Source organism: Thunnus maccoyii, chromosome 1 (assembly GCF_910596095.1).
Source record: "Thunnus maccoyii chromosome 1, fThuMac1.1, whole genome shotgun sequence".
Taxonomy (NCBI): Eukaryota; Metazoa; Chordata; class Actinopteri; order Scombriformes; family Scombridae; genus Thunnus; species Thunnus maccoyii.
This window is the reverse complement of record NC_056533.1, coordinates 38,378,452-38,450,540: the sequence shown is the minus strand read 5'-3', so window position 1 is coordinate 38,450,540 and position 72,089 is coordinate 38,378,452. Positions and strand designations below refer to the sequence as shown.

The following is a 72,089-nucleotide window of genomic DNA, read 5'->3' as shown; positions in this document are numbered from 1 at the left end:
CATGTTTGTAATAAACAGCTAAAAACAAAAACACATCTTACAAATAATAATGAAGCAGAACTATTTAGTAAAACGTTGGTAAGAATACAGTAACCTGCTAACTATAATAAAGATTTATCAGTGTGATATTTTGATTAAAATTGGTAACATGGTGACGTTAATGGGGTGATAACATGATAATAATGAGGTAATACAGGTTCATGTTTTCAAAACATTATATAATACTATCAGCCTCAAAATCACATGAAAATTCTTGGAAGTCAAAATTGGTAATTATTAGATTCCCTGATGTTCCAAATATTCACTTTTGTTTTAAGGTAATACTGTAAAAATTCTACTTTTAATGCTGTGATTTGTTACCTAGAAACACTTGTGGTCGTTTCTGTGTAACAACCGTTAAACTAAATAATAATCATTGATTTAAATGAAATGATTAAAGGAATCAAGTATTTTTAGTGTTTCAGGATCATGCTGTGACAGTTTTTGGTCAATTTTAACTGTAATCTTTCTTAATCTTTGATTCATTATTAATAAAACCTGAGTAATTTATGTCGACTTCAGCACTGTGAGAATTTTATGATATGATTAAATGAAAAGATGATAATAATATTAACAATTATTACAATTACAATTTATTTTTTAACTAAAATCAGATGTGAATGTTTGGAGGACCAGAGAGGTAGTTTCTCTCGATAACTACATAATTTTATTTACCTTGAAATATATATTTATAAATAATATTTTTTTCTCTAAAGATCCCGAAATAAGTACTTGATTATGTCGGGAAAATGTAGGTTGTGTGGTGTGATTCCAAGACAACAACCTCCACAATATAATACAATACTTTTCTCATTTCTCAGTTCTGTCATCTTTGGTCTTCCATACTTGTATCATAAATCAAATTTCAGTTTCTACAGTTTCCATTGAACCAATTTATCTTTTCTTTGCTGCCACCCTGAAGGCTATCTCGCCGCAAAAAAACAGTTTGTCAAAATGTAACAAGACAATTTAGAGTAACATCTTTCAAACTGAACATTGACATGCAGATCTTTAATAACACCACTTGAGTAAATAGCACGATACAATCACCACTATACAGTTTCAGTTTAACTCCAGCTACAATGATTTACTGAATTTGTTTCCGTAATGTGTAATTTTACTCCGCCGACACACACGGAGGGAGGACGAGGGCGAGGACTGAAACGCTCATTAAGACTTCCAGCTTCCTGTTCTCTCTGCAGTAAAACATCTCACAGATTTTATCAACAAGACTCCAGTTTAACTCCTCTGGTCTGAGAGAGTTTTCTCCTCAGTAACCAGTGACGTCATAACTGATTCAGGATCTGCACTTTCTCTAAACTGCTTTTTTTGTTGTTGTTTTTTTGCAAATACAGTATACTGTATATTGCGCACATATTTCCACAAATTGGCCGTACAAATCGCCATCCGGCTCCTTTTTTTTTTACGATTACGTTCTGCTATACAGGCTGCAAGTATCTTGAGCGACAGGCAACCAATTACTCATCCAATAATGTATTTAATTAAGAGACTATCAGGGTTAACTAAAGGACGTGTCTCTTTAATTTATAGCACTTTGTTAGAACGTACACAGATCTCATTAGCGATAATAACAACGTGGCATAAAGACATAAAGACTGTTCTGAATCATAACAGACTGGATCAGAGTTTGGAGGAATGATTCTCTCTTAAACTAACAAACCTGAACTTCATATATCAAACTTATTTGACACCAAAGGATGAATTGAATATAACCGTTTCTCCAAACTGGCCCCCATGTGATTGAATCACATTTTCACATATCATGTGAAGTGTGTCCATCACTTCGAAGTTTCTAGGTACAAAAAACAAAACATCTTGGTTTAGAGATCGACTGCTTTCCAGAACGTTTGCTCAGAATTTTAACCACACTCAGAGACAGCTGTGGCTATCAGCATGCACTGTTGCTAAAGAGATGCTGGCGATTAGATGGCAACCACCACATACTCTTCTATTCATCAGCGGAATCACTCTTTAATAGAGTTTTTATCTTTGGATGAACGGGGGGGGGGGGGGGGGGGGGGGGGGGGCAGGTTATTGTGGTGGAAAACTGCCTTTCCATGAATAGGCCAGTAACAGTGAAAAGATAATATTTACGTCAGTAAGAGACAGTTCCCAAGGGAATTCAGAAGAGGAGGATCAGTAATGTCACATTTTAATCTTCTGTGTGTGATGAGTGAAGGCTGCTAGGCCATGTGTATTGTGAGAAATGTGGAAGATGCCAACTACAACTGATAAATGTTAGAGAAGTCTGAGACACCGTTGTTTTCTGAGATGAATCATGTCTGGATTATTACCAAAGCGTTAAGATCAAGCGAGGTGGGGTTCAGCAAATAAGCCCCACATTAGGAGGGGTTATGAGAGGTATATAATTTAATGTTTTATGATTTTTCATTAGGTTCTTTATCCCGGGATCGAGGCCTCGGTTTGCTTTGTATTGCTCTTTATGCAGAGTAAACCTATTCACATTGAACTCTACCAGCTTCCAGTGTATTTCTTTGAGTCTTTCTCTTATAAGTTTTGAGTTTAATACTAAGTTGTCGGTGACCTGAAGATTTATTGACCCATCTGAAGATTTTCCCACAACATCATGCTCAAGGCTAGGACTCAACGCAGCTGGAGAAGAACCATGATGTATGTTTTTACTCTTATTTTGTTTCCTTATTTACTTTGCAACGTACTGTCAGGAAATATCCTGCATGTATATATTACATTTGCATGCAAGTGGACATTGTGGGCCGTTGGAGGAAAAGCCAGAAGGTCACCAAAAAACATAGTGATGGGGAATGTAAGTATCCACAGATAATTCTGTGGAGATCCGACTGTTTTAATTTGGATATTATGTGTGATTGTGGATACTTGAGATTGAGATACTTTAAACCTCTGCTCTACATCTGCTCTGATGGCTGAACTATAATAAATGTAGCACCACCCACCGGGACCAGCTGCATTCAGTTGTTAATTAATCAATAAATTAGTTATTCTCTGACAGAAACAGAATCAGAATCACTTCTTTAACTTCTGTTAAATACATTTTACTGCTAATGAGAGCTGCTGCAACTAGTCATCATTAATTGTATTTTATTGACTAATCTATGCATTTTTTAATTAATCAGTCATAATGGTTATGTAAATTAAATGTCCTGCTGCCTGTAATGTCTAAAACTAAATGTATTTAATGTAAACAGAGAAGCAAGAAACACTTTGTAATTAAGAAACTGCAAAAAACAAATAATATTCTGTTTTTGGTCTTTTTTATATTTACTATTATGGGATTGTTGCTTTAACGTAAGTGAAAGATTAAAGTCCTTCTTTAACCGTGCTGGCACTAAGTGACCGCCGTTATCATCGCGGAGGGAAAATGAAACAGGAGAGCGAGAGCCGAGTTAAATCACAGAGCGAGGAGAGAGCGGTAGAAAGTAGGCAGATCATTAATTCAAAGAGACAGATCAGAGGAAGAAAAAAAAAAAAAACTTTTTAAAGTCAAGTCATCCACGGAAACTTCTCAGTGCTTCTCTCTGCTGTGAGTGCGGCCCGTCACTTATTCAGGACCACACACACACACACACACACACACACACACACACACACACACACACAGACGGGTGTAAACGCTCACGCTCCACTGCACCGAGTCCTGTGAGTTCTGATATTACTGCAACATTAATTCCATTTGTGATGTTATTACACGGCGCTGGTTTTTGCTTGCCACCAGTCAAACATGCAAAGACTGGAGGGCTGGTGTGAGGAGGAGGAGGAGGAGGAGGAAGAGGAGGAGGGTGGTGCAAAGATGAAGAAGGGAAGTTTGGAAAGAAGAGTGTTACTGCCACCCAACTCCCTCTCTCTCCTCTCAGTCTCTGTCTTGGTTTCTGTTGTTGGCAGTAAACACGGAAGCAGGAAGACGCCAAAAATTAACCTGAATGTGCAAATTATTGTCCATAAGGAGGTTTTATTCCTGGTGGAGATAACTGGCTTGTTAGCAGGTGGGAAGCTAGTGAGGTGTCTCATCCTGAGTGACTCCTGGAGGTCTCAACGGGTCCAAAGATCCGAAACAGACCTGTGAAGACCCGCCTCAGCCTGACGTGCATAAATAATCTTTCAAAGAGGGACACCTGATCTGATAAGTTCTCCAAATTTACACAACAAAATATGTCGTTTGACCATGAAAATATTTTATGACATGACAACACTATGGTTAAGGTCTGGTTAGCATTAGGTACAAAAACCAGTTAGTTAGTTGCTGACTCTTAAAGTGTTTTACTATTAGTTGCATGCCGGGGTCAATACTGAGTCAAAACTCTTCACACAGTCAACACACAGCTGCACACAGCAGCTCATTTTACACATGAATCCTTCCAGCAGACACGAACACAACATCTCATGTATTAATCAAACACACTGAGATAAAAACACTAACAGGCAGCACATGAGGATCTTTTTATGGTCGTCTGTGAAGTTACATCACTGTTTTATTCTGTATATCGTCACCTTCCTAAAATAATGGCCCAAGTCATTTTTTCAGGTCTCTCAGAAAACACAAAATAATCATCATGGTGTGCATGAACCACTAGGAGTGCACAAGCTGCCTGTAGACAGACTGCACAGCAGGCTACTATAATACCGGTCAAATGATGTTATGATTACTAATATTATGTTCAACTGAGATTTTCATGAAATAAAAACACAAAAGTAAAGAGGATCCTTTGTAATTTCTTAGTTGTACACATAATTTCTAGCTGTTAGATTACAATATGGTATTCAGATCTTTCTTAATTAGATCATGTAATGTGGAAAAAATTAGACAAAAACTGTAGATGAAATATTGTTTAATAGGCAGAAAAGAGTTAACAGGAAGCCTTGTAATCACTTGTAACAGCTACAGATTCTGGAGCCTTTCCACTCTTTGCTAAATGCTAGCTCCATGGACTTAGCTATTTAGCTGACTAAAAAGACTGAATAAAAAGACTAAATAACTACGCGATATGACGATTTAGTCACACTCTTAACATAGGCCATTATACTACAGGAGTAGAATCGCATGATCTGTTCAACTGAGGATGTAGGCGATTTTACCAGAGGTGGCATCATGAGGAGATGATTTAGGCAAAAAAATTATTTTTGTCAAAAAATGACTTGGGCCATTATTTTAGGAAGGTGACGATATGTAGTTTTTAATGGTTGATAGTGTATAAATGTGTATATTGTGTTTATATGTAGTTTTAATGGTTGATACTGTATAAATGTGTATATTGTGTTTATGTAGTGTTTAATGGTTGATACTGTATAAATGTGTATATTGTGTTTATGTAGTTTTTAATGGTTGATACTGTATAAATGTGTATATTGTGTATATGTAGTGTATAATGGTTGATAGTGTATAAATGTGTATATTGTGTATATGTAGTGTATAATGGTTGATAGTGTATAAATGTGTATATTGTTTATATGTAGTGTTTAATGGTTGATAGTGTATAAATGTGTATATTGTTTATATGTAGTGTTTAATGGTTGATAGTGTATAAATGTGTATATTGTGTTTATGTAGTGTTTAATGGTTGATACTGTATAAATGTGTATATTGTGTATATATAGTTTTAATGGTTGATACTGTATAAATGTGTATATTGTGTATATGTAGTGTTTAATGGTTGATAGTGTATAAATGTGTATATTGTGTATATGTAGTGTTTAATGGTTGATAGTGTATAAATGTGTATATTGTGTATATATAGTTTTAATGGTTGATACTGTATAAATGTGTATATTGTGTATATATAGTTTTAATGGTTGATACTGTATAAATGTGTATATTGTGTATATGTAGTGTTTAATGGTTGATACTGTATAAATGTGTATATTGTGTATATGTAGTGTATAATGGTTGATAGTGTATAAATGTGTATATTGTGTATATGTAGTGTTTAATGGTTGATAGTGTATAAATGTGTATATTGTTTATATGTAGTGTTTAATGGTTGATACTGTATAAATGTGTATATTGTGTATATGTAGTGTTTAATGGTTGATAGTGTATAAATGTGTATATTGTTTATATGTAGTGTTTAATGGTTGATACTGTATAAATGTGTATATTGTGTATATGTAGTGTTTAATGGTTGATAGTGTATAAATGTGTATATTGTTTATATGTAGTGTTTAATGGTTGATAGTGTATAAATGTGTATATTGTGTATATGTAGTGTATAATGGTTGATAGTGTATAAATGTGTATATTGTGTATATGTAGTGTTTAATGGTTGATACTGTATAAATGTGTATATTGTGTATATGTAGTGTATAATGGTTGATAGTGTATAAATGTGTATATTGTGTATATATAGTTTTAATGGTTGATACTGTATAAATGTGTATATTGTGTATATGTAGTGTTTAATGGTTGATACTGTATAAATGTGTATATTGTGTATATGTAGTGTATAATGGTTGATAGTGTATAAATGTGTATATTGTGTATATGTAGTGTTTAATGGTTGATACTGTATAAATGTGTATATTGTGTATATGTAGTGTATAATGGTTGATACTGTATAAATGTGTATATTGTGTATATGTAGTGTATAATGGTTGATACTGTATAAATGTGTATATTGTGTATATGTAGTGTTTAATGGTTGATACTGTATAAATGTGTATATTGTGTATATGTAGTGTTTAATGGTTGATACTGTATAAATGTGTATATTGTGTATATATAGTTTTAATGGTTGATACTGTATAAATGTGTATATTGTGTATATGTAGTGTTTAATGGTTGATACTGTATAAATGTGTATATTGTGTATATGTAGTGTATAATGGTTGATAGTGTATAAATGTGTATATTGTGTATATGTAGTGTTTAATGGTTGATACTGTATAAATGTGTATATTGTGTATATGTAGTGTATAATGGTTGATAGTGTATAAATGTGTATATTGTGTATATGTAAAGTTTAATGGTTGATAGTGTATAAATGTGTATATTGTGTATATGTAGTGTATAATGGTTGATAGTGTATAAATGTGTATATTGTTTATATGTAGTGTTTAATGGTTGATACTGTATAAATGTGTATATTGTTTATATGTAGTGTTTAATGGTTGATACTGTATAAATGTGTATATTGTTTATATGTAGTGTTTAATGGTTGATACTGTATAAATGTGTATATTGTGTTTATGTAGTGTTTAATGGTTGATACTGTGTAAATGTGTATATTGTGTATATATAGTTTTAATGGTTGATACTGTATAAATGTGTATATTGTGTTTATGTAGTGTTTAATGGTTGATACTGTATAAATGTGTATATTGTGTATATGTAGTGTTTAATGGTTGATACTGTATAAATGTGTATATTGTGTATATATAGTTTTAATGGTTGATAGTGTATAAATGTGTATATTGTGTTTATGTAGTGTTTAATGGTTGATACTGTATAAATGTGTATATTGTGTATATGTAGTGTTTAATGGTTGATACTGTATAAATGTGTATATTGTGTATATGTAGTGTTTAATGGTTGATACTGTATAAATGTGTATATTGTGTATATGTAGTGTATAATGGTTGATAGTGTATAAATGTGTATATTGTGTATATGTAAAGTTTAATGGTTGATACTGTATAAATGTGTATATTGTGTATATGTAGTGTATAATGGTTGATAGTGTATAAATGTGTATATTGTTTATATGTAGTGTTTAATGGTTGATACTGTATAAATGTGTATATTGTTTATATGTAGTGTTTAATGGTTGATAGTGTATAAATGTGTATATTGTTTATATGTAGTGTTTAATGGTTGATACTGTATAAATGTGTATATTGTGTTTATGTAGTGTTTAATGGTTGATACTGTGTAAATGTGTATATTGTGTATATATAGTTTTAATGGTTGATACTGTATAAATGTGTATATTGTGTTTATGTAGTGTTTAATGGTTGATACTGTATAAATGTGTATATTGTGTATATGTAGTGTTTAATGGTTGATACTGTATAAATGTGTATATTGTGTATATATAGTTTTAATGGTTGATAGTGTATAAATGTGTATATTGTGTTTATGTAGTGTTTAATGGTTGATACAGTATAAATGTGTATATTGTGTATATGTAGTGTTTAATGGTTGATACTGTATAAATGTGTATATTGTGTATATATAGTTTTAATGGTTGATACTGTATAAATGTGTATATTGTGTATATGTAGTGTTTAATGGCTGATACTGTATAAATGTGTACATTGTGTATATGTAGTGTTTAATGGTTGATACTGTATAAATGTGTATATTGTGTATATGTAGTGTTAAATGGCTGATACTGTATAAATGTGTACATTGTGTATATGTAGTGTTTAATGGTTGATACTGTATAAATGTGTATATTGTGTATATGTAGTGTTTAATGGTTGATACGGTATAAATGTGTATATAGTGTAAATACAGTCAGATGTGTAGCTCTCTATAGAACGTACTACAGTGTATCTACAGGAACGAGTCATAGAAATGCAGCAGGAAAGCTTTTTCAAAGTTTTTTGGTTGAATATAGATGTATTTCAGTATGAATACATGTTAGTGTTTCAACATAACCTGAAGAGTTTGGAAGATGTAAACATGTCAAATGTTTTGTTGCTTGTTTGTGTTTGGGTGAGAGAAAGTATTGAGGACATTTGAAGGCTGTAGTCACTGAACGCTTTCTGTGTGAAAATGATGCAAACCTGTCACAGTTTGATCCATAATTGCTGCTGTTGTGTCGACTGTGTGAAGAGTTTTGAAGGTGCTCAGAATTGAACCATGAAAATTGTTAACGAATTGTAAAAAAAACTGTAATTGTAAACTGGAAGTGAATAGCAATCACTTGTTTTAAAGGCTGATGTTTTGTTGAATCATTCATCCACTCTCACCTCCTCTCTACAGGGGCTTTTTTATCTATATTAACATCACCTGATTTCCTCCTTTGCTCCCGTCATAATTACTACAGTTTCCAGACATAACCCTCACTTAAACAATGAACAGAGTTTTGGGACACTTGTTAAATTACAGAATATGTTGTTTTTCTTGGGAGGACAGTATAATACGAGCGTTGTACAAAGCTCTGAATCTCTGCGATGTGACGTTCTCCTTTTTCACTTGTAGCTGGTGATCAAACCTCACAAGCGCACACGTAGTAGTGGAATTCATCAAGCTAAAAATGTGCACCAACAAAAGCAGAAAAGAAGAAGAAGATTGTAAGCTGGATGTGAAGAATGCAAGATTTAAAATACTTTCAAAACTCAGCTTTGTAAATGTTTTAAGAGGAAGGAAATACATTCAACACTTTTGTTTAGACCACAAGGATGCACACAAAGCGTTTGGGTGAGAAACACTGAATGTCAGCATAACTTTCACAGAGCAGCTTTAAGAGAGTGTGTTGAATTCGACTTGGAACACTCATACAAGCAAATCCCACAGAGAAACGCAAGAAAGGACAAAAAAAAAAATGATGAAAAGCTTAGTTGAGCTGCAGATGTTTGGTGAGGATGAAAATGATGTGAATAATATTCTGCGGCCTTCACAGTCAGCAGATCTCAACCCAACCTTTAGGAGGTTTAGAGTGTTAGATTACAGGTCTGACAGGGTTCGGAGTCACCTGTATAAACACATTATTGCTAAGTTAGAGGCAGAGTCTGTGGATGGCGAAGTTGGTTTCTCTGTCTATCCGACGGATTGTCACAAAACTAACTGAGATTATTATTTTCTTTTCTCTAATCCAGGTAACAGACTTGTTGAGATTATAATCTCTTTTGTCCCTCTGGTCCCCCTCTCTCTCCCCCCGCGTATGCTGGCCGGGGGCCTTGCTTGGTAAATTTACAACCACACAAGACTCAAATCGCCTGCACCTTCCATTTTCATCATTATTATCATTACCTTTATTTATTATTTATTATTCTCTCTACCTTGTTTCTTTTTCTCTTTTCTTTGTTGTTACTCATTTGTCTTCCCCTTTGATGATCTCTCATGTTCTTATATCTTTTTCTTATGTTATATTGCACCAATTAAAAAAAAAAATAGCATGATTTTGGATTTGTCCTCATTTGACACCAATTTAAATTGGATTTAACAACATCGAAGGCAGACTGCAGATGTTCATGCTCCCCAGAGGATGAACCCTGATCAGTTTAGTGACCTTTTCTATGGTTCCACCATCAGGCTAAAACTTACACTTCCATAAAAGAAACCTCAGGATGTAAATGGCAGGTTTCTATGAGCACACTCCTTCTCCCCAGAGGATAAACTCTTTGGATTTTAGTGCCACTATTTTTAGCTCCACTTTAAAGGAAGGCTCTAAAAGTAGCTGAAGCATCTGGACATTTCTTGGCTTTGTGGAGTGTCGGAGCTTTACACGTAGTTCTGACAAAGTAAACCAAGCTAATCCTGATCAGGTTTCTTTAGGCAACCTCTGATCCCCTCAGTTACTTGGCGTATTAATAAATCTCTCTGTGTGACTCAACAGACAGTCAGGACACTCAGGTCCTGACAGGGAGGAGGGATATGCTCCCCGCCAGGGCCTGACCGCAGCGTGACTCCAGGCGCCCTACTTTCCGTGCGGAAGAAGAGAAAGAGAAAGAGAGAGAGAGAGAGAGAGAGAGAGAGCTACTCTGCAGGGGGAAGCGAGAGGCTGATTTTCGAGAGAGACGCTGAAGGAGCAAAACCGAGTGAACTCTAATTAGGACACGATTAAGGCTAACTCTCACAGCTGTAAAAATCCATTAACCTTAATCGTACAGTTCATCACACACTTGTGGTTGGAATCAGTGTGTGTGTGTGAAGAGAGAGAGAGAGAGAGAGAGAGCAAGAAAGGAAAGAAAAAGGAAAGAGAGGTGGATCTTTATATGTATGTGAGGTGGGAATCAAGTCTATGGAGTGATAGAAAATGTATCATGACCTTGACAAAACAATCAGGTGGATAAACAAAAGCATGAATAATCTCCTGGTTATAGACAGAAGTAGACTTACTTGTAAACCTGCAAATAATAGTATAATGTATGTAAAGGAATGTGAAATGTCTCCAGGAGTTTCAGCAAAAGCGGTTATATGTTGAAAATATATTATTATATGCCATTAAATTAAGGGTTATAATTTAAAACAGTGTTTCCCAACCTAGTGGATCACCAAATTATATATTTTTTATTGTCAATACATCTCATGTATTGTGATATGTAGCACAACAAGCTAGCAAAGCTGTAAACAGACCTGTGTTCTGCACATGCTCAGTGGAGTCTTCCTTACACAGAACTACTCTCCGGAGACTGAAAACACGATGTTGTTGTTAGTCTTTGGAGCCGTTTCTAAACAAACTAACATGACTGAACTCTTCATGATGAAGGAACATGTCTCCCAGTGCAGCGGTGTGGCTCACTGACGTGTTTTTGGACAACGGAGAAGAAAAATAAGACACACAATACTTGTTAGTAGATCAGTTTGTAATTGGTTCAGCTCCAAACATGAGATTTGTTGACAATAAGAAAAATATAGAAAATTGCCAGAATTATCCTTTAATGTTATGTTGGAGCTCAAATCCCGATCTGAAATATGAGAGTGGACAACGTGAACAATCGATGGAACAATGTTAGCAACAAATGCTACAGAATGGACGGCAGTTTGTGCAAACAATCTGACATCAGATAGATGGGGAAGTAGAGGTAACTCTGCAAACAAAGTGTTCAGAGCAGGTTGAAGCCCTGACTTTTGACTTCAAGGACTTGGTCTATTTTATATATACATATATATGTTCACATCAAGTTTTGGACCTTTGAGCACCTTTAACATCCATTATAACTAGGGACGCCCCCCGAAACCGGAACCGCTTCTAAAATGTTAAGAACTGGAGGCATTTTTAAGGTTGTTTTTCTTTTATATATGTTTTGGTGTAACTCATGGTCTCCTCTCTGTCCTCTGCTCTGTGGATTTGACTGAGGGCGGTGATGAAGGGGCTCAGCAGAGCAGGGAAGCTGTGGTGAAGTGAAGATGAAGGTTTTAATCGCGTTAACAACTATGCTTGTAACTGTAACTGCAATAAAACCTTTGCGGGTATTAAGCCAGTAAGATTAATTTATCAAAACACATGTTCAACAAGCATAAATGTGGAAAAGACTGTGAAGACTTTTTAGCTGCTGAGCTACCAGCAACACGTCCGCTGTCCTGCTTTGCTCATCATCCGGCTGCCTACAGAAATTACGTATGCACTCAGCGTATCCATCCCAAATATCAGTGTTCTAGTTTTCCACCATACCAGCCCTTTAGTTTCATTGAGTGGCCGACAAAGGACCAACACAGGACCGCTAAAGACGGAATGATCTGCCCACACGGGGGCGATGGTGAGTCACAACCCCACTGATCTCTGTTAGCTTGGTGCTAGCATAGCATCATGTGTTTGATATTTGTATGTAAATGATGAATTTCTTCTGATTACAATGACAGAAATCACAATTTTAATGACTGAAACTTCAACGAGCGACTCCTTACAAACAGCACTTTCACATCCAGACTGTGGAGGTCGAATAGAAGCTACGTTCAAGTTTGTTCTCCACAAAGCCTGCGTCACAACCGATTAAAGTCGATTGGAAAGAATGTACTTGTGATCTATACTTTATTGAAAGCTGATTTCTATATGAGGAATCCACTATATTTAAATGTAAACTTAATTATGAAACAGGGGGACAATAAACTCAAGGAAATAAATGGAAAATGTCACGATAACAATATTTTTTATTTGAATACCAATAATAAAAAGGTCTAAACTCTACAAACATGACAAGTAAACATGTCAGTAACTGTGAGTGAGTCAGCCAGCCTTCAGGACAATCAGTAACGAGATGCGTCACCCGTCCAACTGTCAGCAGCGATGGCCTTTTTAAAGTTTAAAATGTTGGTTTTTAATTACTGCGTCAGCCTCGGGCCGATCGCTGATGTTTTCTTTTAAATACCAGAACAAGGTGAAAAGAAGTAATGGCTGTCAAAACTCAACCCGTAGCTCCGTGTGTTGGAGTTAGAGAGTTTGACCTTTGATGGAAACACTTCACTGGCCTGATGTTAACTGAGGTGACAGATGGATGCAGCCTTCATCCTCACTGCTCCTGTCATGTTGTGTAAATGAATAAACATGTAACAGCTTCAGTGATTTTATTTAAGTACCCGCACTGCTGCACTTGTACTTCTTTTGATGGGGGATGTAGTTTTTTTCTGTGCACACAACGGAAACATTTCACTTTGTTAAAATAACAAAGGTGTAAAGCCGAGTGGTTTAACATATGGATGATAAACTCCAGGAACACGACAAGATGAGGTGTCTTTACGTATAAAAACAACAAATGATGATGTTAAATGACAAAAATACATTTTGTGGTATCTATCCATGCACTTTAAACTGAAACTATCTGGCTAAATATTAGTAGATGTAAGTGTGCACAATGTTTTTTATGATTAAGTGAGCTGAACCTTTAATGTCTGAAGTTTTTTCAGTGAAACTGTGGTAGGAGGTGGTAGGAGGTGATGTGTCTGACAGCAGCTCTTCCATATTTTCAGCAGTTTGACTCTTCTTTCAAAAGCTCAGACGCAGCTGCACTTTCTGCTTACAGAGCACATTCGGTGAAAGTTTTTTTTTTTTTTCTTTTTTAATTTAGTGTTGAGTTCAATCTTCCACAGCAGCAGCAGCAGCGAGGCTGTAACGACGGCGCGGCTGCACTGTGTACCTGAGTGGTCTGAGGCCACAGACGCTAAATGACAAACAGATGCTAAATAATGAGCTGAGGATGACAGAGATGTGACTTCTGACACTGCAGATACACAGGTAGACAGACAGGTAGACAGACAGGTAGACAGACAGACAGGTAGACAGACAGACAGACAGACAGACAGACAGGTAGACAGACAGGTAGACAGGTAGATAGACAGACAGACAGGTAGACAGACAGGTAGATAGACAGACAGACAGGTAGACAGACAGGTAGACAGGTAGATAGACAGACAGACAGGTAGACAGACAGATGCTAAATAATGAGCTGAGGATGACAGAGCTGTGACTTCTGACACTGCAGATACACAGGTAGACAGACAGGTCAGACAGACAGGTAGACAGACAGGTAGACAGACAGGTCAGACAGACAGGTAGACAGACAGACAGGTAGACAGACAAGTAGACAGACAGGTAGACAGACAGACAGACAGGTAGACAGATAGACAGAAAGACAGACAGGTAGATAGACAGACAGACAGGTAGATAGACAGGTAGACAGGTAGAAAGACAGACAGACAGGTAGACAGACAGGTAGATAGACAGACAGACAGGTAGATAGACAGACAGACAGGGAGATAGACAGGTAGAAAGACAGACAGGCAGGTAGACAGACAGACGGGTAGATTGACAGGTAGACAGATACACAGGTAGACAGACAGACAGGTAGATAGACAGGTAGACAGGTAGATAGACAGGTAGATAGACAGACAGACATGTAGACAGACAGACAGGTAGACAGACAGGTAGACAGGTAGATAGACAGACAGACAAGTAGACAGACAGACAGGTAGACAGACAGACAGGTAGATAGAAAGCTCCACAGTGCTGTAAACTGTATGTAAATGCTGAGGTCCATATATTGTGATTCTTTACACTGGATGATGAACTAAATGTCAAAATCAAAGTGGTTCATGAGGTATTTGGTCATGAACCAAAGTATCTGTGACCTGATGATGGTTCTGAAAGGAAAAGTGTATCAACAACGTTATTAGAATATTATTATTATTCAATCTCAACTTTCAACATGGAAGAGGAGTATTTAAAGTGCTCAGATAAATGAACATTTGAATGTCTACATGACGTCTAGGAAAACTCCATCTGCTGAGGAAGTGTGTGTGATACATGTGAAAGCTCCAGAAAAGCTGCCAAATGGACCTTATGGTGCTACTTTGTCACCAGCAAGAAGCTCCACAGCTATAAACCAGTGATTCAGTCGGTGAGAATAGTGATTGAGGGCAGTCAGTTCACTCTGAAGATCTGTTGATAAAAGATTCATCTGTACATGTACTGAATGTCTCTATTCCAACCACGACCTTTAAGGGGCAGAAAGGTCTCCTCACTAATTCATCTGATCCTGCTGTTTGTGTTTCTCAACAAGACATCAGATATCTGCAGACTGCTGCTAGCTAGCGTTAGCCACACCAGCAGGTAGAGACAGATTGAACAAAGTAGAAACTGGAAGCTGTTCAGTCGACTGGCAGCGCTTCAGCTCTCCCAACCGGAGACGAAACCTTTTAGCAAATGTAAACCAAGAGTGCAGATCAGTGTGCAGAGTCATTTCCCGTCTGGAGCCTGAAGTCACAACAGTCAAAAAGTAAGAAGTGACGACGGCTGCTACATTAGCCGTGTTGAGTCATGATGAACTGTGATGTGAAATAGCTACACTACATGTTGACCTGCTGCAGTTTACGGGACTGTGAGGACTCCAGACGGCTAATATAGCAGCTATCATCAACGTCTTACTTTTTGATTAAAAGGAACCATATTGTGCATGTTTTAAAGGAACCATGTGTAAGATTTAGGGGGATTAGAAATGGAATATGATATTCATAAGTATGTTTTAATTAGTGTATAATAGCATGAAAATAGGAATTGTTGTGTTTTCGTTAGCTTCGAATGAGCCCTTTATATCTACATAGAGAGTGGGTCCTCCTACAGGGAGCCCACCATGCTGCACCGCCATGTTTCTACAGTAGCCCAGAGCAGACAAACCAAACACTGGCTCTAGAGAGGGTCTTTCGTGTTTTTTTTTTTGCGAGTTTTGCAGCCGCCGTAGGTTCCTCTACAGGTTTGGCAGGAGGGGATGGTGTCTATTTGGTTGCAATATGCAACGTCACTGCTAGATGCAGTAAAATCCTACATACTGGTCCTTTAATAACTCAGTTTCCTTGATTTACACATCATGCAAAAACAAAAAATATTATTCATCAAATGTATTCAGTATATCAACCAGCCCTACTCTAGAAAAAGTGAAAAAAATACATGTTTTTGTAACTTGAAGTGAAGCTCTCCTCTTCTCTCTTTCTCTCAGTTGTTCAAGTTCATTGCTGTTTGTCAAAATCACAATAATTCATCACATTCAGCTTTTTTCCTGGATTTTTCTGAGCAAAATGACTGAGTTACAGTCACCATCTTGCAGTTGAAGAACCTTGTACTGAGTATCATATTTTTGTCTCCCAATCACTCTAAACACACCGACGCCGCGCTCCACTTTCCTCTGAACATCCGCAGGCTCAGACTGAGGCCATCCTGACCCTTTAATAACAGGCTTCACCTTCTAAAGCTCTCCATTACAGACAGATGAGAGGCTGGATGATGCTGCTGCTGCTGGCAGCCCGACGGAAAATTCCAGCCTTCATCCCTCCGAGATGACAGGCCTGGAAAAGACAAACAGAGAGGACACACGTGCGGTTGATGGCGTGGTGTGTGTGTGTGTGTGTGTGTGTGAGAGAGAGAGAGAGAGAGAGAGAGAGAGAGAGAAAGAGCTCTGTCTCTCTCTGCTCTCTGTGAGGAGACGAAACACCACCTGTTGGTGAGACTGAGGTAGTGTAGTGACTGGCTGTGGGCCTTTAGAAGACTGAACCCTTCATCTCCACCTCTTCTTGCAAGTAGTAAACTGAGGTTGAAGATGATGATGATGATGATGAGACTGGTCTTACCACTTGTATTTTGTGGACACTTGACATCAACTTTGTACTGAAGAAATTTACACTAAAGTAGAAAGTCAAGAGGTTGTGATATGTAGCACAACAAGCTAATGAAGCTGTAAACAGACCTGTGTTCTGCACATGCTCAGTGGCGTCTGCCTTACACAGAACTGCTCTCCAGAGACTGAAAACATGAAGGAATGTTTCACCCAGTGCAGCGGTGGGGCTCACTGATGTGTTTTTAATAGTTTTTGGACAACAGCGGAGGTCTACAGCACAGAGGAATAAGATATATCAGGCTTTGATACACACATAATACTTGTTAGTAGATCAGTTCATTGTTGGTTTGGATCCAAACATGAGATTTGTTGACAATAAGCAAAATATTGATGGCCGAAGAGCAAAACTTCCTATCTGCAAAATGCACTTTTTTGAGAAAACTTGTTGCAGAATGCGATTTGTTAAGGATACCCAATACATAATACACTGTTTTTGGACTATATTACTATATTATGTGTTAACAATATCGTAATAACCATACAAACATACCATAAACAATACCACATAACATAGTAATATAGTCCAAAAACAGTGTATTATGTATTGGGTATCCTTAACAAATAGCATTCTGCAAGAAAACTTTAGTTTTTCTTTAACAAGTTTTCTCAAAAAAAAAAAAAAAAAAATCACCAGCTTTATGCTTTAAGTTGTGCTCTGAGATACATCCACTGATTTAGAGCTTTGGAGACAACCTGCGTTTAAATTCTTCTGAACAGTGTAAGAAATTTTGGACCAAATTCTTTTTGGTTTGATTGCTGCTGCTCATCTTCACACCAACCAATCATCAGATGTCAGGAAATAATACAGAAAACATTCACAGATGTGACGCTGTAAGCACTCTTTCTGAATCAAGTTAAAATCAGTGCCGATGCCATGGTCACAGGTTGTTTTTTGTTTTGATTAACATCCAGTAGTATTAATCCTTTGCACTCAAGGGAAAAGTTAAAATGTGTGCTTCTTAATCTCAAGACCACACAAGATTTCTTGTAATTTTATTTTTTTGTAGGATTCAAGGATCAAACAGACTTCCTTTTTTGCAAGGTCGGCCATTCTCAGTGTTTCCAAATTAATAATTTGGAAAATAATAAATAATTTCCACCAGGAGTCCTTGAATCTGGATTTGAATTTCCAGTAATCTAGTAACTTTATCATCTCAGAGGTTTTATATAAAATATGTTAACCCTCTGGAGGTCAGGTTTATTTTAGTTAGAATCATTTTTGTCTTTATTTTGCATCTTTTAAACTGTATTTCCTCACATGCATGGTGTCATTTTTTTCAAACTCAGCTATGAATGTAATTTTTTTTTTGTCAGTTTAACAAAGGAACCCAAATTACAAGACAAATAACACACTATAAAAATGTAGAATTCTTTAGTGATAATCACTCTCAGAGTAAATCACTATTATTATAGAGCAGTTTAAGGTTGTTAAAAATATTGTTTCATTATTTATACACACAAATACAGCCAAAAGAAATAGAACTATAATACAGTCTTGCTTTTGTGCTTTTTCATAATTAACTGAAAATATGAATAATTCACAGTTTTAAGCATGTTTCTGGTCTACAGACATGAATGAGATACTGTGTGAAAGCTCCACATCGGCTCTTTCAACTGGTTCTCTCTGCTCGTCTCTACATGATTTATATAAATAGTTATGTTGCTGGACGTAAAACATTTTCAGTGTGTGCACCGATCAACAGACAGACTCCGGAGGGTTAAGAAGTTCCTCATTGTCAACTCTTGACACTTAGCTGTGTTGCAGATTCTGGTTTTCACAGATGAATGCATGCAATAAAACGTTATTTTACTCCTGAAAAATGACATGCTGATAGAGCCACATGATAAACCTGCACATCTTTTGTGATTGCATGAATATTCTCTTGTGTTTTTAACCTGTTATAATTTTAATTTTCTATTTAATATTGTATAAATAAACAAACTGTATGTCAGAGCCAAGGGCTGTAATTTACTGATGTGTCATCAGGGTCAGCAGGAAGATCACCTGAAGGCTTTGACGAAGGATTCCAGCTGATTGTCTGACCTTTATACTCTGCCTCAGACACACACATAGACACACACACACACACACACAACCACACACACTGACACACAACCACACACAGACACACCAAGTTGAGGTTTCACACCAACGTGACTTTTGAAAATTTGCATTTTGACAAGTGTTGACTCTAATTACACATGATGATGCTGAACCGCAAACACGACAGAGCCAATTACAGGAAACACTGACATATTAGTGCAAATGACAGCTCACTAAAGCACACACACACACACATACACACACATACACACTTTCTCTTGGTTCAGTGAGTGCATAAATGTGTGTGTGTGTTTATAAAAGCTCATGCCATGCTTTTAACGCCCACGTTGGTATCTGTAAGTATAACTCACAGACAGAAATGTGATCAGCGCTGTGTGTTAATCCAGAAGAATCTATCAGGTGATGCTTCACATGTCCAGCCGGCTGCAGCTGATAATAAAATCTATCCTCACAAAAGGTCACACATTAATAAGGTTTCAGAGGAATAAACACACCGTGAGGCTGCTGTTGTCTCATGCATGTTTTATTTTAATCGATACAGGTGTCTTCAAAGGCAGCAGAAAATCTCACGTTTCACTCGTACTTTATGCACGTAGCCGCGACTCAAAGCGTATTTATATCCTTCATGTCTGCTCTCTTCTGTTTTACACGCCTAACACACACTGATTGTGTGTTGCGCCGGGCAGAAACTGCTTTTTTTTTATTAATTGTGTACGTTGTGTTAACTCACACTACGAATTTTAATCAGCTGTTAATCCTCTGACCTTACTGGTCTGTGTGAAATGCATTCTGGGATACTTGGCTACCCAAAGTCCATACGAGTTATCTCCCAAAGTATCCTCGCTGTGACTGATGACCAGTGTTGGGAAATACTGGAAAATTACTGATTACATATTACTCGTTGTTACTTTACTGATTATTCAGCAGCAAATGTAACATGTTGCAGGAATCTGCAGTGATCCAGAATAAAAATCTGTGTAATTTAGCAGAATGTTTTTTTGCTTGAAATGTGATAAACAATATTCATTTGAGATAACAAAGATTGTTTTTGAGCAAAAATAAGCAAACACACAATACATTAAAACAAGCTAAAGTTACCTCAAGCAGGCTGAGAGAAATATTTAGTAGATTTTAGTAGAACCATTGAATTTGAGATTTTATTTCATCACTAATAGTTCAAAACAAAATGTGAAGATTTGTTGGAAAAGTGCAAAAGTTCAATGTGGAGCAGAGAGAGAGAGCAAAAATTAATTTGCGAAAACATTAACCATTAATAACTGGTAAGGCCCTTGACCTCAACTTCACCAAATATCTTTTAATAATAGTAATAAGTTTATTTATTATAGCACCTTTCACAGAAATGAAATTCACAAAGTGCTTCACAGGAATAAGAGTTAAAATAAGACCATAAAAACATACATACACTAAATACATAGAGCTTCTCAAAACATATTTTGAGAACATGACACTCAAACATTAAACTTACAAGCAGCATCTCTGTTGGTTTAAAATCTGTGGAGGTGTCATTGGAAGTCTGTGGGCGCAGATTACTGTGAGGGCCTGCTCATTACTTTACTTTTGTTACTCAGCCGGCAGACGTTTGTGGTTTAACAAGCAGGCAGGAAACAGTTTGGAAGGATTTACTGACCATCCAGCAGCTAGCATTAGCATTAGCGTTAGCGTAGCCTCAGCGACAGACAGCGCTGCAGACGTCCCGACCTCAGCTGCACGATTCACACACCTGAACTCTCAACCAGCATCAGGTGACTCCTGAATGTACCTGTGGCTAACGTTAGCATGCACGCTAAGAACACAAAACATGTGTATAAGACAACATTTCTCCTTCTTCACCACACTGATATCAACCCTCCGTTAATGCAGTAAAACAGCGAGCACGCCGATCCCCAAGTGTAAAAGTAACGTTACTCAGATTAGTAACTGTAATATAATCACTGAATTTCAAATTGTAATCCCTCACACTACTGTCACTGAAAAAGTATTAATATTACTGTGACGTATTACAAAGTAACCCTGCTGTTGAGTGCAGAATGAGAAAGGCTGATGATTTTCTCCAAAACAAGAAGGTTCTTTTCCATAACTGTCAATACAAACCAGGTCAGTCTGTCTTCTTCACTCACTGACTAGACTAAAATGTCCAGATAAACTTTCAAAATACAAAACCAACTACAGAATACTGTACGTCTCTGATTTGGTTTTAGTTGGTTGATTTTAAAAAGATTATTCATTTTTATTCTATCTCTTAATTTGAAATGCTCTGCATATTTTCAGTTTTTACGTCTGAAACACTTTTGTTAACCTGTTTTTGAAAAAGTGTTATATAAATAAAGTATATTATTATTATATTTGCACAATTAGATATTATGATTTAAAATGAATAATAAGTTTGAAGAGTTTATTTGAATTTATGATTCCAAAAAATGCCCAAAGACAATGGGATCAGAGGGAACAGAGAAGTGAATTTCATCCCATTTTAAGCTCCACTGCTACTCTCTTCCTCCAAACACAGGACCAGATGAGGTTGTGATGTGGTTATGGTTTCATGTGAATTGAAATGTATCACCTCATCTTGTTTTATTACGGTTAAATATAGATGCAATGGGCTGCGGGTTGTGTGTTTGTGTGTGTGCGTGTGTGAGGTCTTCCAGGTTTCCTCTGCATCCATCACCGTGGCAGCACCAGACAAACCAATCTCCTCCCTGTCTGTTCTCATTGCATCACACTCATCCAACAAGCAGCTTCATCAGCCGGCCCGGCTTTCATGAAGACACACGGAGGACAGATCATCTCGCACTGAGATGGACTACCGGAGGTTTGTACTGTTCCCATGTGACCCGAAACTTCGACCTACTGCGTGTGTTGTTTTGAAGTGAGGAAACAATGGCGATAGGAATGCTTTTGGATGAACTGATCATTTCTTGATGGATTATTTTACATTAAGAAGCTCTTAAATTTGATAAAATGTCACAAATAATAATCAAGACTACATTGATTTTACATTTACCTGCTGCTTTAAGTATCATTACTAATAGTCCAAAAGGATATGACCAAAAGATTATAATTTAATATAATATAGAATTATTCAAGATTGAAGAAAAGTGTCACATTCTTCAGTCACACATCTTTACCAAACAAGCAAACATCCCCTGACTTTTCTTCTAGCACCACCAGCAGGTCACTTATTAAAATGATGATAAAATGTGAACAAGCTATTACCAAAGTGAAGATATTGATCTGTATATTAACTTTAAACCTGCAATAACTGATGTTTTATTCGCTACTTTTCATCAGAAACAAGTAGTGAACACAACTATGTTGAACTTGTTAGCTAACAGTTGCTTATTTCCACATCCAGTAATTACGGAGCAACATCAACCTTGCATTGATAATGTCAATAATTACTTGTGGGGTTCCTCAGGGTTCCATTTTTGGTCCTTTATAGTTTCAATCTGGTTAAAACTGTTTATATTTATGTTTTTTGTCCACTTTTTTGCTGCAAAATAGTCTGTCAACATAACTTCTCTCACATTATCTGCTTAAAAAGTAGTTGTGGCTAACATGTTAGCAAATAGCTGCCTACTTCACATCCAGCAGTTACAGAGCAACATTATCATTCATTAGGAGTCGTGTTTCTGTCCACCTGGTGAATGTAAGTCCAATATTCACTCTCTTTTAGCTCTGTTTTTGCTCTCTACCAACTCCTGAGGGAAATATCTGGCTCTTTAGCTGCTAAATGCTCCACTATGTTCACCAGCTAGTCTACAGCTAACTGTGTCTGTTTGTCGTTTGGTGCTGAGCAGGTAGTGTACAGTGGCTTTTTACAGATTTTTCTCTGAAAACAGCTGCCTGCTGCAGCCCAAAACGTCGCTATGAGACGCTGAGAGTGAACCAGAACAGTTAAGTTGCAGCCGGACAGATAAACAATGAGCTGAAACTCACTATAAAGCTCCGTGAATCCGAGAGGAGCTGCAGAGTCTCTGATAATTCATATTCAGTTGGTTGCAATCTGCAACCTCACTGCTAGATGCCACTAAATCCTACACACTGGTCCTTTAAGGTAAGATATTTTATCTAAGTAAAACGTATCTGTTCATAAAAAGTATGAAACACAAAAGTAAGAAACACAAAAATTACACATACATTAACATTCTGAATAAACTCTAATGTGTGAAGTTTAGCAGTGATGTGTTTCTATGTACTCCAGCCTGCCTTGAAACCCTACTTATTCCAGTGACTGTAACTGCTGTCACTTATTAATTTACTGATTCAGAAGCAGCTTTCAGACACAGAAGCACCTGAGGAAGAATCTGTTGCATTATCCATGTGTCTGACTGATACAAGCACAGATCAGTTGAGGCCTTTTTTGCTCGCCAAGGACGCACGAGCAGATGCTGCAACTAAATGTCAGGCTTTGAAGATGTGTGTTATTTTTTTTATCTCATATTCAGCGCACGGTGTCCTCAGTGCAGAGAAAACCTCAGAGAAAAAGAAGTGAAATCCTGCTACTATAGTTTGTTTCATGATTTGTTTACGTAGTCTACTGAGTCACCGGATGTCGACTGAGACGAAGCAACCAATCAGAACAGAGTGGGCTCATCGGGAGGCGGGGCCTTAAAGTGACAGGAGCTAAAACGGCCTGTTTCAGACAGAGGCTGAACTGAGGGGCTGCATAAAGGGCCAGAATGAGATAAATAAAGAGTTTTTAACTGGAAATAATGCAAAGATATTCCAGTAGAAGTATAAAAATATAGACCTGGAAATGTGCAGAATATGTCTTTAATTATGTTGTATATGATAACCGAACCACTGTGGTCCAGACTGAAATTTCTCAACAACTATTGAACAACACATGGAAAAACCTTAGCAACCACCTTAGCAACCAAGGCTACAGGACAGACGGTCATTTATGGGCGTGTGCAACGAGATGACGTCAGCTCGTCGGCAAGGTAGAAAAAACTTTGCCAATGAAGCGTTCTCGGCAGGTTGAAGCCCTGACTTTTGACTTGCAGGCAACATTTCTACATACGTTCAGCTCAAGTTTTGGAACTTTGACCATGTTTAACATCCGACATCAGAGCAGGAAATAAATAACATAAAATCACAAAAAGCACAATATGTCCCCTTTAAAATGCATCTGATCTGCTGATGAAGTCAATGTGATATGATCAAAAGCTCCAGAACAATCTGTTTGAGATGTTTCAGGGCTGAAAAGAGCTTCCTTTAGTGATGTAATAAGCATGTGACGGGATATTTTACTTCAGTTTATTATGTAAGCTTCCTGCCTGAATGTGATTTGATGCTGTTCCCACTGTTTTGGTGATTTCTTACATTTTTCCTCATCGGCCTGCTGATCACGTTTAGGTATTTGCCTGTACTGAGCATGTGCAGCATGATGAAATATAGTATGTCTCTCTCTCTCTCTATATATATATATATAATCATGCTGCACACACACAGTCAATCACATTATAAACAGTGAATGGAGAAACACCGTGAGACGAGACCAGAGCACATTAACCAGCAGCTGTAGCCGGCAGCATAAGTCTACATACAAAACAGTCTGAGTGTAGGCAGAAAAAAAAAAAAAACACAACATGAATCTCTTTCCAGCAGCTAATATGAGGCTCAGCCAGCCGCCTCCCAGATATCAGCTGAGAATAACTTCCACTGAGATTACTATGCAAATGATTAGGAGACAGAACACGGCAGGGTCGCGCTATTTGCATGAACGAATCAGTGTAATACATCGCTCCATTAAATAAACACACAAGGAGAGAGTGTGGTGGCAGTTCATAGATAGAGAGCATGAGTCAAACCCAGTGGAGGAAATAAAAATTCAGAGCACACAGAGAGACGACTGTTTAAACTGCCCGGCGCACAGATTTATGTCTTTAAATGGAGAAGTTAAAGCTTGAACATTACAGCCAATTTCCTGCACCAGCCTTTTTATTTTTCCATAAACAACTATAGAAATAGTAATGGGACACATAAGAGGGAAGAACAAAAAGACATTAAAGTCACAAAATGATCTGTTTGGAAATAAAGACAGTTACTGGCAAAATGTTTGTGAATGACACAATCACAGACAGCCAGATTGTTGGCGAGGTGCCCCGGGAGGCCGAATCTGTGAGTCAGTGTGCACATAATCAGAGTTCTGCAAGAGAAGTGGCTAAATTAACAGTTTAAATAATACTGGTAAACACTAGAGTATGGGACTGGATTTGTTTTATAATAATTGCACACAATTTCATTTTGTTATATAGTATATATTGGGGTTTCTGTTATTTATATACTGTAATGATGTTGGATATCTATGTTAAGCAGGGTCAAAGTTCATAACTTGAGGTTAATTTATATAGCTTAGTTTTTTTCTATTTTGCCTTTAACTGAACAAAAATTTCAAGAATTGAAAGTGAAAAATCTTGAAGGGATAAACAAGTCAGACACGATGGCGTGTCTGTCCTCAGAGCAGGATACTAAATCTTTAAGGTGTTTACAGGCGGCTCTGCTTACACACAACACATCACACTTTTATTCATTTATTACCAAAGCTGCACTGCAGAGAGGAAAGCTGTAGGAGCATTATTTACCCTGTTTCACCCAGTGTGCTTTTTACTGAGTTTGCAGCCATGTGTGCCGTTGAAGCTTCACATTGGCTTCAGCTGACCTTAAAGGAAAATATTGGTTTATTTGAACCTGGCGTATATTCGGTCTGTTTACATGTGTGAGGCTGACTTTCACTGCAGTTAGACTGTAAGGAAATGACAGATTATCCCATCTGTTCGATTATATTATCAGACTATTATGAGGACGATCATGAGTCATTTCACTTTGCCTGGCTAACTGTATTTTTTTTTGAGCCGTAGTCATCCTGGAGACTTTTACCTCCACAAAATCAACTGGAAGAAAAGAGCGAGGCCGGCTGGATCAAACGCTCAACTTCACACGGTAAGAAAAATCTAATCTTGTCATTTTATCCTCGCAACTTGGAAACTTGCAGACATGAACCATTTTATTTATCTACTAGGTTCCTACTTCTCTAGCAGGAACAGGACACTGAGCTATCCACAGCCTCAGACGTAAACAAACCGATGTTCAAGCTGCCCTGGATGTAGTTCTCTACACAGTTAGCAATAATGGCTGCTACAGGAGGCCAGTTACTGTGTGCCCAAATACAAATACATTATTCAGCAAAGAACAAATAGTGGAATTTTTACAAATATTTGATTCATGCATTATTTGTTTTTGGAAAGACAAAAAAAAAAACCATGTCAAATACCAGCACGCAGGTCAGTTACATGACTTTCTCAGTGTCTCTTTTCTGCTCCGTTGTTACGTGTATCAGCAGGTCTCAACGAGGGGAGTCACATCCACCTGCTACAGGACACATATTTCCTAATTTGGACATCAGTCCTGGAGTTAGGGGATGTTCCCCAGAGATAAAGCTGATCTACTGACACATGTGAAGTGCTCACAAGGGACTCTCCATAACCTGTTGTTCCCCTTCTCCTCTCCACAAAGTTTGGTTGTAAAAAATAGACAATAAATGAAAACTGCAAAGCAATAATCGCCTTTGAAGTTCTTCCCTACATGTTACATGCTGTGCTGTCTCTGTGTTATGGGTGTATAAATAGGTAGAGGTCTGTCTGCAATGAGGCGATGAGTTAAGTTTTAGCTCAGTAGTCAGCGCAGTCGTCTATGATCTGGGAGACTCCAGTTGGAGACCCGGTGTGGGGACCTCCTTCATAAGGTAGTTTATTCATGAACACTTATTGTAACACTTTAATTTTCAAAAATTAAAAGCACAATAAAAACAAAAACAGGATTTTCAAGCCTCTTTCCACTTTTATTTGAAAACAAATACAAAAACAAATAACTTCGCTGCCTAAACAGATACAAATACAAATACAAATACAAATACAAATACTGGGCTCTCTGCACATCCGTAGTTTCTGTGTTAGCTTTCGTTCAGATTCAGAAACAAATGTTTGAAAAGATTCATGTAAAAATCATATTTCAAAGCAGTAGGAAGCTGACAGACGTTGCCCCGATAACCGCCATGATATATGAGGCTTCGTTCACCTGAATCTCAGTAACAGAGCTGGAGAGAGCTAATTTAGCATGACACATAGAGCCACAACTGCCACATTTATAGGAAATATACCAGGTTGAAATAAACCTGAATTTTCCTTTACGAAGTAATTTTTATACAGAATGAGGACTGAATAGTGTCTATCCTCAGATCACCTCAGAGTGAACAAGGGGAGCAATGGCAGTGGCAAAACACTGTTTTAATGTACAAATGAACAAGTAAGTATTGTTTTAAGATTTGAGAAAATGTGAACCTATCCTTCAGTATAAAATTGATTCATTTACATGTGCACATAAATCACCCGTTATTTCCAAACACCCAATATTTGATAGCAGAAATGATCAAAATTGCTTTATAGTTTCAAACATAATGAATATAGAATTGGTATTCTACACATACTGCTGTCCTAGCTTTCAAATTCGGGCAAAGGTTGGTATTTGACCTTTGACATTTTGGCTTTGTACATGACCACTGCACTGATCATGCCAACAGCTGCTAGAAGACATCCAGCGATGAATACCAGGTTCAGGTTCAGGTTCAGGTGGGTCACTGGAGAAAAGAGAAACAATTTGAATTTGAGGCAGACAAACAAGGCAGTTGTGTTGTTTAGAGAACATTTTATGTTTCATGTAATCATACCTGTGTTTTCAGTGCTCTCTGCTGATCTCCTTAGGCGCAGTGGACCCTGGGAAACAAAGTGGCTTGCACTCTGGATGACGGCCTCTCTCTTGCGATGATGATGGTGACCACCCGACTGTGTGGAGTTGTCGCATCCCCGTGAGCATCTGGTGTTGGGGTTCCCGGCTTCACACATCAGGACTGAGCAGCTGATGTACACCTGAATATAACAGGACATGCTGTCATTATATCAGCAGATATACTGATGTGTCCCTGAGTGAACAAATCGCAGAGTTGTACTCAGACTCCACTTTGTTTCTGCATGTAAGTTGGTGCTGTTCTACGAAATCGTCAAATCCATTTGTGTCAAGTGGTACATGCTCATTTTTAAAACTTGCCAGATAAAAAAGGAAATTATGAATTGCAATGATTTGTTGAAAGGAATAGTTTGACTTTTCGGGATGTAAATGTAAACGCTTTCTTGCCAAGAATTGGACGGGAAGATCAACACCACTCTCATCTGTCCGTTAAGTATGGAGCATGGAGTATGGAAAATATAAAACTCTAGGAAGTCTCCGTTCCCTACTAAGAAACAGTCTGGCCCATAACCCACAACTTGTAGTTTTTACACTTCAGTGTTTGTACAGATTAAAAAACAAGATGTCCATCAATGTTCATTTGTGAGCTTTAGAGGTGCTGCATTTCAGATTTTGTAACCTTTGGATAGAGCTAGGCTACCTGTTTCCCCCTGCTTCCAGTCATTATGTGAAGCTAAGCTAACTGGCTCCTGGCTCCATCTTCATATTTACTGTACACTTACTTTATGACAGTGGTACTGATCTCTCTCATCTAACTCTGAGCAAAAAAGAAAATAAGCACGTATCTCAAAGTGTCCAACTATCATTTCTAAGCGTTTAAAAATAACACCGAAACTTCTCACAGTAATTTGCACCAGTCTAACTAAATAGTTCATTCTTTACCTGGTCATGCAATCCGATGAACTTGAAGGCCTCCATGCTGAATCTGAATTGTTTCTCATGGTCGGTGGAATGGATTTCAACAGACTCGTCCACTTTACACCTAGTCAGAGCAACAAAAATAGACATGAAACATTGTCTCTGTGACTCCAAGCCTTACAGTGGATGCTATTATATAGCCAGAATATAAGTATGCTACTGAGGTATTTACTAAGCCCCCAGGAACAGCATCGGACTATGAAGCTAATTTGACAAAGTGGCCAAACTGTGTAATTACAAGGTCCAGGTCTGTCATGTGATGCACACTGGCCCAAAAAGCATTTTCTCTGCACACAATCATTGGAAAGGAACAGCTGTGAAATGGTGGATACATTTTTTTTGAGTGTTTCCACCCCCACAAAGTGACTCTTCTTGTCACCGATTCTGTATGGGAATATCAAGGTGCAACCAGGAGAAGGAGCATGTCTGGTTTGGGGACCTCAGGATTGCTTCTCTGCTTTTTGCAGATGATGTGGTTCTGTTCCAGCAAGCACTGGGAGCCAACTGTGAAGCAGCCGGGATTGAGAGTCAGCACTTCCGAATCTGAGGCCATGCTGCTCTGCCGGAAAAAGGTGGACTGCTCCCTCTGGATTGGGAAGGAGTTGCTGCACCAAGCGAAGGAGTTCAAGTATCTCTGGGTTATATTCAGGGTATGAGGGTAAGATGGAGCGTGAGGTTGACAGGCAGATCAGTGCAGCATCAGCAGTAATGCAGGCGTTGTACTGGACCGTTGTGGTGAAGAAATTACCGGTCAGTATATGTTTCAACCCTCACCTATTGTGGGGCTGTCTTTGTACATGTGTTGTCTCTCCATTGTGGGATATCTCCTGCAGCATCATTTGTGGGAGGTTTATGTTTATGTTTTATGTATTGTGCTGTTAGATTATGGTTGGTCAAAATGCGGGAATGTTTGATTTGTTGGTAGTTAATGTGTTTGTATTATTCCATGAGGGATGTGTCATGTAAATGACCAGACATGAAAATAAAAGTATTGATTAATTAATTAATTAATTCATTCATTCATTCTAGTTAGCAAGGAGCCAACCAGAAGTTAGCTGGCTCAGCCAGCACAAGTCTCTAGTGAGCATGCTCTATGGGGCCCAGCGTTCAGGAAACATGAGCAAAAAACATGATTATACCAAAGATATGAAGTACAGTGATTTTTAAGGCATTGGAACATCAAGACATTTTCATGTCAAATAGGTAAACTTCTAAAGGTAGACAGAGGTAACCATCTACAAGCAGAAACACACTGGTGGAGAGATTGACATTTAATTTCCATCTGGATAGAGAGTAAATCCCAGCTCACACTCGGCGAGAGGTGGTGCACAGTGCACCCAGGTCACCGTTTATACAGACAACCATTCACGCTCACATCCATGGCAATATAGTCACCACTTCATCAAACCTGCATGTCTTTGGACTGTGCGAGGAAACCAGAGCACCCAGAGTAAACCCACACATACTGGACACAAGGAGAATAGACAAAGCGATTTCCCCTGCTACCATTAAGGTGTGTACTCATGCTTACCCATTTTCAATGATGGGGTAGGTTGGCCAGTAGTTGGGGGTATCATACGGTGCTGCCCTGCAGGACTCCACGAACATCTCAGTGCCGTTGACTGAAGAGGAGGCGTCGATCTCCATGTAGACCCTGCTCCCTACGTCATACTCCAGAGGGTATGAATTTGGATCGATCATGGTTTGGAATTGATTGGTTTGGTAGAACTCAAACTGGTAGGTGAATGTGCCGAAGCCTTTCTCCCACACTGTGACATTCTTCCTGTGTGCAGTGAAACCCAGTGTCACATTTCCCCGTTTGGGGTACTGGCAGTAGAACTCCACTTCCAGCAGGTGTTTCCTGGTGATCAGGTCTCTGTGGTTGTCAACCGTGGTGATTTCATTCTTGAAAATGAGGTAGTCCTCATCCTCCTGCAGAGTAAAAAGTTATTTATTTAGTCCTCAAAGCAGCGATCACAAACAGCAGGTAATGAAACCAATGACCCTTCATTACCTCGAGCTGAGTGCCGCAGGCGTTGAGGGGGATGACGGCGATGACGTGTGTGCTGTTTGAGTGGCGTTGGAGGCTGCAGGCGGTGTTGGTGGGATCACTGAGCTGCAGATGATCCTCATAGAGACCAGAGAGTGAAGATTTGTCAACCTCTACTGTCATTGTGGACTCACTGCAGATCACGTTGGCTTCAACTAGAGCAAGGGAAATATTTTTTAACCATTTTGTTCCCACATTATGCTGAAAACTGCATATTTTCGATACAGTGTGATACGACCAAAGCAATATTTTAGATTGAAAATAAGGCTTAATGAAGTACTTATATTAAAATATAATATTTTTGTATTCATATTTTATTATATATCCATATTTTGTCTGCTGAATATGTTAGTAGGCAGCTTGGTTTAAAGGACAATTTTTCCAGTGTCTTAAAACAGCAGTCAGGTGTCCACATGAACAGTGAAAGAGGTTTTCCTCCTGTTCACACTGGATATTAAAAGATCCCCTTCAAATGTGCTTACAATGTAAGATGGAGGCCAAAATCCACAGTCATTTTACGCAAAAATGCATTTAAAAGGTGATGTGAAGCTTCTATTCAGCTTCATCAGTCTGAGTTAGTCATATCAAGTGGATATCTGACACATTTACAGTCTTTTTAGCATCAAATTCCCTCTTTGTGTTTCCTCGGACAGTGTTTCCCTGTTGAGCTGCGGTGGAAGTATAGTAACAAAAAGAGGGACTTTGGCACTAAAAAGACTGTAACGCTAATTTTTCTTTCCATTGCTCTGTGCATTGTTCTGAATTCTGTTTGGTAGCCAAACACAGCAACTTATAAAAAACAAAAAACAAAAAACAGTTTTTTTTTCTGTGTATATCAGCAACATGGCCTACATTTGGAACTTATTTATAGCATTTAGCAGGTGATATATTTGGTGAAAATATACACTGTTACAGTTGTAGTTACACTACAAAATTTTGACATTAAAGTCGACCTTTGACTCACCTTCCTCCTTCTTAACGTCCACCAGAACGCACCTCATCTCAGACTGATAGATGCCGGACCTGAAAAGCATTGGTGAGCACTGATTTAACACTTTAACTGAGAATGTCATCGTAATTTTTTGTCTCCTAAATACAATCAAACTTGCAAAAGTGTATATTTTAGGTAACTAAAAGAGATTTTCAATTTAATTACAGTATAAAGATATGGTGGATGGATTGAGTATTTTTGTATTGTATTCATAAGTTAAACTGATGGTCATACAAAACTCTCCTTAATCTTTCTTGCAAATTTTTAATATTATTCATACAATTATAAAATCTTGAAAATTATAAAAACTGAAAATGCAGATTCTGTTACCTTTGAATATAGATTTAACATTTGATACATATTTGCTTCTTTTTTTGAGTTTAATAATTTTAAATCTTGGCAACTTGATAGGTTCCATCTTTTATCATAGCTTTCCTATATCAATTCTCATCTCACAGTCACAACACGAGAAGTGCATTCTACCTTTTTGATTAGAGATGTACTTTACAAAACACTAAACACAAAAAATGCCACTTACTGTGAAGTCGGGGTGGGATGGTGATGGTGATGGCCAGTGACTGAGCTTTGACTGGCGGTTACAGCAGACCTGCAAAATATGTAAAACAGTTAAAACATAGTTTTATACAAACATACTAATGCAATTAAGCAAAAAAGAAATGAATCCAAGGCTCACCCTGTGAATGATTCAACAGCAAAGCAGATCGCATAATGATCTCCCAAGTCCTCTGGAATAGGCGTCCACCTAATGACAAACTCTTCATGTGTGGTTCTGTGCTTGCTGATGTTCATTGGCCCACTAATGATGATATCATGTAATCTGTATGAAAACAAAACAAAGAAACCAGAGATTTCCTTGTGATTACTGATGTTATTGATGAGAATGTTTTACTGCCACATTGAACACTTTGGTTCACACTTACGTTGAGTATTGAGCTTGTGCTTTCACTCTGATCTCCACCTCTTTGTTGACCTCTGCATGGATGCGTTCTCCGTTTTGGGGTGTTGGATTCACAAACCTTGGCAGGTACTCTCCCTCCTGACATGAGGGAGCAGGTGGGTCCACTGGAGTTCAAAAAGAGATCAATTTAAATTCTAAAGCGCAACATGTACTCAATACCTGTGAGAAAACTGCCCCTGTGCTGCTCTTTATGGCTCAAAACTTTCAGGCTTTTACAGTCTGGCCACACCAAGGCATCTAGTGATGTCACAGCAAATGTCTTTCATTAGCCGTCAAAGGCAAAGACACTGAGGTCGTGTCCACTGCATTTTTTCCCAGAATTTGTCTGTTTCGGCTACTCTTAAAGGGGAACTCCACTGATTTTACACATCAAAGTAAAGCTAAAGTAAAGATAAATTGCCTCAAGTGATGTCCTTGAGTCAGAGTCGATTGGGGCTGAAGACTACAAGTCTGAAAATGAAAAAAAATCCAGACTTCTGTAGTCTGTTTCTCATCTCTGCTTGGGGCTAGTGGTTCCAGGCTGCATTAGCTGCTACTAGCATAATTCACCCAAATCTCCAAACAAACAGTCAGTGGTTTGGTTGTGTTGTGGGTAAATGTAGTCAGCAGGATTTGACAAGGAAGAAGAATAACTGGAATACAAAAAACCCTTCTCTTGCTCTGCTGCATTGATTTTGATCCTCTTTTTCCAAATCAAGTGCAATGCTAAATGATTGGAGGACTTTTTTAAAGTATTAAGTGTTTCTTTATGAGTTGAGAACATGTTGCTACTTCTTAGGCTAAATAAACCTTTTAAAACTTAAGCTTAGAATAAGACTGTTTCACAGCATGTGAATGGAGATACATGGTTTTCACAGTACAGAGACCCTCATGTTGAGAAGTAAAATGTAAAGACAATAAAACTAAATAGTTTCGATTAGGAATAATGGAAAGTATATAGTGTTAAACATTCAATTAGTGTTTTTCAAGGGTGAGACTTTTTTTAGTTTCTGGTCAAACCTTCTAGGGCGGGGAAGACTTGGACTTCTGATGTCACTATTTCTAATATCCTTGCAACAGCCCTGTGTAAATATCACACATTAAGGCGTCGCCAGAGCTGCAAGATGCATGAATGTCTCAACCCATTATGAGGGGATTGTCAGGGGAGGGGAGGGTCAGCGCAGCGATTTAGTTGTTTGACTCATGAAAAATATAGTCAGACAGTTATGAGTAGTAAAACCTGACTTACCAAGCAAAGAGAACTGCAAAGGTAGTTTGCTGAGGGGAGGAGTGTTGGGGTACGGGACTCCTGTGGTCGCAGCGGGCGGAGGGGCGGTTGTAGCTGGGATTGCAGTTTGCCACCACCAGGGAGGTGGTGCGGTAGTTGGTGGTCTTCGGGTGGCGGCTCGTCTCTTTCTCCTCGCAGCCAGTGGAGATCTGGAGGAGCGGGATCCGTCTGTGTAGGCCAGTGTGATTGGTCGTCGTGGGAAGTCTTCCACCACCAACTCAAATCCAAAAACTCTGGGGTTGGCATTGGCGTAGCGGTAGTGTAACATGCAAGAGCCCTAAAAAGGTGAACATTTACCAGTTGATTGAGGAAATGTATAAGTCCGTTACCGTACAATGTATTATGAAATAGGAATTTTTCAACTAACCTGATCTAAGTGGAAGCCTGAAGGTTGGTTGCACCTGCTGCACTCGGTACCTAAAATATTTCCATATCTGCATTGAACTATATCACCATCAGGATCAAAGGATGTCAGCCTGTATGCTCGTGGGCAGTTCTGAGGAACCCTTGAATATGCACATTAACATGAGTTAGTAACAGCTTTTTAACTTAAAGTATAAAGCAACATGCTGGTAGTGGTATAGTAGAGTTCATAATTTGTTACATGAAGAAGTCACAGAAATACTTTTACTGTAATTCATAATGAAAAGAGAACAAAATGACTTTATTTTATTGTTTGGTTGATTGATTTATAATTGGTTTATGATTGGTTCCAGGTAAGATATTTGTAAATTGTTTTCTTTTTGTGAAGACTGTGGATCTTCCCAACAGAAAAATTGCTTTTCCATTTTTCTTTTCATGTTTTGCACTACAGATGGTTAAAATAAGCCACTGATGTTTATAGTATATTATCATTTTCCAGATTATTCTGGTGATATGTGTTTTTGTTCAGACATCAGAAACAGTTTGTGTGAAGGCTTTGATGCTTTCAGCACATTCATTTCAGTCTTTTTGGGCTTTCATGGCCATTTGCCACCACAGTGTCTTTTTCAGTACAACCACTGGGGGGCGCCAAGGAAGGACGATTTCAAATTCTACACAGTTTCTGATGATTAGAGGATACTGTTTCTATCTGACTGCAAGAGACTTACCGTAGGAAAGGCAGAATGGCAATGTCTGGTGACCTGTTTGGCTCTCTGGTGTCAGATCTTGTTCCCAAATCCACAGAAGTCAGTAGGTTCCAATTATTAACAGAGTTACGTGTTGGTATCCAACAGCAGCTAGCTTCCCTGGTAGGTGTGGAAACAAACACTTGTGAAATACAGCATCTAATAAACACTAATTTTATGATAAGCAGAGCCACAAAATATCCAATTATGTGCAACTGGATTCTCCATAAACTTTACTCTATTATTCACACACTTTAAGTAAAAAGCCTACCTCATTTGGAAAGGTTTGTCATTTGTGATACGTTTTGTCAACACTGTTTCAGTTTCACACCATTGCCCGTTAGATTGTGGTGCATTTGTGCTCATGTCAAGTATGCCTCTCTGACGTTTGACATCGTAGCCACAGTTGCCGGAGTAACAGCTCCAGGAGTGGGAGTTCTGACAGCCGTCGAAGGTCGCCCTGTTGCGAACGTCCACCTGTGGGAAAGAATCGAAATAAGCAATCATGCATTCAGAGATCTTGGCTCGACTGTAGCTAAGGATATTTTTTATAAATTACGTTTTTGTATATTTTTTAAACACACCAGTTACAGCACTCATGAATTTTATCGTCATTTTAAGAAGGATGATTATCTGTTTTGTTCATAATCATTTTTGAGCAGCAACGACTAAACGTTGTATGTTCGTCAAAAAATTGATTGTGTTTTAAAAGTTATACTCAAGTTTACCTTAAGCTAACTAATGTGTCTTGTTTATGAGAAACAACTAAGCTTTTTTAGGTAAAAATGTCAAACTCTTATTCGACACCCTGGATGTTGTTGACAAACAAAAACAAAAAAGCATTTTACAAAGACAGTCCACATCATTTTAAAAATCTTTCCTGGATATTTCGATGTACAGTTTCCTCCAGGCACTAACAAAAAATACCTCTTATGTCTTTTTTTTTTTTTTTTAGCCTGCATCTCTTGATATAAATATATGCAACATGCAAGCAATATCAGTGTGAAGCGGTATTTTTAATGACACAAAAAGGAAGATTTTTTATCAATAAAACCGTGGCAAAGTAAAAATAATAAATAAAATAATTCTACAGTATTTAGTGCTTCTTATTGTACTTAAAGAAACTTATCAGACAATAATCAAACCTTAATAAAATGACATCAATAATAATAATTTAAATATAGTGACAAATGATTCCAGATATATGATGAATTTCTGTTGCATAATAACTCTAACACAAAAAATGTGTTAGTGTGAAAAGTTAAGTTAAATTTCTCACCTTGAATGTTCCATCAGGGTTTCTTCCTTTGTAGCTGAAGGTTACGGTTCCCCCGAAGTAATGTGATGCAGACGCCAGTGAGACCAGCAGCAGTGGAAGCAGGAGCAGCGGTGTGGAAGCCATGATGCACCAAACTCACCTCTGTCTCCAGATTCTCTGCCTGTCACATCCACCTGCAGCATCTTTATATACAGGTATAGGGTGTGTGCAGAAGCATGCACACTTTGTTTCACAACAATAGGCCTGTAGCTGTAAAACTGGTTTGTATAAACAAAGAAACGTGACTATTCAACCATGTTAACCTGTAACAACTTCTATCAGGTTTATGTAACTTATTAACTAAAATTCCCGGCAAAATTGAGACATACTTCCTCATCCGACCCAGAGACTTCAACTCAATCAATGTTCTGTCATAATGCGGTACGTTTGTACACAATTCTCGCCCCAATAACTCAGAATGACAGTTTTAAAGTGTTTCAGTTATTTTCCAAGCATCAACCTTTCTGAACATGGGAAGTAAATGCAGAAAAAATGTCAAAATTGTGGTTTGTTGTCATAAAAATGTTGAAATTTGTTCTATATTGGTTCCTGCTTCATTTTCAAATATTCATGTGATGTCAGATGAAATACTGATAAATGACTAGTTGTTTTTTCCCTTCAAATATGAAACACTTTTGATACTTAATTTATTAGTTTGCAGTTTTGTTTACCAGTTTGAATGTTAAGTACATCAAAAAAAAACAACTCATCTTCATTTTCAGAAGTTTTTTTTCCCTTTAAATGAGAACTTTTAGTGAATGAAACACTTTTGATATCTTACTTTTCAAGCAGTAACTATATCAGTCAAATGGTATTCATAACAGTAATAATACGCCCATCTCCTCCTTTAACAACCAGCCTTTCTACATTTCTCTTTACAGTCACATGCTACTGGACTTCCAGGTGTTGCAGCCTGACCCTCAACACTGGACCCCCCCCCCCCCCCCCCCAAGGCTGCGTCTTGAGCCCCCTGCCATACTCCCTCTACACTAGGGTTGTGCCAAATACATTATTCGGCAAAGCACAAATAGTGGATTTTATATGAATATTTGTTTCATACAAATGTTTTAAATATTTGGGGGTGTTCCCCAGAGATAAAACTGAGCTACTGACACAAGCAAAGTGCTCCCAAGAGACTCTCCATAACCTGTTGTTCCACTTCTCCTTTCCACAAAGTTAGGTTGTAAAAAATAGGCAATAAATTAAAAGTGCAAAGCAAGAATCACCCTTGAAGTTCTTCTACATGTTACATGCTGTGCTGTCTCTGTGTTATGGGTGTATAAATAGGTAGAGGTCTGTCTGCAATGAGGCGATGAGTAAAGTTTTAGCTCAGTAGTCAGCGCAGTCGTCTATGATCTGGGAGACTCCAGTTCGAGACCCGATGTGGGGACCTCCTTCATAAGGTAGTTTATTCATGAACACTTATTGTAACACTTAATTAAATTAAAAGTGTCATAAAAACAAAAACAGGATTTTTAGCCTCTTTCCACTTTTATTCGAATACAAATACAAATAATTTTGCTGCCTAAACAAATACAGATACAAACACAAATACTGGGATCTCTACACACAGCTGCACCTCCGTTATAAAGTTCACTGATGACACGGTGACGGTGGGTCTCACCTCTAATAACAATGAGAGGGTCTACCTGGATGCCCGGTACCATGTTAACCACCTCTCTCTCAACATTACAGTAAAATATTAAGACATGTTGGTGGATTACAGAAGACAGGACAAACCATACATCCCTCTCTGAAACTCAAAGCATCACCAGCCACTTTAAAACACCTGTTGCACTGCGGCCATCCAGAGCATCGAGTCTGGGATCATCTCTACCTGGTGCAGCAGCTGCTCCCTCCTCTCAGGACCTCAAAGACCTCCACAGGGTGAAGCGCACTGCAGAGCGCATCGCAAAAACCTGTCACCCCAGTAACCGTCTGTTACTGGGGTGACAGGGCTGTGCAGTTACTGAGGAGGGGTTTTTATCCTCAGGCTGTCAGAGCTATTAATCAGGAACTGTAGCAAATATAGTGTTTAGTGCTTACCTGCTGCTAACTAAACTATACATTAAGTGTACATACTGTATGTTATCTATGTTTTTTATGCATTTTTACGCATTCTTTGTACATTTAATGTTTTAAAACTTTCCTTTTTTCCCCTAAGCCCTCCCCTCCCTTCTTATTCTTCTTTTCTCTTCTTATATTATCTTATCATACCTATGGAGCAACCGTAACAAGCCTGCAAATAAAACCTTTGAACCTTTAAACAGTCACACCTCTACCTGTATTGTAAATGAAAATGTGTTATTCCCAGCAACACTTTGGTCAGACCTGTTTAATGCAATTAAAACTTCAGAACAATTAATCATAATCTATAAGTTTGATGTATATATCAGCATGACGGATTCTGTGGTTATTTTGCAATAGTCTGATGCTGTTTGCACACAAACGGCTGAGTTTCCACACTCACATGAACTAAAACTTATCGAGCTAAATCTACAAGGAAGTAAACACCTAAATATATGGATCAATGGATCAAAAGAGTTAAGTGTCCTTTCACATGAGAGCTGTGAGGAGCCTCAGCACGTGTCTGTCTGGATGTAAGTAGGTCGGGTTAACTTGAACATCTAACTGGACAGGAAACTGAAAAGGGTCCATTCATCTTTGATAATCAACATTTTATTGATCTGGAGTGCTTCCAATTCAAAGAGAAGAAGGGAGATAAAAGAAGCAGGAACAGTAATTTTTATGACATTTAGTAGATGATTCAGTGATTGTGAAATCTAACAAGGAAGTTTTCTATTCTGGTGGTTGTTTTGAAAGGTTTGGTGAGGATAATGATAATTTTTCCTGATAAAGATCTGCCCTAACCTGTATTTTAACAATTCTTAAAGAATAACAACACACCAAATCATTTTTTTTACTGTACACATAATCACATCGGTTAATACGGTTGATTTGTCAAACAACAGACTTATTGTGAGTAAAAACTTCTTTTTCTGCTCAAAATAATTTTATTTCTGTCTGCTTGGATTTGAAAATAAAGTTCAGCTGAATTCTCTAATTGTGACATAATATGTGAGACTCGAGAGGTCTATTTCACATCAGCTGCCGCCGAGTATAAATATCACAGCAACCGGCTAACTGTAGCCTCAGTTTGTGCCTCTTACACAGAACCACTGGTAGCGTTAGCAGGTCTGATAAGAGACAACAGAGAGGCGACGTCGTGCTACTCAGAGAACCATGGTTATAGAAATAAACCAAAGATTTATTCCTTTTCTTCATCTGATAACTAACTGTGCTATATTCAGAGCTTTACAAGATATTCAGGGCTGATGATGGTAATTTTAACATGATAAACAGCAGGGCCACGGCTACATAATGATGCACATACCGGAGCGCCTCTCGTAGTAGAGCTGCTAGCTCAGCTACAACACAGGTGCCACACAATAGCTTCTACAAAAGGCCATGAATGTACTTCTAGTGACTGTCAAACCTCCAGCGGCTCATGGCTGGTTAGCTCTGATTATAGGAAGAGCGCCAAAGTGGCCAAACTGTGTAATATGTAACATCACGTGATGCTATTGGGCCCAAAAAGACTTACGTTGTGAAAAAGACGTCTGTAAATCAGCAGATACATTTTTTTGAGTGTCACAACCCCCATGCAAAGTCTAGAAGAGCCACATGATTTAATTATTTTAACCCCATTCAAGTTAGCCGAGGGCTAAACTGGGACTTCCTACCGCTACGCAAAGGTGAAACCAAAATACTGCGTTATCTGGAGCTGCCATCTTGCTTCTGTGACATCATTTGCAAACAGAGTCTGCGCAGTAGAGTCGGGTGGCGGGATGACGGCTGATGGGACACGCCCCCCTCAACTTGGCTGCCGAATCCGAGTGAACCCAGGTGCCATGATGGAGGTAAACCAGCTAAAACCAGCAGGTAACTCGCAGCTACAGCTGGTAGTGATTCACAAATGAAAATGTACATTAGCCTCTTCCATCAGAAACCGCTGCAGTCACTCGGCTCGTCTGCCGCATCTGACGGAGGTTTGAGAGCGTCTGTCAATCACAGCTGTCAATCATAATGTCACACCCCCTTTTTATATCATCAAATAACCAATTAAAAACAAACTTATCGGGAAAATGAGCACCTGAACAAACATCAGCGTGATAAGAACTACCTGAAATGACAGAAAGCTCCTCCGCCCCATCCGGAGGGGTCAGGAGGGGGGCGGAGGAGCTTATGACCCATAGGGCAACCAGGCACCAGGGGGTCAGAGATGTCTTGGCTTCACTATTGAGGAGCTGTCATGTCGTCCATCTTTATATAAATGGCTCTGACTACCACCTCTACATCACTTTTCATGCTACACTGAGCAGTGGTCAGTCAGAGTCAGTAAGTCTCTCCGGCCGTTGACCTCTTACCTCCCATCACACGCTATGTAGCCACAAGGCCACCCCCCCCCCCACACACACACACACACACAGGCATTGTCCCGTGCAGTCCTCTGCTGCAATTTTAAATATGCTAGTCTTGAAATTATTTCCACCCACCAACTCTTTTTCCTCCTTTCATAACTGACGCTCCTATTTGAAGGTAAATGTCCTCTTAAGGGGGACATGTTCTGCTTTTTTTCATTTATATGTCATTTATATACTGTTATGATGTCAGATATTTATGTTAAACCTGAGATGAACGTGTGTAAATGCTCCCTGTAAGACAAAGCCCAGGTTTCAGCTTCGTTTGTGACCTTTTCTTACTGTCCAGGCGAGCCCCAAAATATAAATATAGACCTGGAAATGTGCAGAATATGCTCTTTAATTTTGCTCAAGTTACTACTAGTAATTAAAATTATCAATATAGATATGTTGGCTGCTGGATATATATGAATTTGAGGAATGTGATGCAATAACATTAATTACATTTGTTGTTTGTTTTGGTATCATTCAGCTGCAAGAAAGCTAATGCACTACTTGGCCAGCGTTGCTGAAGGACTACTTTATTAAATACAGTATTGTATTTATTGAATGATTCATCTATTATCAGCTCCTGTTTGCACGCTGACCGTGGATGTACAGACAACTATCACTGGATTACTGTGACACTGAAGAAAACTCAAAACCTGATGATTAGAAGGCAACATCTGCAGTAATGAGTTGACTTCAAAACTCATTTATAACCCCAAAATGTGTAAAACACGCTGAATCTAACGAGATGTACTTTATATCTTGTCTGTTGTTTTAGATTTGACTAGATTTTACAAATTGCATCCATCAAAGAGTTAAAAAAGTCAGACATGATGGCGAGTCTGTCTTCAGGTCAGGAGAGTAAATCTAAGTTGCAGCCCTGCTTACACACAATACATCACAGTTTTATTCATTTGTTACCAAAGCTGCACTGCAGAGAGGAAACATGCAGGTATGTTGCTGTAGGAGCATTATTAACCCCGTTTCACCCAGCATGCTTTTCATTGAGTTTGTGGCCATGTGGGCTGGTGTCACCCCTGCTAGGACATGAGACTTTGGTGCCAGAGTACATCGCCAGGCCCAGATGGCTCATTAGACTGGAGCAGTGAGCCACTGGCAACGCTGTAAAAAAAAAAAGAAGAAGAAGAAGAAAAAAATACCTCCACCTGAAATACAGCTCTGGCAGTTCAGAGATGGCAAACCTGACAAGAGGCCAGTGCGACAAACGAATGTCAAAATACATTTGAAATCTCCCCTTCTCACCCTCACAGAAGGCTCACTGCTTATCTCTCCCTCCCGAAGCTGCAGCGAGGCAACAAAATCTTTACAGAGGAGGCGCTCGGCGGCGGCGGCGGCGGCGGCGGCAGAGGAGCATTTCACTCTTTACTCATAACCTTAGATGCCCTCAGCAGCTCACACTTTCAACAAACTGACAATATTGTGACTGCAGGAGTAAGCAGGAGATAAAAAAAACCACACAGAGAGACAGACAGAGAAGTTACAGAGAAGAAGTCCTCCGAGTGTCGAGTGCTCATGAAATAATTAGCTGCTCCTGTTGCCTCCATGACATCCCGGGTCCTGACGCTGTCACTCAAACCGGCTGTGGGCGCCACTTCTGAAAACTACTGAGATAATTAACCTGCCTCCCAGGCAGGGCCAGGAGCTGCACACCTCGCTTTACCCTTTCACATTTCAGATGTCAAGAGGAATCATGGAGAGAAAACACGAGGAATAAGACTTCAGGGTGGATGGAAGTTTCTACTTCTGTGTCTTAAAGGTTAATTCTGGTTAAATGGCCGTTCACACATACGCAGTTTAAAGTTGTGCTCATAAGTTTACATACCCTGGCAGAATTTGTGAAATATTGGCCATTTTTTTTTGGAAAATATGACTGATCATGCTGAAAACTTCTCTTTTATTTAGGGACAGTGTTCAGGTGAAGACATTTATTTTCATATAATTGAGTTTGTCCTTTTTAAAATCATAATAACTGAAATCACCAAAGTCATCAAAAGTTTACACACCTTTGAATGTTTGGCCTGATAAACACAAGTTGACACACACAGGTGTAAAAGGCTGTGAAGGGTAAGTTTCCACACCTGTGACTTGTTTGATTGTAATTAGTGTCTGTGTATAGACCCCTGCACATTTCATCCAGGGCTGCTCTGACTGAGGAAAGCAAAAGAACTGTCGAAGGACCTGCAGGAAAAGGGAGTTGATCTTTACAAATCAGGAAAAGGATATAAAAAGATATCCAAAGATTTGAAAATACCAATCAGTAGTGTTCAAGCTCTGATAAAGAAGTGGAAAATTAGAGGTTCTGTTGATACCAAACCACAATCAGGAGATTTCAAACACAACTGCCGGGAAAAGTGGGCGACTTGCAAAGAAAAATCCACAAGCAACTGAAAAACAGGCTCTTCTGCAGAAATGTGATGCGGCTGTTTCAAGATGCACAATAAGGAAACACTTGTACAAAAATGGGCTTCACGGTCGAGTTGCCAGAAAAAAGCTGTTACTGTGCCAACGCCACACAATATACACCGGCTTACAATATGCCAAACAGCACCTGAACAAGCCTCATAACCTCTGGAACAAAGTCCTTTGGAGTGAAATTGAACTTTATGGTCACAACCATAAACACTATGAATGGTACCTATCTTACAGTTTCTGCCAGGGCATCTAAACTTATGAGCACAACTGCATCATAACTTTTAGAGGCATTGTGCCCGTTCAACTTGAGGTGCAAAATTACCTTTGCTGTATGTTTTATTAGTATTTAACACATACAGACTCCCCTCTCTGCTAGGTTACCCCATTAAAGTAAGCTGTCAGGGCTTCATTAGCATATCAACACCACGGACACTTCAGGGTGTACTTGTATCTGGGGCTAAGCTCCGAAGAGCAACCAGAGTCCTCGCTTTTGGCTACGACTGAGGAGGAAGGATGAGAACTGGGGGTCCAGCTGCAGGGGGTAGTAGGGAGATGTCTTTGCAACTGCTCCAACACCAGGAGATGTTCTGGAGTTGAAGGAGCCAAATATCAATTAGCAGTAGTCCTCGGCTGATGATCCTGCAGCTGTTGGAGGTGCGACAGGAAGACATGTCTAGCAGGAAATAACACCCACCTGTACAATCTAATGCTGAGTTATTATTGTTCTTGTCCAAACAAATGTGCAGCACTTAAATGTGTCCTACAAAACAGGAGGTAATCTGTGCTCTTTATTTACAAAGATAGTTGAACTATGTGTAGGAAATGTTCTCATTCTTAATTAAAAAAGGTTCTCTCTTAAAATGCTGAGTAGTGCAGTTATTTATGTTCAGTAAACGATGTTTGGAAGGTTTTTTTTCCATCTCTGACTATAAGAGAAAACTGTGTTTTTATTTTATTTAATTTATTTCATTAAATCTAAACATATTACGAAATTCTATAAAGCAGGTTTTCACTAAAATTAACTTAACAACTTTTATTTTGAAGTGGAGACATAATGTAATATGCGTTCCTGTTATGCTGTTTCTTTAATTTATATAATAAATTATACAATAATTTAATTGAATTTAATTTATTTCATTGAATCCATACTATAAGTCGGCAAAACAGGTTGACAGGAAGTTTACTGACATTCAGTTTGACATGTTTTTATTTGAAGAACTTGACTGTTTCTGTTGCAGAGCACACAAGACTTACTGTATCATGTGTTTGGTCTCTGACACTGTGGCAGATTTCTGATGTGGCCTCTCTAGATAATTATTGCCAACCCTGCTCTAAAGTCAACGAGTGATTTCCACTCTGCTAATTTATACTTCCTCCTGTTCTCGCTCCTCCGTTCTCCAGCCGTGACCCGGAAACCGATCTTCCTCCTCCATCATCATCGAGGACGTTCCGGTCGAGACGAGGAGCTCAGAGCGAGGAACCACAGGTATGTCCTCTGTGGAAGATGTCTTTATTGATTAGTTATTGATTGGTCAGCTGATCTGATGGGACATTAAAGAACAGTCGGCCAGCTTTAATGTAATATTAATATAATGTAATATTAATATAATGTAATATTAATATAGTCCTACATGATTGTAATACAGCAGGTCAGGAAAATTACTTGAGAAACCAGGAATGACGACACCAACAGCAGATATTCTAAAACAAAAATTACATGTGTAGAAGATCGGAATCATAAAAACACTATTATAATTTACTTTATTAATATCCTTCAAGCTTAAAAGCTTCTTTTCTTCTTCTTTTCTGTGTCAAATGCATCTTTCAGCTCATTCAGGAAAATATGACGCTGCAGTCAAAGTGTCTCATAACATCCGTCTGAGCCTGAAAAGGACGTCAGACTGTCACAAACTAAATGTTTTATTTAAACATATTCTGCAGGCTACAGCTGTTTTTATTGCTTCTTTACATCCGTTCTGTTCTTTCAGTAATTAACAGATTTAAATTGACTATTTGTGTCTCATTCTGTGACTGCCAGACGTTGCTATAGATCTATACTCAAATAATAAAACACTGGAGCAGTTATTAGGTGTTTTTCTTTTAAACTGGTGCGTAATTTCTACATATTGATGGTTGACTTCTTCATATTTCACAGTTGAGATGATGTACGTCGGGAGCATAGACTGTATATAAATATGGACGACGCCTCTCGACTTCCTGCCGCGATGCAAAAGTGAAGCCAGAATATCTTGTTTCCGGGAGCTGCCATCTTGCTTGTGTGATGTCATTTGCAACCAGAGTCAGGTGGCGGGACACGCTGTCGCAGCTGTCAATCATGACGTCACACCCCCTTTTTATATCATCAGTTAACTCATCACAAACATCAGTGTGATGAGAACAACCTAAAATGACAGAAATCATCTTTCTGGAAAATTTATTTGGCGTTCACTTTGATTTTTTAGTTTGGCTCATATCCCATCCACTAACATGGAAGGGGCGGGACTTATGATCTATACTGCAACCAGTCACCAGCCACCAGGGGGCGATCCAGATTTTTATATACAGTCAGTGGTCAGGAGTAGTTGCTGTCGCCTCAAAATGATGCTTGAGTGAGCGAGGACGTCCCGTTTGGTGGATTAAATTCCTCCGTCCTCGTGTGTCTCTCTCACATCCTCGCTGGGAGGGGCTAAGACGTGAGAACAAGACACGTGTGAGGGAAGCGAGGAGCCACATCGCCAAATGAAAAGCAGCCTGTGTGTGGTTGCTGTGAAGAAGAAAACCAACCAGACTCAACGCAGCTTTAGTCTGGTTACTGTGTGAACTTTGTTGCGTTGTACTTTTGGAGTGTAGAAGCAACATTACAGATGTTTTTAGTCTAGACAACAGAATTACTGGATATTCTCTGATCAATGATCAACTGATAGTAAATGATATGTAAAGTCATTATTTTTTACACTAATTGAGAAAACAATACTTCACCTCCTCTTCCTGTCTTTCTTAGAAGTCCTTAAGGACGCTTCACGACTCTCGGCTCATGATTGATGACTCCCTGCAGACGCAGATACAGTGTTTTACCGCCTTTGCCATTTCATTGATTCATGGACAGAATCCCCTCAGGGGAGCAAAGTAAATCACCCAATTACATCCAGTCTCCTCATTGATCTCTCTCCACTGCTCGTCCCTCTGGAGCAGCACAAAATGAAATACAAGCTTCACGGCTTGTGCTAGCATATGCTACGGTGGCAGGGGTTAAACATGAAGCAATTACATTAATATTCATGCTCTACGGTTCCCGCATCAGGACACTTGGCGGCTTCCCTGAGCCGTCTGAGGGGACCTGCGGCCTGAAGGAGAGGGACGAACTTCAGTCTTCAGTTTTAGATTTGAATACTTTAAAAGCCACAAGGAGGCAAAAGACCCCAAAACAAGCTGACAGATTATCACTGGTTTTATTTTACAGGTCTCCTAATATTATACTGACTTCCTGAAATATTTTGGAATAATTTACAGGTATTTAATGGTTAATATTTAGGATATTTTACAGAGCGGGTGGTGCAGTTTGGTACAAATTAATAAAAAAATGGAAAAAAGTGTTAAGTTGGTTCCCACTCATTGGCTATTTAGGTTCATACTTAGATATTCTTTTTCAGAATTAGATCCTTGACAGTTGTTTAACTGACAGAAAATGCTGAGCTTTCAGGGTGTAGTTTTTTGTGATTAGCATATTAGTATTTTTCAATAATTTCCCAAAAGTAGCTGCTGTGTAACTGTTAATTCTTGAAAGTGTTCTGGACCACAACAGCAGGGCCAGCCCTATGAACATGAACGTGTGTGACTGAGTGATTAAGTTACTCTATTGGTTGGCCAAAGGCCGGGTATCATCAGGTGTCGCCACTTCCTGTATCTGTCATTTCAAATTAAAATCCCTCTAGTGTTCCATTGACGCGACAGCCATATACCAGGTTTCGACCTGGTCTTGTTAAGAAAACAACCTAATATGCTAAAATGTAGTTTGACACACAGAACTACACACTGAAGACTAAGTATTATCTGTCAGTTAAAGGTGCGGTCAAAATTATATAAAAAAAGAAAATACTGTACTTTAGTTCCATTTATAAGCCTTTAACCTTTAAGTAAACTTCACCTCAACATTAGCACCAAATAAAAGCAGCAAATAATGCCATTTAAAAAACTCATTAACATAAAAATACAATCAGCTATGAGCCTTGATGCAGCTGCTTCAGTCACAGTGATTTTTTTTACCTGCGTTGCTCATATATAGCAGACAGTTTCTTATGTTTCACGGTAGAAAAGTGATTTTCCAGTGAAGATTTCCGCTTGTGGTCGACTACAATGTTACAACAAGAACAAAACAGTTTCCCCCCACTGTTGTGCAGAACATTTGGGAGCTGTTTTGCGCAGCCTATGGCAGTAATTTTTGTTGTCAGGTGAGATTTGTCTGTCTTCCACCTGAATCCTTGCTGAATGCTGCAATGACATAAGTTACCACAACGCAACATGTGACAACTGGTCCAAATCTGTTGATTTGGCCATTTCATGTGGAAATGTTGCAATTATTTAGCAAAATTGCAAGTTCTTCCAAATATTCCGAAGGTTTCTTGAATTTGCGTTAATTATTGTGGTTACAAAACCACAATTTCCTGAAGGGACTAAAATATCAACAAGACAACGTACTTGGTTGTTAGTCCATGTTGGACCTCAGTTCATTCTCTGGCTAGCTGCTGCTAGCAGCTAACAACTGCTGATTTCACTCATCAATATCCCGACATGCAAAGCTGCACCTAGCTACGGGAGTCAGATGGAGGTCGGACCGAGACCACTTCCTCTAAAGGGTCTCTGTGTGGTTGTTTTGGTCCGAGTACGATCGCTGAGTTCAGATCTGCACAAACAAATCGCAACAAGGAGGAAAACCAACCAATCCACACAGGTTTGAAAACACTCTCAGTTAACACAACTGAATGTTTCCGTCTAGTTAGAACTTGCACTTCACCAACACCAGAGTAACCAGTATGTTACCCAGAGGGATAAATAAGTAAAATAGCTTGTTTTTGATCTTTCAGCCCAATATTACAGCAGCTGGAGAAATCCGTGAGACGTAATTATTCAATTATTAATATATAATTATTCAGTATGGAAAGCACAACCTTTACAGCTGCTGTTGATTAAAATCTGCTCTGCTGATGGAGAGTTCAAAGCCCGGAGGAGCTGCTGACAGGCGCTCTGTTCACACTCTCTTCATCATTCATTTGTCAGTTTAGCAGAGCTCACGGCCCTCACACTGCATGCTGCAAATTAGTCTTACAGATGATTTTAAAGCAGTTTGAATAGTAGCTTATATGCACACATGGTAAAAAAAGAAAGAAAAGGGACAGTATGTACTTGCTGAGGTGATTAATCGTCAACACACAGATACACCTCAGATACATCCTCACAGTAATGAATATTTACAATAAAACTAAATCTAAACATCACTGGAGAACAACTGTCCAATGAAATCATGAGTCTTCAATGAATAGTTGTAGTTGTACATGTTTGTACATTAAAGGCGCACTGTGGACTTTTTTTTCTGAATAGGGCTGTGTAGTGATGTTACAAAAACTGTGTCCAAACTTTTGACTGACACTTTGCTCCATCCTCTGCACGGCGCCCTATTCCACCGGGAGCGTGTCAGAAGCGGAGCGTCTTCACTGCGGGGAAGCCTTCCGCTTTTTAAAGTCAGTTGCACTCCTACTACAGTAATTACGGCAGCATAGTCAAAGCTGATAAAGTCCCTTAAGGCTACCGTAATTACTGCAGTAGCAGGGCAACTAAACTGCCCAATTTTGTTAACTTGCTCAGCTTTCGTTGATTTGGTCATTTTCCTTGATTTTTGTGCTTCTGCTGTGGTTAAATAGGCTACATATTTAAATGGTTTCTTATTCGTCTGTTTTAATTGTGTTTATTGTTGATATACGACCAGGAGTCTGCACAGGGTGTTTTATTTTGAAAATTGACTGGATGCTCAATGCTGTTTCTGTGTCTGACTTCCTGCCCAGCTCGATCTTATCTGTGCTGGTTGACGCGGCCTCCGTTAAAAAATAGACGAGGCACCTGTCAATCAATCAATTGATTTTTTTGTTGATCGACTAATCTATTAATTTGTTAATCATTGCCTCTGTACTTGTAAACAAACAAAATGTATGTCTTCATTCTGTGTTACTCACCAAAACTCAATCATGAGAGAAACTAGGTGAAATGTTTGGTCATCAATCCAAAACCAGGTCCTAGATCTCACAGTGACACCGACGGATGATTTGGAGCTTTGACGACTAAAAACAGCCTGAGGTGTAAATCTGATAAAGTCAGAAAGCTACGACCCACGTCTACAAACCCACCAATCAGAATATAGCATGAAATGACACAGAATACACTCGCTGGTGTGACATTTCATGAGTGAGTTTTTTTTCATAAAATTTGAAACACACTCATTCTTCTTAATACGTTCATGACACCAAAACAAAACAATGGAAGTGAAACTAAAAGGAGTTTGTGACTTTTCTGCATTTTCAAAATAAGAGAGTTACTTTTGTTCAGCTAACATCGCATCACTGTGATTCACCACATTCGTCTGAGTTTCTGAGTTACAGCCCTTTTAATATAAAATTCCCTCTTTGTGTTTCCCTGATAAGCTGCAGTTGAAGGATAGAAAAAAAGAAGGAATTTTGCCCTAAAAAGACCAACTTTGGGAACTTGATTTGTCAAACTCAGACAGCTGAAGCTTCATATTGGCTTCAGATAAACTTTTAAATACATTTTTGCACAGAGGGAGGACTGTGGATTTTGTCCAACGTCACTGATAGAAGATTAAGAAAATATCTTTTAATGGTCAGTTTGAACAGGAGGAATAATTACAGCAAGAGAAACATGTTTCAGTGTTCATATAGGCACATAATTGTGAACTTATCCTTTATGTACAGAGCTGCAACTAGTAGGCAACGAGCCCGGCTAAATATACAGACTGGAAGCAGGGGAACAGCTTGCCTGACTCTGTTCAAAAATCTGCCTGCCAGCTCTAAAGCCTGGAGTGAGCTTTTATTTTTGGATTTATTTATCAGGGGGAGGTGTAGTGATTCTAACGTTACCTGCTGGGCAGTGATTTTAATCCAGTCTCTCTCTCTGTATGAGGCTCATTTTTCACCTCGACCTGCAGTAATAATTCCAGCTGCAATGACCGACTGTTTCTCAGTAAATCGCTGCTGCACCTGTCTTTTAAATCAGATCTCTGAATGTTTTCCACTGGAGGAGCTGCTTGTGCTTCTACCACAAAAGAGCAAGAGCCCATAAAAGCTCATCAAATGTGCTGCTGTAATGTCAGCTACAGGTTGGAGCTGCTGTTCTCTTTCAGACCTGTTTTTACATCATATTTGTTTACATTTAGTCAAATTGTCTCCATTAAAAGTCATGTGAATCAGCTGTTAGCAGCTCCTGTTTGCGGTGTAACGTGATGTATAGACAACTATCACTGTTATTACTGTGATACTGAAGAAAACTTGTGATGATTCTCTGGTTTCTAAATGGATTTATGGAGGTTTAATGGTGATGTGTTTCATGTCTGTGTGTTCAGATCTGACTCCAAGAAGGAGGATGATTTTTTTGACTCTTCTTCACCTCGTTGCCTTACCTTCAACTCTCCGGCGCCCCCCAGGGGAGGTTTTTGGCTTTGTCCTGCTGAATGTCTCTTACAGACCAGATCCTTTCATCTCATCACGGTTAAAATACCGTCCAGAGCCGTGAGTTCAGTTACCGAGGAGCACAGAGAATATTTCACTCCCCCTCCTCCTCCTCCTCCTCCTCCCTCTGTAATGTTCAGCTTGTCTGAATGGGACTTAATTAACACATTGTGTCTCGTTTGTTTAATCCGTACACAAACAGAAATGTACAGATTCTACAGTCACGCTTGCAGCTCTGGGTGGCTGTTAACGCTCATTGTAAAGAAAAAAAAAAACGTTTATCTACAGAATTCTCATTATGAGTTTGGCAGATTTAAATCTGGAGCTACAGAAGCGCACTGTGCAGAGAGCCTTTTGTCCCTCAGGTTATGAAGTGATATTATGGCTTTTCCTTTCATCTCCAGCAACACTAACACTGAAGAGGACTGCTGGACTCGAGTCATTTAGCTGCAGCCTGCTCCGCTGAGTGTCTTTCTTCCGCTCGTCGCTGCAGGTTTCGCTCTAATGGGACGTCTGTATGAATACCACAAAGGTCTGCGACGTCATCTGAAGCATACTAATGCTTCGCTTTGACTTCTGGAGGCACACCAAGCTATTTTTGTAAAAATCACCCTCCCACAAGGAATAAGAATGTTCCCCTTTCTGCCTTTGATGGAGAAAATGTAAATGGGTTAACATTATTCTTCCCAAATATCAGTGTTTTTCATGCAACAAGACTCATTATGGATGCAAAACACACTGGCAGACTTATCTTGCCCCCCCCTTCTTCCATTAGCTAACAGGTACAGCACTCATTAGGATAAAATATAATTTAGACCACCTGCCACAACAGAAGAAAAAGAGCTGGCTGTAATTGCTGCACAAAAACTCGCAGTGAGAGGAATAATTTAATTACAAACTTGATTTTTTTTTTTTCTTAAACTCTTCTGACAACTAAATCAACCGCATCCTCTCCCAGAGCCACTTCGGTTTGCAGTTAACGAGGCGGAGATACAGTGGCCTACATACGCCGACACACACACACACACACACACACACACACACACACAGTGAAGCTTGTTTGAATATGGCTGTCACATGCACTCAGTGTAGTTTTTGCCATGGCATCTATTTCTGTCCTGTACCAGGTGTGGGAGAGCTCAGAACAATCTCCTCGCTTTCATTGCCCTTGAAATGGTTTACACACACACACACACACACACACACACACACACACACACACACACACACACACACACACTCAGTCATGTGACCCGACACTGATGCTTGGGAACATACTCAATTTCAAACATGTAATGACGCACTTCAACTTCACGTTTTCTCATTAATTAATGGTTTCTACTGTAACCTGCTGTATTGTGTTGTTATAATAAGGCTGTCAGACTCTCACTGGATGTGCAGAAAGTCCAGTATTTGCATTCGTATCTGTATTTGTTGACAAAATTATTTGTATTTGTATTCGAATGAAAGTGGACAGAGACGTAAAAAACCTGTTTTTGTTTTTATTACGCTTATAATTTTAGAAGATTAAAGATGAAAATTGAAATGATGTCCAAATTAGGAAATATGCGTCATGCAGCAGGTGGATGTGACTCTCCTCATTGAGACCTGCTGATAGACGTCACAGCGGAGCAGAGGAGAGACACTGAGACTATAACCGACCTGCTCGCTGCTATTTGACATGTTTTGTTTTTTTCTCCCCAAAAACAAATAATTTTAAAAATATTTGTATGAAACAAATATTCGTTTAAAAAAAACCTCACTATTTGTGCTTTGCTGAATAATGTATTTGTATTCGGGCACAACCCTAGAAGACTGATAATTCTCTGTAAGTTCATCACACACAACACATCACACACTGTCGGCTCATACATACAGTGGTGTTACGAAAATATTGATCACATCTTTAAGCTTGGGACAAACCTAAAGACCAGCTGAGATCTACAAAGACAAACCACGTAAAGATTGTTTCCACCAACGTTTGCAGATATTTTAAGTAATCACACAGATAACACACTGAACCACTGCTCAGAAACATCTGGAGTTCTGCAGGTAGACGACCTGCAAATCCTGCAATAACATGAAGTTATCATGTGTTCTCGTTCCAAAACAAACATGGACGACAGGCCGCTTGGACTATTCATATTTGTATAGTACAGTGGGTACTGTGGACTGTAATTGGAGGTGAGTGAACTTCAGGTTCTGGTCGACTGTGAAGCTCCTTGATTTGATGTTATAAAGACGTTCGTTCTCTGGGTCCACACACAGGAAAATCAATGGCTGAGAACTTTATTTTGTTCAGAAAAGCTGTATGAATACTGTCCACAACAGATCAATAAGCCTACAGACAAATGACTTCAGGACACCATATAAAATATTACAGGAAACCACCTGTGGGTTTGAGGTTGCTAAAGCACTTTTAGCACCTCTGCATCTCGTCTGTCTTGATGTGAGATCTCCTCAGGACCGATGCATCAATCAGCTTCCCTCACTGTGCACACAACAGGTTTTCACCCACTGCAGTGAATGCACCAGTTATTGATCAGTCTCATCTTTTCCTTTGACATGAAAGTTAATTTTGTGAGGTGGAGAGAAAGAATTCTCTTATTCAGTTACATATGAAAATAATCCAACCTGAGTCCAAAGCTTTAGGCAAAAGAACGACCCGACATACGACCTGTTGTCAGCTTCCTGTTGTCAGGATGCCTCCGTTTCTACAGGAGACATTTACTCAGAGATGTTAGTCAGTAAATCACACTTTCACTCATTTTCCTCTCACGCAGACAGAAGACTGACATGTTAACAAATTACACTTAACTGCTCTAAAACACTTTTCTCTGTCAGTCAGTGACCTTCATTCAGACCAGTTAACTACTAACACTTATGTTTCTTTTTGCAGCCCAGTGGACTCGAACGTGAATGAGTGGTTTGAAAACAGTTTTAACACATTTTCTATTTAATGACCTGCGTGATTACCAACAACTCTCACTAGTCTTTGATACTCAAAAGATGTAGACTTCAATCCTGATTCATGATTCATTATTCATTATTTTGAGGCTTTAGAGGCACAACAGTAATCACATTTCATTTTATTTTTAATTCTGGACCCAAAACCTGCAGGTCTGGTTTTAGTCTACTGGTGTTTGAGAGAACAGGACTAAAAAGACTTTGATGATTTTGATATACAAGCATGAGATATTAAATCACTGCTATCTGAGAAATGAAAGATTTGAAATAAACAGAGTCCGACAGAGAAAGACAAAGAAGTTTTTGATACGATTATTGTGATTTTTGTTGTTCTGTGAACCTTTTTGGACAGGTTGTTTACTCTCTGACAGTGATCCCCATGAAGCAGCTTTTAAAATGAGTTTTGAGTTTGTCAGTGAGAGATGAGGGGAGGAGGTGGGGAAGGCGTTTGTACTTTGCCAAGATAAAGACAGAGGAGACTTTTCCAGCAGGGATTTCTTGCGTGAGACAAGCGGCGCTAATCTGACAGCCTCGAGCCAAAGCATAAACAACGTGAGCCTCCTGCTGAACCGAGAAGATCCTCTGATTTCTCTTCCTCCTACAGTGGTCGTGTACTCTTCAAAAATAGACTTGCATGGCATGTTCTCGGCCTCTTAATATTTCATCACTCCACTTAGCGAGACGAGCATCTATTATTCACAAAGAGGTGGTCGCAATTAAGGACCCTGCCAATCAGCGGTGCCCCCGAGGGACCCGGGCGTCACCGGAAATCTGCTCGCAAACTGCAGAGGCGCCTCGAGAGGAGGATACGCAAGGACAGGAGACATTAACGCATCTGGTGGCTGAAGAGAGAGAGAGAGACACGTGTTTAAAAAGATGTGATGTCTGTGTGCACGAAGTGTAAGGAAGCAGAATGAAACAGCAGCGGGAAGATTGTCCTGCAGACTCCCAGAGGATCCAGGTTTCAAGCTGCTGAAGCATCCTTGAGCTGGATACTGAATCCAACAGATTTATCACAGTCATGTACAAACACACACTGCAGTGACTCAGTAAAAACAGGCTCGGATGAAAGGTTCAGCTTTTATTTGAAGTCAAAAACCAAGCAGACGAGTCAAACAGGGAGCAGGGAGGGTGGCAAAGATCCAAAAAAAAAAAAAAAGGCAGGCAGGAAAAATATCTGGAACACTAAAGACTAGACCGTGACTCAAAGACGATTAGGCAGAGAGCGAGTGGGCTGATATAAATACTACTGGGCAGAATGGGGAAGTGGAAACAGGTGTGTAGGAGGGGCGGAGGAGGCGTCAGGTGACAGAGAGTGGCGGGAAAGGAGGTTACTGCAGGACAGGTGGGTGTGACAGGATCTGGAATGACAGGAGAGTCAGTTCATGGAAAGTGAGAATGAAAACAGCAGGGCTGCAACTAATGATTACTTTCATTACTGATTAATGTGTCAATTATTTTCATTTGAGCCATTAGCTGTTTGGTCCATTAAATGTCACAATCACTGTTTCCCAAAGTCCAAGGTCACATGTCTTGTTTTGTCCACAACTCAAAGATATTCAGTAATATTCACATTTAAGAAGCTGGAATCAGAGAATTTTGACTCCAAATGATATTTTAACCAAATATTTTAATTCAATAGTTGGCAACTAATTGATTGATCAGCTGTGAGGTGCCGACACTGAATGATGACAGCAGGCGATATGTGCAGAGAAGTCCAGTCTGATCAGTCTGACAGCAACCGAACAGCCAGAGATCAGATATGGATCAGATCTAGGACCACGTATGCAAGCAGCCCATCTGATATGAAAAATATCAGATTTGTTTTGTTCACACGTCTGTGAAAAAAATCTGATCTGAGTCACTTTGAGGCAAAAGAAAAGTGGATTCATGCCTCTTCAGCCGAGATACAGAACATCTCACAGCATCTTCACTTTGTACTACACTGTAAATTTATCAAGAACTTCAGTACAAAGTCAAGAGGTTGTTAAATGTAGCACAACAAGCTAACGAAGCTGTAAACAGAACCGTGTTCTGCACATGCTCAGTAGCGTCTGCCTTACACAGAACTACTCTCCAGAGACTGAAAACATGATGCTGTTATTAGTCTTTGGATCCGTTTCTAAACAAACTCTTCATGATGAAGGAACATGTGACCCAGTGCAGTGGTGTGACTCACTGACCTGTTTTTAATAGTTATATTAATTAATATTATATATTATATAGATATATCAGGCTTTGATACACACACAATACTTGTTAGTAGATCAGTTCATTGTTGGTTTGGATCCAAACAGGAGATTTGAAAATGTAGAAAACCACCAGACTGATCGTTTAAGGAAATTATATTCATTTAAAAATGAAATTAGATTTCACCCTCATTAGTAACCAGTGGGCTCAGGGCTAAGTGTTACAAATCCACCATTTTCACCAGTTTTCATGTGCAAGTTCAGTTTGAGCATAAAAAACAAGACAAAAAACACTGAAACATCTCAAGAACTCTTGTCTGAGATATAAAAATAGTTGTGTGGATAAAAAGCAAATATAAACAGACTGAGTGAATAAACGATGACGTGCATGAATCACGTAACATGTCACTGAGGAGCTGAAAACATCAGACCTGTGTGGAGCGATGATGATGAGGAGACTGTAACCTTCCTCACATCAATACATGAAACTAACAGAAACGTCATATTTCCATCATGTTTTCCATCGTTTGAGTTTTGACTCTTGTAATGATGTCGTCTCTTTGTGTCTTCTTTTTCATCTGAAAGTTTTTACTTTCAACTTTGAAGCTTTTATAAAGCTCTGACTGGTTTGGTCGGTTTTCCTGCCTGTTAAAATCAGAGATGTACCAGTAAAGTAAAAATTTCCTCACACGTTAAAACTTCTGCATCAAAAATCAGCATCACAGATGGATGTAAAACAATGGAGAGGATCCTTAACATCTGCCCCCCGCCCCAAAAAAACCCAGCACATCAAAAACCTTACTCGCAGCATTTTAGATTTTGTCGACTTTCAGTCTCCACCCCGTCTGCCTCCCCGAGGGGGCGGAGAGAGCTGGAGATGAGAAAATCTGCCCACTCAACCCCTCTGGGAGCTCCGAGTGAGATGAAGTGATAGAAAACTAAATAGAGAAGAAGAGAAAAAAGGCAGCAAAGCAGAAATTGTCAGAGACAGAAGAGCAAGAAAGTGCACAGGAAGACTTTTATCAGCTGACTGCAGGTTATTGTTGTTTTGATTTAATCATAACCTGCAGAGATGAGATCAAACGCATCAGTTAATGTTCAGAAATTAAAGCTGCTTTTATTAAACGGACCAATCTGCTGCTTTCACCGTCAAACACATTATTACATTTGTGGAACAGAAATCTTTTAGAGGAAAGCATCATTTTTCACAAATAAATACCAGAAAAAATACCAGAAATAATTCAGTTTTCATCCAAATGTGCATCACAACAGAGTTTCCTCCAATTTCTACTTAAAGATTGATTGATCGATGAATTAATCAACGACTTTTTGGGTAATTGATTCATTTTTCAAGCAAAAAAATGTAAAAAATTCCTTCACTTCAGCTTCTCACATGAGATGAATGTGACAGTAAATCTGAATATCTTTGAACTATTTTGCAGTCAAACTTTTGATGATAATGATGAAAATGATAATCTATAATAAATAATAGTGCAGCCTGTTTTAGAATTCACTAGTTTGAAACTAACTAGAAGTTACTGAGAACTTCACTGGTGTTATTAATGCATTTATGAATAGAACCTCATGCAGACGCACAGTTTCTCATCTGTTTCTGTCTCTTAACATCCTGAAGCTGCCAATGTCCTGATTGGTTCACACAGCCTGCTTTACATTTCTATAAGTCGGAAACACACGTCCACATGTTTGAGGAGGTCATGTGACCTGACGGCAGCACATCAGCAGCACAGATATCAGACCATTACACAGACCATCTCCTGCGTAAAGGATGCTAACGTATCAGCACGATGATGCAGATTATTACTTAATATAATATATTATATTAGCTTATTACCATTATTTGCATTCTTTCCCAATGGTCACTAAACCAGATGGTTTTATTACTTCATTGGTCTGTTATCTAATTTATCAACATAAATTAAAAAGAACTTTTCACCCAATTATGCAATATAACATATTTTGTATATATGATATAAGTTTTTACCCTTAAGAGTAATGCTCTCTTTATCAGAAAGGCCCTGATCACGTTCACACTGTTACACATTCATACCTGGAAGCTGCCCAGTAAAACCAGTCTGATCTGCTGCCACTGAGCGGCTCCACTGGAGCAGTTGGGTTTAAGGGTCTTGCTCGAGGGCACCTCAGTGGTGGTTATGAGGGGCGAGACTTCTTCTCCTGCCGGTCCAGAGGATTGAACCGGCGACCTTCTGCTCACAAACTCATTTCTTTACCTTCAGGCCACCACTTGTTACAAAATGAAAAATCCACATCATAGGAAACTGGACTGTGTGTAATAGTTTAACTAACTTAAGTTTCTAGGAGACAGGGATCAGCTTCCTGGAGCTTTATGGAGTCCAACATCAACAAATCCTGTTGAATGTAGTATAATTTTTGTATTATTATTATAATTATTATCATTATTATTATGCTCATACTGCACACTACACCTCATCTGTTGTTTGTTTTGTTTCTCTACATACAGTATGTATTATTGCTTACATGATGAATTATACATCTGAGTTTAGTTTAAAATGTCTTGGGGATGATGAGCTTAAAATTGTTTGGTTTAGAGAAGCGTTTAAAGATATTTTCAGCATTAACAAAATCACGGTAAATAATCAATTTAATGTTCGTCACACAGACACAAACAGAACCAGATAACAGCCCCTAAATTTGCAATTTCAATTATCTTTAACACAACCTAATGTCTTCATTGTACGTCTGCGATTCGCATTCTGCCTTTTTAATTAGTTAAAAGCTGCTGTTTGGTATTCACAGCGGCGTACATGAATTAATCAAACCCGCTGACTCAGACTGTTTTTTTTTTCTTCTGTGTAACAGTGAGAGAAATGTACTACACAGAAACAAGAGTGTACGGAGTCTGATCCACACAGCGGAGCAGAGATCTGACAGCAGGGAGCCGAGCAGACGTCACGTTCACAGCCAAGAACGCAGAAAACACTCAGATCCAACAATCAGACTGCTGAGAGAAACCTGAACTCATCTTTCTCTAAACTGTACGGAACAGTTTCAGTTTCCAACTAAGCTGTTTTTTCACAAACAGAGACGTCGTTTCAGCAGTTCATTCGAGACTCCTGTGAGCTGAATCTGAGTTAAAGGAACAGTCTGTCACAATAGGAAATACTTCATTACTGGAGCTGCTGTGAAACATTAACAGTCAGGATTAATGCTGTGTAAAATAAAATAACAGGTTGTTTCATTGCTGTTCTTGTGTTTTGTGTTGCTGAGCGATGAACTTCGGTAAAGTAACTTTGTTGTGCATGTTATATTTTGTGTTTCTCTCCCATATTGCAAGAGGCCAAACAGTTTTCCAAACGATGCCAATTAACTTGTTCAAAACCTCAGTAGCTCTTAAATAAGGAGAAATGACTGTTTAGTGCCTAAAAAAAGGGCCTCAAATCTTCAGTAAATATCCCTACAACATCAGCCAAGTTCCTACGGAGGGCTTCTCACCACTGCACGGGACTGGAAGCTCCAAGTCGACCTGGGAAAGAAGCTCCAAGTTCCCAGAACACGTCTCAGCCACTTCACTCCGCCCAGACATGGTGTTAACATCAGAGTCTGGTACTTCTGGTAGAGCTTACTGTCCCCTGGGAAGACCGGATTGAGGAGGCTAATGAGCGCAAGAGGGCCAAATACGCTGAGCTGGTGTCGGAGTGCAGGAGCAAAGGCTGGAAAGCCCGCGGCGAACCAGTTGAGGCGGGGTGCCGGGGTTTCGCTGGCCAGTCATTACACCGAACTCTCAAACTCCTCGGAGTAAAAGGCCAGCTGTGCAAAAGAGCCATCGAGAACATCATAGAGGCTGCGGAGAAAGCCTCAAGATGGTTGTGGATCCTTGGAGAAGTGGGCCACTTGGACACAAGTCGGGGGCTGATCACCCCTGACTGGGTCGCCCGGGTGAGGGTGTCTTGATAATCTAAGACCCGAAACACCCTATGACCTCAGGTTCATCACTGATGACGTGTCCAAGTAGCACCAAGAGGTTTATTCTAGAACCTCGTAATGACTTTCTGACTGACCGACACTTCTCAACAAAAAATTACGTTTTTTCTCTCTTATCCAAAAGGCAAAACTGAGGAAGCTTTTGGATGATTGACAACAACTGTATGATCACAATGACATTCAAAAAAACATTATAATATGGGAATATTCTGGGGTACAGATGATACAGATTGATAGATAGATAGATAGATAGATAGATAGATCGGTAGATAGATAGACTTTAAGAGATAGGATATTAACTGTTGAGTTTCGATGTGCTAAAGTTTGTTAACTTTGAGTAAAAAGCCTGAACAAGAAGACAGGATGGATTACTTGGTTAATATTTATTCAGGGTTTTCCAGTATTATATAGTTTTGTCAGTGATTTATGACTGTTATGTTGTGGACCTGAGGGTCTGAAAATGACTCATTGTTTCTGTAGGTTTTTTTTTTTTTCACTTTTTGTACTATTATGTAAGAATCACACAGTATTCTGGACATGTTTATATGAATTTGTATAAATGCGCATGCAGGCTGAGGAGATATATATGCATGACCCAACAATGAAAACTTAATTCATTCATTTATTAAATATCTAAAGTGTCAGCCGGCACCGCAGAAGATTCATATCAGAAAGTGTCAAAACAAACTCGCACACATAAATAACTCCTTTTAGAAATAGTAAAGGAATATTATAGTGAGGGGATTTAAGAACTCATAGAGCTTATAACTGTAAACCATCTGAATTATTCTACAATAAGTGATATTTAATCTCAGTTAGAGGCAGTCAGCTCACCCTCGCCGGTTCCTCTCTGGTTCCTCCGGTTCCTCCGGTTCCCCCGGTAACCACCAGGGTCACAGACTGTCAGGTGAGAGCGACCTGTTGCAGCTCCACACTGTCAAACCACACAGAATGAGACGAGACATCTACGGCTGTGACTTTAAAAAAAAAAACAACCCACATCTCAACAAAACTAGTTTAAGTAATTTACACACTTCCTCTAACTGTCAGTCAGGCCTTTTTCACCACAAAAACTTATCTCCCTGGAACTTAACCTGTCACCATCGTCCCGGGTTCTGCTTGGAGGTTGCCTGTGATTGTGATTAAACCACTATTTCAACCACCATTTCACTTTTGTGTGTACGTCAGCTTAAAAACAAAGAACAATGAGAAAATAATCGTTGAATAATTGAGAATATTGACTGGATTAAACTTGGTCATTACCATATAAATACTCTGTACCTGATAAGGTGGAGAAAAACATTTAAGTTTTATTTAAGTTTTTGTTTTTCACGATATTAACTTTACCTTTTGTAGAAAAGAAAACAAATCACTCACTCATCACTTTTTCAACTATAATCTTACAGACAAATTTTGGTAAGATTTTCCAACTTTATATCAAAGATGCTGCAGAGGCCACAGAACAGATACAGACTCCTCAGAAACCTCTTAATCCCACTGAATGAAAAGATTTAGAAAGATTAAGGGTAGAAATTGTTTTCTATAAACGGTTTCTCTTTACAGTTAACGTGGGGATTACAGCCATCATGTCTGCAGATTAAATCCTCTTATGACACCCGCCTGCAAAAAAAAAAGTTTTTCTTCTCCAGGTGGCTTTCAGTACGGACCTAAGTGACTTAATGAAAGATGGCAGTGAAGCATGGCGGCATGCGGTCTGTCACACACTTTGAGTTTAAGGCAAGTCAGTGGATCTGACACGTTAATAGTCTGTTTATCAGACCTGCAAAGACACAGCAGGACTCCAGTTGAGCCCAGAAACAAACAGCCGACTCTCAAGGGTTGGATTCATATCTGTATATTTGACATGTGTGGACTGTATAGAAGCACAGAGTTCATGTTTTTGTGCTCTCTCTCTCTCTCTCTCTCTCTCTCTCTTCTTCTTCTGTAATTGACCAAATCTTCCAGCTGCTGCTGCTGCTGCTGCTGCTGAGAGAAAGGCCTTTATTATTTTCTTTTGAGGGATAAATCTGTCTCCTCCTTGTCGCTTAAACCACTTCAGAAACTCTGATGTCTCCTTTATCTTGGAGCCTCTCCTTCCAAGAAAAACGACACTATAGGGCGTAACAGGGCGGCTATCTAGCAGCCGTAGTAATTATGACCTGGAGAAGTGATGCAGTTCAGATGACGTGACAAATGTGGTGCAAAAAACATTTCCATATTTGGAGTTGGCAGGTTGGACGAGGAGACTTTGGACTTTGCTGTAGGAGACCTGCTGTTCGCTTCCTGCGTCCAACTGTGAGTGTCATGTTTCCAACTGCGAGTCAGGACAGTTTTCTAAAAACTGTAACTATGATTGTCATGGTGTTTACTGTTGCCATGATGACAAAGGTTGGCTTACTTTAAGGAAGTAGTAGTTCAGGAGTGTATGCATATTTGGGCGTTTAATTTGTTGTTATCTTCAGCAATAAAGTCAGAGAGGCGTCAAATAAAAAGCTAATCTATAAGAGGTGAGTACTTTGAAAAATGAACAATTGCAGTCTTTATATAATATACAATGTTTGCATATAATGCAGGTTTTATGCATTACACTTCTGCTGTATGTGTTGTATAGAACAACATACATTAAAGAGGACGTATTCTGCACATTTCCAGCTCTATATTCATATTCTGAGGCTCTACTGGAATATCTTTGTATGATTTCCAGTTAAAAACTCCTTATTTATCTTCTACTGGTCCTTTATGCAGCCCCTCAGTTCAGCCTCTGTCTGAAACAGGCCGTTTTAGCTCCTGTCTCTTTAAGGCCCCGCCTCCTGATGAGCCCACTCTGTTCTGATTGGTCAGCTTTCAGGAAGCTTCCTCCGGCTCCGGAGGCTACGTAAACAGACTATAGTAGCAGGATTTCACTTCTTTCTCTCCTTCTTTACTCCATCTGTACATGTTGGAGCTGAATCAGATCTGAAATATGAGAGTGAACAACACATGGAAACACCTTAGCAACCACCTTAGCAACCATGGCTACATAATGGATGGCCGTTTGTGGGCATGTGCGAACAATCTAATATCATTTCAATGAGGAAATAGAGTAAATTTTGAAAACCTAAGCCATCAAGGCAGGTTGAAGCCCTGACTTTTGACTTACAGGCAACATTTTTACATACATTTACCTAAAATTTTGGACCTTTGATGATTTAATGTTGTTTAACATTCAACATATAACAGTATATAAATAACAAAATCACAAAACATGATATGTCCCCTTTAACTGTGACCGTGGTTCTTCCCTAACCTTCACTAAGTTGCTTCTGTGCCTGAACCTAACCAAACCTCAACCGAAGCAGATCAGAAAACTGTTTTATTTTTGAAACCGCATTGTCTTTCTGTTGATCGTTCACTGGCGTCAGATCAGAAAATGTTTTTGTGTGTCGTTCTGGAGTGCTTAGACCAACAACATATTTTGCCTTTTCATTTCAAGGACTTGTTGGAAAATGTTCCATGTTATTTAAAAAAAAAAAGTTTCAATATGAATCTCAAGGCCTTTATTTCTCTGCAGGGCACTTTAAACAGAAAACAAGGAGAATAAAGCACAGAATAGAAAAACAAAACAACCTCTAAAGTAAAGGACTAAAGTGATGCATGTGTGTTCTTCAAGTCACAGAAATGACAGGACAAAGTGTGAGCTGCAGTCTCTTAAAGGAGGCTGATGTTGTTGTCGTCCGCCTGCTGCCAGACTGTTCTGATCCTGCTTCACTGAGCCTGACTTCTGCTGCTCTGCACCCTGAGGCCACTGAAGATGCACTTATGTACTTTTGTATCTTTTAGCAATCAGTTGGCTGTACACAAACAGAGCAGCAGCTGTTACCCCCCAAACACAAACTGAGACTTCATGCAGAGGGACAACTCTTTTTTAGCATCTCTACTCTGTAAGAACACCATAAGATAAGAGTTTTTTATGCTCCTGCACCACAAACTGATATTTCTTGTTGGATCGTATTGATGACCTTCAGGCGCTGAGATTTCTTTCTGCTTTCAAAACTCACTTTCTGCCCTGAACTTTGTTTTTGGAACAAACCCTCCAACCCATTGGTGTTTAAATGCTCAACAATGCCTCCAGCAAACACTTGACTTCAGCTCCAAATAATAAAAAGCCTCATTTTTCAGCCAAGAGAGAAAACGCCAACATGAATCCTCAGTGTCTCAGGAGCACCACCAGTTGGGAGCAGCACCAAAGAGGAGGGAAAACATTTTATGACGCCTCACATACCTTAAAATGTCCATCAAGGTGCTGCCACACTACAACCTAGAGTGCATCTTTTCTTTATTTTCTTTATAGTCAGGGATAGTGATGCTTTTATGACTTCTGGCAACCCAACAAACAAAAACAAATGTTTCTGGCTTCTTTAATTGCCACCAAAAAGTCACCGTCAACAACGAGGAGGTGAAATGACACGAGAATTAACTGGAAAACAAACAGACTTGATTATTGTTTCGACATATTTCTCAAAAGACACAAATCTGACAAATCATCACATGGCTCATCTGAGGTGTTATCCTCAACAAATGCTGTGGTTTGGGTTATGGTAAACGTAATCGTAAAGCCTGGATTAACCCCCCCCAACAAAAATCTACCAACTTGAATGTATGTTGTGTCATGACAGTAGTAGAAATATGAAATGACCAGGACACAATAAAGATATTTAAATCAAAATGCATTTTATATAGCACCTTTTATACAGGAAATGCAGCTCAAAGTGCTTTACAACAAAGAAATTACATGCAGCAAGTGTTTCACATGAAAAAAAAAATACATAAAACAAAAATAAAAACATTTATTTCAGTGGTCTAGATTCAGTTGTGTTTTGCCCCTAGAGGCCAGAAAGTAAATGATTCACGTACTCAGTGTTGCACACCTGTGGTGACTGCAGCTATAATTACTCTGTTTGTTTCTTTGTGTCTCCACACTCTCAAGAAGGCACAAGCTTTCTTTGTGTTTTTTAATGACTCTAGCCCACTGGGATAAAAGCCTTTTATTGTTCAAATCTACCTTGCCTGGACGTGGATTTTTTATGCTTTTTCTTTTCTTTTCTTTTTCTTTGCTTTGGTCATAATTCTTCTGCTCTCCTTGATTATTATTCCTTTCCATGAGCTCTGGTAGTTTGATGGACACCAGTAACGCTCCTGTTACTTCTCTCTTTAAAATAAAAACATGTTAAAAAACATTAATGTAACATAAAATGGATAATAAAACCCACTGACTACTACTTATACTACTACTACTACTACTACTAATAATAATAATAATAAATAAAAACAAAGTTAGAATAGTAGAATACATAGAATGCATTAAGTAAAAATACAACATTTTAAAAGAAGTTCGGTGGAGCACAAGTGTGAAGCAGACTGAAAGAAAAGCTATTTAAAGGCTAAAGTGAAGAGATAAGTTTTAAACTTTCTTTTAAAAATATCTGGTGAGCTGCGTCTCTGATATCTATGGACAGTGGGTTCCATAGTTTTGGGGCATAATTGACGAAGGCTGCATCCCCGATTTTCTTGCAGCTGTTGCTAGAATCTCCAATAAACCAGCAGCAGATGATCGCAGTGTTCTTGAAGGCAGGTAGTTAACAAGGGAGTTAGCAATGTAGCTTGGTCCTAACCCCAGTCAATTCAAAACATTACAGGAAGCCAGTGCAGAGCAGCTAAAACTGGACTAATGTGTTCTCTCCTCTTGGTTCTAGTTAAAAGCTGAGCTGCAGAGTTTTGAATGAGCTGAAGTCTCAGTTAGTTTCTTCGGGAGGCCAGTAAAAAGTGCATCACAGTAATCAAGGCGGCTTGAAATGAAGGCATGAATAATCAGTTTTTCACCATCTTTTTGATTTGTAAATTGTCGTACTTCAGCTATGTTTCTCAGCTGGAAAAATTATGTTGTTGTTGACTTGTAACCTCAGATTTAATCCAGGAAGTTAATTTCCCCAGATTATTAAACAGCATTTCTCTTTTTGTTTTAGGGCCGGAAGACAGGAAGTAATGGAGTTTGTGGCCGAAGCATCGTTTGGTTCAGCGGAGACGTACAGTTGTGTGTCATCTGCGTAACTATAGAAACATACATTGTGCTCTCTGATGATGTCACCAAGCGGCAGCATGTATAGAGAGAGTAATAATGGACTGAAGCAGCTGTCATGTTCCTCAGACACATGATCTCCAAGACTGATGTAAAACTGTTTTGAACCCAACACACAATCAGAATTATTAATTATTGCTGGTTATTAACACTTACAGGCACTAAAGTCGTCTAACTATCAACCAAACTCTGACATATCAAACATGGCACTTTATTAAGTATTAATAATACAGAAGTGTCTAAAAACCAAATAATATTGGACGTCTCATGTCAGCCAAAGTCTGTTTGAGGTACTGAATGGTCTCAGCAGAGAACGCTTACAGCTACGGTAAACTGCAGATGCACCATAATCTTCTTTTCCATTTATTTTATTATCAGGTGTAAAGACCAGTGGAGCAGACAACATATTGATCTGACTGTCGGAGTGAAATAAGACTTGTGTGCCTAGTTCCACAATGATTGAGATTTACAAAACAAAACCACACAGATTTATCAATATGACAAACATAATGCGTCTGCATATCTCTGTCTTTCTTCAGTTTTAATCGTGAATCTACAGAGTTTTACAAGTTTTCCTTTCTCAGGCATTTCTTCAGTTGATTAAATTGAATCTCTGCAGTGAAATCTCTCTGTTGTCTTACAAGTTTTAAAACTAATTATCAAGAATGACTGTGCACATATTTTCCATTTTTAAACAATAATGTCTTGTGGCAGATCACAGAGCTTGTATGATTTTGCTGATTATCAAGTCACATATCATAAAACTGTACACTTATTCACTTTGTTGTGCTGCCAGCTGGCACACACAGTGTACCGTCTCATATCTGTAAAGAGAGATTTGGTTCTAAAACCAACTTAATGAATCTGCTGTAGTTTCGCTTTGAGCCCCTCACAGATTAGAAGACAAAAATAGAAAGACTTTGTTGTCAGCGCTGTGACGTGTTCATTTGTTTGTTCAATTTTGGAATGATTTCAGCAGTTTGCATCAGAGGTTTGAAAGTTCTGTTTTAGAAAAAGGTTATTTTTTTAATCTTTATTTAGGCCTCTATCTCACATCCTGCAGTGAAGTGTCTGTTCTGCACTCTCACAGATCAACCTGTCAATCAAGTTTTTGTTCTTCTTCATTAGGGAATTTTCTAAATGAGTTGACTGGCCTGGGAGAGTGTCAGTGTCAGCCATGATACATGGTCAGCGGTCCCAAACCTGAGGTGAACGTATGTAGAAATGCTCCCTGAAAGTCAAAAGTCAGGGCTTCAGGCTGCTCTAAACATTTCATTTGCAAAGTTACCTCTACTTCCTCCTCTTGATGATGCCAGATTTCCGTTCCATAGCCTTTGTTGCTGAAGTTGTTCACGTTGTCCACTCACATATTTCAGATTGGATTTGGGCTCGAACATGTACAGATGTATTTGAGAAGTTTCCATTTGGAATAAAGAACGAGAAAAAGAAGTCTGAGACTGTCCTTCCAAGACAAATGACACAATAGCTATTAATGTCAGTCTCCCAAAAATGACCTATAGTAACGTTTGAGTGACAGCTGCCATCTAGCAGCTTTAGGAATTGTGAACCGGAGGAGTGGTGCAGTTCAGATGACGTATATATATGTGGACAGATTTGTTCATTGAGAGGAGGAGGGTGGATGGACTTTTTCCACAGGACACCGCGACTGAAAGCTTAACTATGATCGTCCTCTAACCTGAACCGCGTGGTTATTATTGTAGCCATGATGACAAAGGTGGCCTAACTTTAAGGAAGTAGTAACTTTAACCCACACCACATGTTTCTCTAAACCTAACCAAGTGGTTTTTGTGCAACTTCATATCTGCTCGTATAATTTGGAAGACTTGTTGGAAAATCGACTACCTCACTCAGACTGTCACCACAGTCTTCACCTTGAATGATGCCATCCTTCTGCCTGTCCTCAAGACCTTATGTCAACAAAGTCATGTGACTGATCTTAGGAGGCTTGGTCTCGCTGTCTTACTCGCCTCATCTGAGTCCGTAAGTACCATAACTATTTTTGGGACTCCACTGTAATCAGTCCGTCACTTTGATGCAGTTGCGTTGTGTCCCTGAGGATTGCACATGGTTTGTCCTTTTGGTAAGTTAGCTGCATTTATTAGTGTTCCTACTTGTGCTTACGACAGGCAGAACCTTCCTGTCCCTGGTAATCTTGTGGCACACTCTACTAGAAGTATGGCCAGCTCCTGGGCTGGCTGTGCGATGACCGTCACTCTTGTCACTCAGAACGGGCTGAGGCGTTCCAGGCAAGAGGAAGAGGCATGTTCACCTGGATGCTCTTATAGACGGTGAGCCAAGCCTCCTGAGGTCAGGACTTTGTTGACATAATGTCTTGATGATAGGTAGAAGGATGGCATCATTCAAGATGAAGACTGTGGTGATGGTCTGAGTGAGGTTGAAATAGATCCATAGATAGTTATAGCCATAACTTATGTTACGTAGCCTCCAGAGTCGGAGGAAACTTCTTGAAGCCAATCAGAACAGAGTGGGCTCATCAGCAGGAGGGCTTTAAGCTAAAACGGCTTGTTTCAGATAGAGGCTGAACTGAGGTGCTGTATAAATGGCCAGTATAAGATAAATAAGAAGTTTTTAACTGGAAATCATGCGAAGATATTCCAGTAGAGCCGCAGAATATAAATATAGAGCTGGAAATATGCAGAATATGTCTCTTTTAAAGGTTACTGTGCTTCTTTCCTTTAACCTAGAAAACACCAGATCATCCTTCACAAGAATAAGAGATATTTAGAAGAAGATTTGGGGTATTTCTGCTTTGCTTTGTCCGATTACAGCCTTGTCTGACTTCAGTTATATTCTCTTCCTATAAATATTTTTTTCTAAATTATGTGAAGTTTTCCTTTGAAGTAAGAACAAAAATGTTTGGAGAAAGTAAAAGAAAGTTGTAATTTTTAAAGATTACTCCATAAATCCAAACCAACAGAAAAAAAAAACAAATGTGACTGTGCTGCATCTATGTGGAGCTCTGAAGTTCCTGCCAGCAATGCAACCTGCAATCAGCTGTCACCACACACACACACACACACACACACACACACACACACACACACACACAAACACACAGAAATGTTCTGCTGTCATTCATAAGTCGCAGTATAATTCTGGCCTCCTGGCTGTCTGGTTTAGATGAATGTTTCTTTCTGGAGAGTAAACAAGATTGTGAAACCATGTTAATATTATCCAGCTGGGTGAAACTGAAACCAATCTTTTTTTCTCTCTCTCTCTTCACACCAATCCAGTTTCATCATACTGTGAAGGGAAATGTTACTGCTGCTAAATGGATGATGTCAGGAATGGGAGAAATTACAAAACATGTATTGTCACACCAGAGTCTCTGTGAGGCTGTAACGTTCATTACAGGTAGAGCATGATGTTATAGTGCTGGAAAAGTCATGGTGGATGGTTTGGTGTACAAAGCATCGCACCTTGTTATCAGATGCACAAAGACAAACACACAGTGACAGAAAAACTGTCATTGGGCTGCCAGATAGGTCGAGAAAGTGCGGTAACTAACCAGTGGTGATTGAACAAGAAAGTCAATTTAATTTCACTTCAAAAACAAGTCTGTCTTCCCGAGAAAACGACACTATAGGTCATAAATTCAGTTGCCAAGTAATTAAGGTCGTAGTAATTATGACCTGGAGAAGTGACGCAGTTTAGATGATGTGGACTAAGTGGACTTAGTGGTCTTCGCTGCAGGAGACCACTGATAGCTTCCTGTTTCCAACCACGAGTTGTCGTGGTTTTTACGGTTGCTGAACTTAAAGGAAGTAGTAAAACTTAATTTTAACCCAAACCACTAACCCTCACTAAGTGGTTTTATGCCTAAACCTAACCAGAACTTAACCACAGTGTTGTCACACCATAAAACATCAGTATTTTTTAACAGTGTTTTGTAACAGTTTTGGAAACCCAACAAATGACAGTATGTCATCCTGCCATTCGCTGCCGATAGAGGCGGCATATTAGAAAATGCTGCTATGAGTTGTTCTGGAGTGCAAAGTACAAACAACCTACCTTTAATTTGGAGGACTTGTTGCAAAAAACTGCAGTAACACTGAAATCAAATAAACACAACAATGCGTTACTTCATACTTCATACTACAGCTGATGTTCCTTGTGGTAACAAAGTACAGTATATATGTTAAGAACTCTATTGTTTACTGGAAGAGAAATGATTACTCTTTGCTGGTTACAATACAGCTGATGAAAGACTCAGACATAATGGAAAACACAAACAGGTGGACTCCAGTCATCACATACTTACTATAGAAGGTCTTCTGTCCCAGCAAAACCCTCAGAGATTATTATCTTAACTCAGTCTGGTTAACCAGCAGGCCCACTGGTGGTATCTTATGTATTCTTTAAAAGTCTTTAAAATGACATGGTTTGGGTTCACTTGTCCCCTTACAGGGAAGGTAATCAATACAAAGTAGTTCTGAGTGATCACCTTTGTCCTGTGATGAAACATTTCTATCCTGATGGGAGTGGTCTCTCTTCTAGGATGACAGTGTCCCCATCCATAGAGCACGAGGGGTCACTGAATGGTTTGATGAGGATGAAAATGACATGAATCATTTGTTATGACCTTCACAGTCACCAGATCTCAAGTGAGGGAATATCTTTTTGATCTTTCTGCATTTCTCCTTTTCATTCGTTCATTACATCCAACTAGCAGTAAATACAAAGAACAACAAGACAAATCTGTGTTGTTGTTTCCTCATGTGTGAATGATTGACCAATCAGTGGTTTGCAGTGTTTTCATGTCACCTTTTAGTATCCGCTCAGCTTGAGAGAAGTTTTTTCATATGACATGCTGTAAAAAGAGAAAACTACACAGCGAAAGCAGAACTTTTAACCAAGAATGGACACTCTTAGGCTGCTTCCCACAGGCAGTTCAAAACCAATATGTCTCATATAAACACAAATCTTTTGAGCAAATATACTCACTCTAATGATCCGAACTGAAGCCACAGAAAACAAACAATCTAAGAGTCCAAATATGTCTGATCCACTTTATTTTAGGCACATTTTCTCAAAAGTTCTCTGTTATATATTTTATTTTTAAATGCAGCTCTAATTATACTTGAAATGAGAAAAGATTCACTGACAACACTGAACATCTGTGTATAATAGAATGTTAATTTATTTAATGTTGTTGTTGTTTACACTCATTCACACCTCACATCAACTGTACTCATTTTTCTATGCGTTGAAGCAGAAATTTCTCTTTCCTTTCTGTATCTGCAGATTTATCTCTCTTACCTTTTATATTTTACTTTCTAAGTGACAAACAGTGAGTCTTGTAGTCGAGGACTGCTGATGATTGTGTTTTTAAAAATCTGTGTTTATTAAGACATAAATAATGATAAATAATAAGCAGCAGAGAAGTCTTCCCTGCTGCTGCCTGATTACCACTTTACTTCTTGCTGTTTTGTCTCATTGACAACAAATAACTGACTTCATTCCAGCTGTGTGTGTGTTTTTTTTTTTTACTGGTTAAACTCACACTGAAGCCTTCAAATCAAAGTAATTATTCCCTTTGTGGTTAAAATATTTACAGACATGGCTGCGTCCCTTTTTTTGTTCGATGTGGATCGATGCGTAAAATCGCTGATGCAGCAGGAACTCAGCTCTGCAGTCGATCTCTCTGATCAAACTATTACTGAGAACATTCAGCCGCAGCCACGCGGGCCGTCCTCGCCTTCGATCCCTATTGATTTTTTTTAGAGATGTGGTTTCTGTAATGCTGCTGCCGGTGACAGAGCCGCTCCCAGGGTCTCTCTGCTCATTATGGATGCAGGTCACCGACTGTGCTAAACTAC

At 38.9% G+C, this 72,089-nt stretch overlaps 1 protein-coding gene and 2 long non-coding RNA genes across 3 annotated transcripts; 2 read left to right on the top strand and 1 right to left on the bottom strand.

Annotated features, from left to right (window-relative positions):
- Positions 1-20,723: 20,723 nt before the first annotated feature.
- Positions 20,724-29,637, top strand: LOC121903945. The gene is made up of 4 exons (XR_006098146.1): positions 20,724-21,001; positions 21,553-21,716; positions 27,670-27,773; positions 29,098-29,637. It is a non-coding gene; the product is annotated as an uncharacterized LOC121903945 (long non-coding RNA).
- On the bottom strand, positions 26,825-34,187 carry LOC121903767 (oncoprotein-induced transcript 3 protein-like). Its single transcript, XM_042421142.1, has 10 exons — positions 33,879-34,187; positions 32,613-32,754; positions 32,366-32,509; positions 32,210-32,278; positions 31,645-31,703; positions 30,645-30,835; positions 30,162-30,562; positions 28,595-28,694; positions 27,636-27,834; positions 26,825-27,545 (listed from the first exon to the last, which is right to left on the bottom strand). Exons 1-10 carry the CDS (start codon positions 34,183-34,185, stop codon positions 27,403-27,405), a joined length of 1,755 nt encoding a protein of 584 aa, XP_042277076.1. The 5' UTR covers positions 34,186-34,187; the 3' UTR covers positions 26,825-27,402.
- On the top strand, positions 31,666-37,281 carry LOC121903958. The gene is made up of 3 exons (XR_006098149.1): positions 31,666-31,716; positions 36,323-36,499; positions 37,226-37,281. It is a non-coding gene; the product is annotated as an uncharacterized LOC121903958 (long non-coding RNA).
- The last annotated feature ends 34,808 nt before the right edge of the window (positions 37,282-72,089 follow it).

What these genes read in the sequence shown, in the direction of transcription:
- LOC121903767 (XM_042421142.1), bottom strand. Translation starts at nt 34,185, where the DNA reads ATGTTACACTACCGCTACGCCAATGCCAACCCCAGAGTTTTTGGATTT. An exon ending in CCTGCGGCACTCAGCTCGAG is followed by an intron (nt 30,563 to 30,644) that starts GTAATGAAGGGT and finishes TTTACTCTGCAG; the next exon opens with GAGGATGAGGACTACCTCAT. An exon ending in TCATCGGATTGCATGACCAG is followed by an intron (nt 27,835 to 28,594) that starts GTAAAGAATGAA and finishes TGTTATATTCAG; the next exon opens with GTGTACATCAGCTGCTCAGT.